Source organism: Polyodon spathula, chromosome 26 (genome assembly GCF_017654505.1).
Source record: "Polyodon spathula isolate WHYD16114869_AA chromosome 26, ASM1765450v1, whole genome shotgun sequence".
NCBI classification, from domain to species: domain Eukaryota; kingdom Metazoa; phylum Chordata; class Actinopteri; order Acipenseriformes; family Polyodontidae; genus Polyodon; species Polyodon spathula.
In genome coordinates, this window is record NC_054559.1 from 14,493,129 (window position 1) to 14,565,217 (window position 72,089).

Consider the following 72,089-nt stretch of genomic DNA (forward strand, 5'->3'; position numbering starts at 1 on the left):
TTAACCAAAACCTCTGTTGTTTGCTTCACTCCTGAGATTAATGGCATTTTCCAAAGTCAACCCACTGCACATTGACAGACTGCCACTGCTGAGAGATAGGAAACTTATATTTTTGGAGTAACAAACTGTAACTTGAACAGTGATTTAATGATTCAATCAAAGAGGGCCATTTCAATGCAAACCGTTAACTTAACCTTGACCTTAAATTACAATTCCTGTAATCTTACCACACAATATATATCCATTGTGACAGAGCACAGGCCCTGCACACCGGGGAGGGTGTGTGGTCTGGTGTCCAGATTAAGAGAGCTGTGTGGTTTTGGCAACGGTAAACAGCATAGCTGTCTGGTTATAGTTCAAACTTTGTAAAAGTTTAGTTTAGCACTCCTGGAAGTGTTTTTTAAAAAAGAAGTGTGTTTTAATGAAAACAAATAACCAAAATAAAAGCGTACCGTTCCAGGTCTGAACCGCACAGCTCTCTTACAGCAGACACCAGACCAAACAGTTTGCCCTGTTTATATACACCTGCCTCCTGTATTATCGACAGCTGTTTCTAATTGAATTAGAGCCAGGTGATTCTGATCCTAGCTCAACAAACATTTAAACACATATTACACAGCAACACCTTCCCAAGCTGGGTGCGTTCCTTCTACTGGAGAACAACAGCATGGAAAAAAATGCAAGATATGTTTGAGAATCTGTAAATGCAATGAAAAAATAAAACATTAAAAATCAAATACACGTTTAACATGATATGTGCCTCTATCATGGGAATGCATGAGATCCACTGAGTAATACGTATTATGTTGCTGAAAGATCATCTACAATTATTTTGTTAGCTACTGTATATGTACTTAAATCAAATTTTAAAAAGTGCTGTTCGTAAATACAACAAATGCTATTCAAAGTGTAGAGGCTCATTTGATACCAGACGAACACAGATATGACCCTTGCCCCTAAGACTTGCAACTCAAGCGGGTGGTCTAAATTTTTCTTTCCACTCCCGGTCTTCCCAGCCCTGCTCTAAATTATTTAATTGAACAAGTTAAACTTACATCCAGACCCTCAAGCAGATTATGTCATGATTTTACCTCTTACCGTGACTGGGCACCCCTTAATCAAAAACAACATGACGTCATTGAAAACCATTCCAATCGGCTCTGGCTGCAACACCCACTGCCTGTTCTTTTCATGATCTACTTCAAAACTGAAGTAAATACTATACGCCTACCTGCCACGAGTGTGACCTGTTCAAGCCCATAAATAACTACAACTCCCAGAATTCCTACAGGTGAAGTGCGCGTGTGACGAAGCCTGTGTTCCGCGCTCCAGTTTCCGGTATCTAACTGGCAATCTGCTGCTGGCGTGTTGCTTTATTGCTACTGTACAGGAAGAGAGCAGAGAGCAGAGACACAAGGGTATGTGGATATTTCTCGCATAATTACATTATAGCAGATGTTTATGTTAAAATTTATCAAGTGAAAGCCTACGTTGTGTGTGTGTGTGATATATATATATATATATATATATATATATATATATATATATATTATATATATATATTATATATATATCTATCTAACTATTACAAATCTAACCTGCCTTGATCGGTGTTTGTTTATTTTTGGCAGGCAGGACGAATATTAGTTCGGTGCCAGCAAAAAAAAAAAAAAAAAAACAAAAAAAAAAAAAAACAACAGAACATTTAAACGTGAAACTGTAAACAGGATTATAGCACTAACATTATCGCAGATAATCGATGGGTCCCATTCCTTTTTATGTCGAGTCAAGATGAATAACACACACTGTGATGGTGATTATAGTAGTAAACGGCGCTGTTGAATTCTATACGACAAAACTAAAATTCTACAGGTGCTTTATAGATTATTCACCTTGCAGATCTGTGTTCATTGAGCCTGGCGGTGCTACTGAACTCAACTGCCTATGACTTTACCTGGCCACAGCAGGATACATAACATGTAAGTGCCGCTTCGATGAATACAATCTAAAAACCTTCCAGCCATCGTTAAATCAGAATTCAGTTCACATCCCCCGCGTTGTCAGTGTACAGTCACCTAACTAAACGTGACTTCAAGCAGAAGGCTCAGTGGACCTCTTTCTAACTCCTGTGGGGATATTGTAAGGATACTTTGGATTATACACTATAGAAAGTGCCATCTAGGGGAACTAAGAATTGTGACTTAACTCTATTGGAATCTGTTTGGCAAAGCTCCAGACTATAGCATGAAGAGACTTCCCAGACTTTCTCCGACTTTCCCTGAAGTGTTGCAATTACAGCTTTTAAATAGGAGCATGCAAACTATCCATTAATCATGTAAATTGTAGTAATGTGGCCTAGATCAGAAAGCATTTAGTAAAATAAAAACTCTGATAATGAAATTAATTTAGAATACCACAAAAATACAGTTTCAGTAATGCATTCATACATTGAACTGATCTTCCATTGATGCTTGTGCAGTCATTTGGTGTTTAGTGTGTACTGTATTGTATAGGCTGCTTTCCATGCACGTGTTCTGAAATCGTTGGCATTCCATGATTTACACCTGGAGATAAATCACGGCTCCAGACTGCATCTAAAATGGTCACATATGCAACTCATTTTTGGTTTTTTTTGGGGGGTTAGGCACAATTGACGCATGTAACACAAAATACTGCCTCTCACCATTTTTAAGGACCGCGATCGTGTAAACACGATCATACTGTAGGGTAGGCGAACAGCATGTGATCGCGTTCATCCCCTGTGAGAAGGACAGTGTGTGATCGCGTTCATCCCCTGTGAGAAGGACCGCGTGTGATCGCGTTCATCCCCTGTGAGAAGGACCGCGTGTGATCGCGTTCATCCCCTGTGAGAAGGACCGCGTGTGATCGCGTTCATCCCCTGTGAGAAGGACCGCGTGTGATCGCGTTCATCCCCTGTGAGAAGGACAGTGTGTGATCGCGTTCATCCCCTGTGAGAAGGACAGTGTGTGATCGCGTTCATCCCCTGTGAGAAGGACAGTGTGTGATCGCGTTCATCCCCTGTGAGAAGGACAGTGTGTGATCGCGTTCATCCCCTGTGAGAAAGACAGCGTGTGATCACGTTCATCCCCTGTGAGAAAGACAGCGTGTGATCACGCTCATCCCCTGTGAGAAGGACAGCGTGTGATCGCATTCATCCCCTGTGAGAAGGACCGCGTGTGATCGCGTTCATCCCCTGTGAGAAAGACAGCGTGTGATCACGCTCATCCCCTGTGAGAAGGACAGCGTGTGATCGCATTCATCCCCTGTGAGAAGGACCGCGTGTGATCGCGTTCATCCCCTGTGAGAAGGACAGTGTGTGATCGCGTTCATCCCCTGTGAGAAGGACAGCGTGTGATCGCGTTCATCCCCTGTGAAAAAGACAGCGTGTGATCGCGTTCATCCCCTGTGAGAAGGACCGCGTGTGATTGCATTCATCCCCTGTGAGAAGGACAGGGTCTGATCGCGTTCATCACATGTGAGAAGGAAAGCATGAGCGTATCATCAGTTTTTGAAATCGTTGTAAGATTATCCCAGTAGTCATCATTTGCAAATTAAATACATTTTTTAAATACAACTTTTTGTCCACTGCATGTTGGTCTTGCAGTGTTTAAGTATGTTTTGAGTAGTTTTATATTTACAGAGGTGTAACGTCCCTACGTATTGCAAAAGACAGTAAAAACATGTCATATTAATTGTAATAATAATCTCTCAAAATATAATTTTTTGGATTGTACAATTTACCTGTATTACATTCGGCAAAAATAAAAACTAAGTGGATTTTATTGTATAGCAGCTGTGTGGGTGCCACACCCTCACCACCTTCTGCCCAGTGTCGTGTGTGGTTTGCAAGAGGCTGGCTTGTACACTTAAAACGTATATCCTGCAGTATTAGGTGGTTGTTTAACTTAGAGTAACATTCTTTCTTAATGTGTTATTCATTTAGTAGAAATATACTGGCAATTTAAATTACAAACGCTCAGTCAGGTATGCTTTTTTTCTTTCGTTATTACAGATAATAACGGAATTAATAACTATTATTTAATTTATAAATATTTTAATTTTAAATTTTTTTTTTTTTTTTATGTGCATATATGAATGCCATGCGTATGATGCCTCGGCACGCCTTTTAAGCTAGTGTAAGAAGGTCGTTCTGATTGAACATGAAAGTAAACGTCAGTGTGAGGAATGTGAAGCAAAACTGAGATGCAGGTACAGAAATATTGAACCCGAAGGGCTGTGTTAATATAGTGCACAGGAAGTAAAATGGTAAAGCATCTGTGCAGCCTCCAGTAAGCCAATGTAGCATGTGCTGAATTCATTGCTGATTAAATAAAAGGTGATTTACAGAAAGGGGTTCACAGTGCAAATTACACTTCTGTTCTGACTGACTGTAGAACAGATGTAGCTGGGCGAGATAATGTGATGGTACAAATGCTACATTTCTGTTTTTGTATTATTTTTCTGTTTTTTTTTCTTTTCTTTTAAGCAGTTGAATGTGGAATTAATCAACTTGCTCTTAAAAGTGGCGCCCATCAATTGGATTTGACGCCCAAAACGTTTACCTGGAGCCCTGAGAGTTGCTTGTGCTTATGGCCAGGTAAATGTATCTCTCGTTCCCCTCTTTCCCAGGTGGTCTGGAGGCATGACCCTATCGAGTCACTGATTGGTGGGTGCTGTGGGCAGGCCTGGAGTGTGAATGATGTAAAATGGCCGATGGAGAAGCTGATGAAGAAGTCATTCACCTGGCCACTTTTCATCGTCATCGGGGAGAAGGTGGGTAAAAGTTGGTGAGAACTTTAGGCATCACTCGCCAAGTAAGCCCTTCAGTGGTGAATCATTGGGTTATGTTCTGAAAAATGGTTGTTTTTCTCATGGCAGATGGGAAAGCTTGGGGTGGCTTTATTGATGCCATATCAGATGACTCTGATATTGAGCTGTCGTACATGAAAGAAGAAGAGGAGGAGGAGGAAGACGATGATGATGGAGTGGTCATTTTAGAGGTAAAAGTTCCACCTGAAGCCGTAAAAAGATCTTCATTTATAGTCTTGCTTTACAACCACTGGTAAGCTTTCCACATACTTGTTTTTCTAAACGATTCTTTGCTAATGCAAACCATTTTTGTACTTGGAGACTATTATGCATTCATGCAGGCAAATTCTATTTTGTGTGATATATAATAGAAAAGCAGTTAGGGTCATGGTAATTCGGCTAAGCCGCTGAAACTGTATCGTCAGCTCTTCTACTTATATCTGTTTTTTAATTTCTTCTCTTGTAGCCACAGCAGCGTCAGCTGGTGCGTCCAAATGTGATCCGTCCAGCGGCTCGCTGGGGAGCAGTTAAACTAGAAGACCCAGGACCCGCTGGACGTCCAGCTGCGTATAATGCAGAAGTGTTGGTTGCTGCAGCACCTGAGCCATTGGTTCCACCTTTAAGAGGTGCTGGGCACGGGGGTGCAGTGCCCAAAGTGGCTAAAGAAGCGAGTCATGCGGGTGCCCATGGTCCGATTTTGCTCCAGCAGCAGCGGCAGCCGCTTAGGTTTCAGCCAGTCCCAGAGGTCCGCCAGCCAGCCAGTAGAAACGGACAGGCTGCAGAGGTGGACAATGAGAGACCCGGGCCAGCATTCCCCATACAGGACCCTCTGAATGCAGTGTATGCCATGGAGTACGACAAGGATCTCATAAAGTCACTGGCAGATGAAACGGTAACATCCCACGTTACTTTCTGTTATAAGAAACAATATATTTGTTCCGTTGTGTAGATGTACAGATACGAAACCACTTCATCTCCTTTTCATTTCTTTTGTTCTGCAGGCCAATCTCTTCCCAGGCATAGATAAGGCATTTGTGGAAAACCTTATACAGAGACGGCATTTGACAGATTTAAATGCGTAAGTATGTCTTTATATTTCAGGGAAAAGCTTCAAAACGTTTTAATAAAAATATATAATATTCAAGACTGCTGTTGTATTTATAATTTTTTTTTTTTTTATAAAAAATTATGGATTGTTCAGATAAAAGGTTTGTGTACATTTTTTTTTTTTTCCTTCCCAGAGTCACTTATTACTTGTTAGAAAATCCTGATTATCCAAAGAACGGGAGACCTCATGCGCTGAATCAGTTAAATAATCTCTGTGAGAGACAGGTAAATATATCTACGGCAGTATTTTCTTACTAAGCCAAAAAATTGTATCTTGAAAGCATTATATCCATTGCTTAAATCTGTTAAAAAAAGCATTGCACTGTTTTAAGCTGAAGTTGATGTACCTGACATTGCGACTTCTTCACGATGCTGACCCTTGGAGCATGGCTTTTATATCCTTTTGCCGTTTTCGTTCTCTAGCAAAGACGGCAGGAATTGTTGCTTCCGAATGTTGTGCCTCTACCGGCACAGTGCGGGACCCCTGTTCCACACAGAACCCGAGGCGTGCCACAGGGAGCTCGCAGAGAGGGCCCTTTAGGTCCTTACGAAAGGAGAATCGTCGTGGCACATCGTCGACTCTCAGAGAACAGTAATGATAACGCTCAGCAATTATTGACGTTGGCTGGTGCGATGCCGAAAGGGGCTGTGGCAGCCGGAGAAGTGGGTCACGTGAGCGCTCCTGTTCCCATATTGCAACAACAGCAGCCAAGGTTTGAACCCATCCTAGAGGTTAACCCAGGCCCAGAGGCCCGACAGATGGGCAATGGATATGGCCAGGCAGTGGAGATCGACGACGAGAGACCTGGGCCTGCTTTCCCAGTACAGGAACCTCTGGAACCAGAAGCAGGTTATGCCGTGGGGTACGACAAAGATCTGATCACCTCATTGGCGAATGAAACGGTAATGTGAAATGTGGGATGGGACCTAAAAGTGAATGCCCACATGCACACTGCAGACAGTAAAATTCCAGTGGGTATAGCCTCTTCAACCTGGGTTAGCATTTGTTTCTTCATCTCCAGCTACTGTCATTATGAATCTGTGTACATGATTTTAAAATGAGCCATATGACTTTACCAGGATATAACTAGAAAATTAAAGCTATTCTGTTAGCTCAATTTCTGTTGGATTCAACAGTGAATACAGTCTGTTTTTCCATTTAGTAAATGATAAGGGCTGCTACTGAGAACAGTAAATAAGTTAGAAAAGAAAAAAAGGCCCAATTTCACTACAGTTTACATTTCACAATTACACTTAATATTTTTGTTTTGGGAAATAATGCAGCAGTAGTAACTGGTTTTACTTCTAAGAGTGTTTTTGTATTTTAATTTCTGTCCATCGCTGTTCTCTGGGAGTTCCCTCTTTAACCCCCTATAATCTCCTTTTTCTGCAGGCCAATCTCTTTCCTGACATAGAGAAAGCGTTTGTGGAAAGCCTTATTAAGACCCACAATTTGGCTGATTTAAATACGTAAGTATTTCTTTACAATGAAAGAGGGTTTCAGAACCACAATATAATATCCAGGACACAAAGTTTTCTGTTTTCGTTTTTTGTATTGCATTGCTTTCTGTGTTTTCTTTTTGATTTTGCAGAATTGGTAACTACTTGTTAGAAAACCCCGACTACCCAAAGATGAAGGAGCCTCCTACCTTAAAAGCAAGTATTCTTCTTGAAGCCAGTGAAGACACGTCTGTAAGTATGGATTATCTGTTACCACTGATCACCATTGTATTCTTTTGAAAACCTTTTGCTTCTGTTTCTTACTTTAATTTGTACTATGCAGATATATCCAGGGTTAGGGGTCAATTCCCATTCCCTTTTAATCGGCTCCAGCACATTGATCAGAATCACAATTAGCAGTATTCTGTTAGAACAAGCTTCTCACAGTGGCAACAAATTACTTCAATTGAAGCCTCTGCTAGTCTATTAAATTGGCTTCAAATGAAACATGTGGACCAGTCACAACAATTATGTCTCTAGAATACCAATTTCAATTTCTTCAAACGAAATTGATTTAAAAAAAAAAAAAAATTGGAAATGAATAGCACGAATTGAGCCCAACCCTGGAGATAGCGAAGACCATGCTATTGCTGAAAAGTTGCTGGCTGCAGTCCAAACCATGTGACCTACAGCAAAGGAGCCAGGAGGCAGCAGATTACCTATAGAAATGTACATTTATTTAACCGGGCGGGGTGCGGGGGTGCTAACCGTAATATCTCTAACTCGTTTTTCTTGCTAGAATAAAGAAGATTATTTTGACTTTGCCAAGTTGCAACCTGCACACCACCGCACTGTCGTGCAAGCTGCTGATCTCCTCATGGCTGATTTTAAAATGTTAAGCAGTCAGGACATCAAATGGGCTCTCCATTCCCTCAAAGGACACTATGCAATCACACGCAAGGTCAGCGCACCCCACTGCATGCCTCGTGCTCCTCTGTTATTAGTATGTTAGCCTGGATTTTAAGTAAAGCAATTGAAAGACCCTGTTTGGAAGCGTAGATTGGTTCCGTTGAACGGTTTTAGCACTTGTTTGGAACGACAACTCAAATGCACCCGAGTAACTTTGGAGCTTATTTTTTGTAGTTATACTGATCATTTTAAAATGATGGATACAGGTTTATAATGACTCTAGCTGGAGATGAAGAAACACATGAATTAGTCCTTTAGCAGACGCTTTTATCCAAAACAACTTAGAGACTAGGGGGTGAATTATGCATCAGCAACTGCTGCAGAGTCACTTGGTTTTACATCTGATAAACCCAGGTTCCAGATTTCCATTGGAATGCTACTGTCTGCAGTGTGCAAGTGGACATTCATTTTTAGATACCAGTATTATTTCCTAGATTTCAAAAGTACACAAGCTACTAGTTCAAAGTAAAGAGTAGCTTGAATCTGAGTGATGCACTGATTAACGCGATCAGAGTGTGTGTGTATTTTGTCTCTTGCACTGCTTTCATTGTATTGCAGGCCTTAACGGATGCCATTAAGAAGTGGCGAGAGACATTTCCTGAAGCTACAAAAAAGCAGAAAAGGCAAAAAGAAACGAGCCAGATATATATAGATTTCAAGTTTGAACATGGTACGGAAAAAGTGGGCAAACATTCTTTTTTATGTCTTCTGTTTTAACTTCATTCTTGGGGCCAAATAATGCTATTGGAAAAGATTTCAGAAAAGGTGTCAACAAATGTGTTGAAGACTTGTACTAGCTGTTAGGATTATGTAATTCTATATTCTGAGCCTTTGAAAAAAAGTGTAAGTAATGCCGTTAATTACCTTGTTGAGATCGGTTGTATACAAGTACCATGCTTTTGATGTATGTATACATCTAGAGATTTGACTCCAGGTGGCACAGACCAATCTTCATAGACTAATGTGCGTAACGACTTTTTGATTTGGAGTTTCCCTTGAGCGCTAATGTTGCAGATGCGTTTTCCCTGTTGTAGGTGATCTTAAGTTAGAGAGGCGCTTGCATTTTCTGGAAAACAAGAGGCGGCACTGGAGAGTGTATGACAAAAAAAGCATCGTTCCGCCATTGCTTAAAGAAATAAACTTCTACGAACAGAAAGCGAAGGAAATGGCTGAGGTAAACCAACAATTTTCTGGATTTTTTGTCACTTTTAATAATGTTTTGCATAAAGCTGCACAAACCCGAATATTCGAATTGAGCTCTCCCAAGGAAATCTTGCAGCAGCTTCTTCACTTGGAATGGGGAAATTAGCCCAGTCAATACCAATGACCCACGCCACATTGGCGGCACCTGATTTCTGTGGAGAGCATGAATGATTGAATAATCGGATTGAAGAATAGTTTGCACTTCAAGTTTTGCTAAGAAGCCCTTGAATTTATCTCCCACAGGAGTTGAAAGTGATTTGAAACCAGGCCTGTTTGTTCCATTTCCAACAGATTAAGAGAAACCAAGTTTGAGTTTTCCTATATAACATTATGGGCTGGTTTCACAGCACCTGATTAGCATTAATCTTGGACAACCTAATGTTATCTTAGGTAAGGTAGTGCAAGACCAGTGCTGATCTGAGTCTGTGAAACCAGCTGTTAGAACTGAACTGTATATCAAGTATAGAAGTCAGCAGATATCCACAGTGGGTCTGTTAAGTTTTACATGTGTTAAATCTTTCCTGTTCTCAGCATGAAGACTTCTTGTTGGCTCTGCAGATGAATGAGGAGCAGTATCAAACGGTAAGCTATTGGAGGGATAAAGGGCTATAGCGCACTACAGATGCATTGAGGAAAGTTTTGCAGTAGATAATCGGAACAGTGTAAGGATACATTTTCAGGGGTTAAAGAATCTTTGAAGAAGTGGCGTGTCTGAACTGAATTTGTTAAAACAGTTTATTTGCTAAAGAATTTCAAGCTGTAGTGTCACCTTGCGATTTGATCAGGAGCGTTCTGCCTGTCTTGCTGGGTTGTACCCGCTGTGTTCGCAGGACGGACAGCTGATTGAGTGCCTCTGCTGTTATGGCGAGTTTGCCTTTGAAGAGCTCACGCAGTGTGCAGACGGGCATCTCTTCTGCAAGGAGTGCCTGGTGAAGTACGCGCAAGAGGCTGTCTTTGGTGCAGGAAGGGTAAGCTGGCAACAAATGCAACTTCTTTTAAATGGTCTTCCATTTGCGTTTATCACTATATTTGAGCCATGTTTTATAAGCTTTTACTTGTATTTGATCATTTTTATACTGATTGAACTAAAACAGTACTTCTTAACTCTCCTGATTTTGATCTAAAGTTAGACAATGGCCAACTTGAACCAGACTTCTATTACAGAGAGTTCAAAATGCTGCAGCCAGAACACTTACTCATACCTACTTGTCACATTTCACCAGTTTTAAGGTCACTACACATATTGGCTTCCCAGCGAAGTATCATATTGATTTTAAAATGTTGTTCCTCACTTATAAGGCAATCCATAGTTCATGTATTGCCTATTTGCGTGAGTTACTTACAAAAATTAGACAAGTGTTCAGAAGGGAAGTGTCTAAATCTGGAGAAGAATCAATCAAGAACTTCCTTCCGTTGTAGTCGGAGCTGAGCTGCATGGATGGGACCTGCCAGTGCTCCTTCCCAACGAGTGAGCTGGAGAAGGTGTTACCAGAGAACGTTTTGTGTAAATACTACGAGCGACTCGCAGAAGAGGCTGTGGCTGCCACCTGCGCAGACGAACTTGTTAGGTCAGATTCCTCTTCCTACCTCCTCGTTTCAACAGCTGGGTGTGAACCGCTTTTAAAAGCCCGCTGTCTGAAATTATTGCACTTTTCTGAGAAGTTTGGGCAGCTCATCTGTACAAACAAGTGTTTTTTTTTAATTTTTATTTGCCATAGTTTGGTAGGAAAGTAAAACGTAAAGTAAGCCAAGCAGATACACTAGCTGAAACATTTGTGTATCTTGTTTGGGTTTTTACGACGTAGGTTCAGGCTTTTCAGCGTCAAGGCAGCTGAGAGAATTTTAATACTGAGTTTAAGATTGAACTCAGCCTAACCCTAACCCTGATCGAAATAATGTAGTGCAGTTCTACACTGTTCTGTCCTGCACCAGGTGAAGAGCGTGGCCCGTCTTTCTGCACCTGTGCCAGTTTTACCTTACAATTCTGCACCGGTTAATATCTGCAGCTTTGCCTATTTTCTCTCACTTTTAAAATGTCATTATAAGAGGGGAAACCTATTACTGAAATGTAACGGACACACTGCACAGGTAAATTATACTCGCACACGGACATATTGAGAAATTTAGTGAGTACAACATTTTTGTTGTCGCTTCCTTTGTCGCAGATGCCCCTTCTGTAGTTTCCCGGCTCTCTTGGATAAAGAAGTGTTTCTTTTCAGCTGTCCGAACGCACGCTGCAGAAAGGTAAGCAAAGTCCCCAGTAACCTTTGGGTGTTTCAAACACTTTTAAATGTACTCTGAATCCTGTTGCTGTTGCAGTAGGCTGTAATTCAGCTTGTTTAAGCATGAGGTCATTATTTGACTTGTTCAGTGTTCCTCTTTAAACTGCACTTGTGCAGTTGAGCAATCAAGAATTGTTTTGGCCACCTCCCTATGATCACATGTACACCCAAGTGCAAATGCATCCTTGCTCCCAAAACGCAGCACTGAACTGAGTAGAGAATTTGACATGCTGGTGGTGTTTGATCACTTCCAGCGATGTTCTGTTGCTTTCCACTTGACCACTAGGTGGTGCTCGGAGACTGCACAGGGATTATGCTGTCCCATGGTTTTTATTATTTTGCAAACATCTTTTTGTTTTTCTTGGGTGGGGAGAGATTAAACTGGGTTTGGATTTGGTTGGGTGGTAATGAAGAAAAAAAAAAAAATCTGCCATGGATTAATATTAAAAAAAAAAAAAGCTTTAATTGATCAATCTGCATGCTTTATTTACACTGCACCTAATTGGTACTACTACTATGCTTGTAACAGTAGGAGGTTATATAAGCAAAGGATTCTTGAGCAGCTATTGATTCGAGTAAAAGACAGACCCATAACTCTTTCAGTCCTGAATTGTATTTGTCGAGCTGAAGAACAAACTCCTTTTTATTGGGTATACATGAGAACAGGACCATAATATTATAATTTTTTAATATATATTTCTACACGACCTCAGACTGGGACCTGGGAGTCTCGTGAGGTTCCAGTATGATTCCGACAGCGCATGTTAACATACGGCGCTAAGATAAGGCGGGATCTTGAGGTGGTCCCTCCAGGAGTGAAAGGGTTAAAATACCCTTCATGCTTCTGCTTCCTCCCAGGGGACTTGAGGTTGACTATTATCTTCCTTTGCAGGTGTACTCATTTTAATGCACATCTATAACTGAATACCAGTGCTTGATGGGTACGTTTTTGAGCTATGTTGTTTAATTTCCTTTGCTTAGGTGGAATTTGAAAAGCAATAAAATGGTCATAGCGACATCGTTTTGTTAGCTGACCAGTACAACATGTCATCACTCTGCTGGTTCGGTTCCTTTTAATAGCGCTAACTCAGAGGGACTGTGTTGCCATAGCAGCAGGAAGAGAACAGTGTCTGAGGTCCTGTGTCCAGTCTGTGGAATGTGAAGATCTTTCAAGTGTTTAGTTTTGCTCCACGTTTCAGTGCTTTTAACTCATTTGGCAACATTTGAGATTTGTTTGGAAGTTGTCCAAATGTGCAGTCTAGTGCCTTTGTTGCTTTAGTTAAAACTGGAAACTAGAAATTGCATCAACACCTATACCTCAAACTTTGATGTTGATGATAAGGATGGTGGTGATGATTAGGGTAATGGTTACTCTTTCGAAATGAAATGGTAAAATTGTCATTTGGCCGGGCAAATTGGTAGAGTAGGAAATGGTTGGGTCTTGTCCCTCCTCGCCTTAGCGAGAGACTGTTTTGCAAATATGTTTTTATTGTAACATCCTGTCTAGAAGACAGTCTTGCATTTCGTTGTCCTTTTATGGCAGGAAAGTAAAACTATGGAAAATCAGTAGCTGAAAACCCTGCGTCCCCTTATCTGCAGTCAGACTTCAAGATGTTACCAGCAGTAGTTTACATTTCTGTGGTTTGGATTTCGTCCGGAGACTGCTAGCCGGGCTAAGGGCTTTTATTTGACTATTTCCTTTCACTATCAGTGTAGTCTCTTAAACAGGCTTTCAGTTTAAGCAGCAGATTTGGTTTAAATTCGTATTACTTGAGATTTCCATGACATTTAAGCTCCAAAATTATAACTCTGTCTAAAATTATTTGTTGAAGCAATAAGGCACTCTGTTTGGCTATCAGAAAAACCTCTTGTGCATTTTGCTGCTTTTAATATCCACTTTCTTACCGCTTAACATTAGCACTGATCCCCTTTTAATGTACTTATCTTTTGGTTCCATTTGTGTGTTTTTACGCATTAATTCATAAATGTTTTGAATGAAGTGCTGGTGAAAACTTGGTTTGTTCTCCTTTCTGAATAATGAATGCCAATGTTATAGCTAAGCATGCACATAAGAGAGCTTGGTGATTCATCCTCTCCCGACTGTCTCAAGGAGCCGTCCTTCTGTAGTAAAAGCTGCTGAAAGATTTTTCTGTTCTAGTGATTTGGCAGATTGTTGATGTTACATCAGCCTTGGCCACATCCCATATGTCCATTCCAATACCTTGGAGAGGTGTCCCACATCCGTCCTGCACAATTGATGGTGTTTTCTAAAATGTGTGTTGGTATTCTCACATTCCATTCTGTAACCAGCCCTTCCAGGTTATTAGTCTCATTAGGGATGGAAATCCTATTGCATTGCAGTTTCACCTGTTCCAGGTTTTATTATGTGCTTGGTTGGCCACAGTGTATACAATAGCAAGTCTTCTTTTCATCCCTGCACACTGGAACAGTTTAGTTATCCTTATCTTATCAGGTTTGTGGGTGTATAGATCTCTCCTGTCCTGTTGCAGCTTTATTACCAGTTCATACAGCTTAGTAATTTGGAGTAGAAAAGACTATTGTTGGAAAGGTTTGTTCCTATATTGTATTGAAGGAATAAAACAAGAACTACTGACGGCAAAAGCAGCGACTCGAAGAGAAAGGGTAGCCTTTGTGTACTGGACGTGAAGTGGTTTCCTGATTTGGTCTGGTGTGACCGATCACCTCATCTTTCCTATTTTCATAGTGTCTGCAAGAGGAAACGATGGCTCCTCGTTATCTGAGGCATTGCAGTTTTTTCTCTCACTTCCTGTATCAAGAGGAAGTGATACATCGGTCGTAGTATTTTCTTTTCTCCTCCATCCTTAAACATTTTTTAACCTCAAAAAAATAGATTTACACCAGGGCAAAAAATGTACCAGTCTGCTGGGGGACCACATATTTCCAACAATGGCATTTATAGCCGTCATTAGCCTTGTGACTGACTTCCTAACTGAATTAACTTTGTGGACTTCTGTCCCCAGTAATTCAGTTTCTTTTTTAATTTACTGTGGAGCCCTGCTGAGTGAGACTGGGCTGTGAATTGCTGCAGGCTCCTTCACAGCAGAGTTTGTCAGTGCCTTGGCTGTGAATCACTGAGGGATACAGTGTGCTTCCCCTGTACTCTATAGCACAGGTCCTGCCTTTCTGATGAGATACATTACTTTAGAGTAGGTCTCTTGACCTGCAAAGTTGACCCTTTTCTGTACTCTAGGCTCTAACTTAGCACTGTTTTTTTTATTATTATTATCTTAACTGTGGTCTTAATTTTAATCTCCACTTCTTCTATTTGTTATTTCTTTATTTAGAAGGCTACATTTTTAAGCACATTTAGAATTGGTGCTTTCAATCGAAAACATGACAACCAAAAAGCCTGTTTGGTTTGGTACAGACAGCTAGCTAGATATTTACAGCCTCCGAATGTCTAGCGTACTTGTCTGCTTTGAATTGAAAGTGTGTATATGTGTGGTCAGCAGAAAACCAGCATTGGAGGACTGTTGGCTGTTGGTGTCTCTTTATTACCACAGACATAAATGTTGTTGCATTGAGTGGTTTTTAAAGAGTGTTTATACATTTACATTTTATTTGATAAGCCCTGTTCTCATCTGCAGTGGAGATAATCCTTATCACTTAATGTGTTAACATGATGTTATTGTTTTCTGTTCTGATGTCGTAGTGGACATTCCAGCTCCTAATGAGTCCGTTCAGTTCGGTCTGTGTAATCAGTGCTGGAAAAAGATATACTCCTGCTACACCTGTATCATTAGGCTAACCTTGTTTCTGGGACTTTTAAAAATGAAAAATAAGAATAAAATATGAGGCTGTTTTGAAGTGATTGTAAGTGCTTCACAGTACCTCTCCAGTGAGTGAAGTGATTGGGACTGATGTTTCTTATTTTTAGGCTTGGCTTCGTGAAGCTCTTTTGCAAGAGTGATTTAAGGTGACAGGTTCTTTGTGTGTGCGCGTTGCAATGGGAATGGTTTTAGTATAAGGATTTTAATATTTATACAGTGTAAAATGCACTGGTTCTTGACAGATCTCTGCATTTCATTTTGGGGATTTCTGCAAGGTCTGATGTCTTATTCTGTTTTGCCCCTGAAACATAAACATAATGCATGCAGTCTTGGGGAATTGGTTAAAATACTTGAATCAGCAAGTCTAACTGCATTACTGTGTGCGTAGTCAAGTCTAAGTTTATAGTGTTCCCATATAAAGTAGATGTTTACTTATTTATTCCATAAATATAATGTCAGGAATGAGGGATTCTGTGGCAGTTTCTTTAACCAGCTTTTTCCAGTTTTCAGATGTCTCTTCAATCCTAGTATTTGAATGCTTTTCATACTGAAAAAGGTTGAAGTTTTTTACCGGGCTTCCTTACTCTGTTCACTTCAGATCCTAAACTTTCCTTCTGTAGGAACCCCTTTGGTGAACAGCAAGTAGAATCTCGGGTAAAAGGCAAGCAAGCAGACATCTAAATGATGAGCTCTGCTCTAATTTAATTTATGTACAGAACATTCCCCAGTTCCATTAAGAGCCTTGGGCCCTTCCCGTAGAGACACATTGTAGCTGGAAGCTATATATCCTGGCTGGCATGTGATCAAAATGTGACTTTCCTTTTTTTTTTATATGATAGCTCCAGAGAAATCACTGTTTGTCAGGCTACACATAGACTCATTAATTATATTCATTTCTATATACATGAACCCCGCATTTTACTGCATTGAATCTAATGACCTAAATTAAATAAAAGCAATAGCATCCCTATTGCACTGCAAGGTATATTTTAAAAGGTAATAAGCAAGATACTTTTAGCAGCTTCTAGATCTCTGTTCATCTTGCTGTTTGCCTTCGTATGTTTGTGCAGTGATTTATCTCTTTTTTTTTTTTTTTTTTTTTTTATGTGCAGTTTGAGTGGAATGGGTCAATACTTTTCCGTTGTCTGTCCAGCTCTGATGCACTTTAATAGCTGTATCCTCACATCTGCATTTAATCCTGTTAAGTCACTTGCACACTTTTGGGCAGGGATTCTATAAAATGGTAGGCTTCCGAAGGCAGTGCAGTTGAGGGAGCTGTCGTACCATGGTGATTTGATAAAGGAATGAGGCCAGGCTGCCTACTGTTCTGTGTACATTTCCAGAGAATTCAAAACCTGACAGTGTCAACCTTTTTTTACTTTTAATGCAGTGCTTTGCATTTGGACTGTTTCCATTTTAAAGCAGTCCTGTTCTGTTTCTTGGTTCTAGTTGGAAAGGTGGAAAGTTTGCTACTGTGTAATAAGAGTGGCCCTGTTTCTTAATGAAAGAGAGGCCTTCTGCAGGTGGCAAGAATGGCATTTACTTTTCAGAGTTTTATGGACAGAGCACTATGTAGTAATGGTTGTAGTGAAGCAAATTGGTTCTGCTCCCTTAACTTTACTTAAAAAAACAGAGAGAAGGAGAGATGGGAATTCTGTGCAGCTTTAAAACTAGATTATGCTTGCCCGGGTTGTGTTTTAATTAGTTACGGCAGAGTTGCCAAAAACTGAATTTGTTTGGGGGGGGGGGGGGGGGGGGGCTCTGCAGACAGGAACTTGGGCATAGCGTGGGGCAAGCAGGAAGCGAAGGGATTTATTCCAACTGGATTTGTATTTGAAATGGCTGGGAGTGGCTGATGAGACACTTTTCATGAACACTGCGTCTGTCTGAAGAGCACACTGATTACTGGGAGAGGAGTCTCACTTCTCCGAATGGCATAATTAGTTCCGTTCCAGTTTCCAGTGTGCTGGCACAATGTGCAGTGGTCCGTTTTTTTAGCGAGAGGGGAAATAAGCGAGGCTGTGGTGACTATCAGTAGTTGTCTGCATTTAATCCATGAATACAAAATGTTAGCTATGCAAGCCTAATCAGTTAGTAAGTATATAAGAAGGACTGCTTGCTATGAAAAGTACCATAGCTTGCCAATCTTCAGTGATCTGGGCATGCGGTTCATACGTTATCCTTAATCTCAATTAGATTTCTGTGCCAGTATCTTTCTGCCTCTGGCTTGTGTTGTGCCGTTGCCTCTGCCCACCCCTCCAGGCACAGCAGAGTCGCGTGTGTGGAGCAAGTGTCCTGGATTCTTTATTCTCTCTGTCACAGTGGGAGACTTCCTGCACCAGTCATTCGTTTCAGCTGAAGCTGGGCATCAGGATCCTTTCAGAGAAAGCTGGAGTATTTTTAGATGTTGCTGAAGGGGGTGGAGGGGAGGGAGAGGGAGGGTTCAGCTTCCCGGCAGCTTGAACTTGACGTGGATAGATATTTTCTAAGCATTTACTTCATTCTTTAACTCCTAATTCATTATTTTTTTTAAAAGGAGAAATAAATCATCTTAATTCCTGCCTAAGAGAAGTTGAAATATACAAATGTACTTGGTTGTTTTGGTTCTAGCTTTGTAAAATTGAGGGTTTTTTAACCTCTTTCAAAAAATGGGAATTATAGTAGGCTAATTTAAAGACTGAAGTAAATGGTTTGAAATTGTAGCACTTAGACCCTTGGTAAGAGTTCTGCAATGGAATCTCACAAGTTATATACTTGGTTGTGCAATTGTTATATTATAAAGTGCTGAATTCTTGAATGTACATGTAGTGTGTGTTTATTGCTTTGTCAGAAATCATCTGGGCGAAAAAAAGGCTTCTATAAAATAGAAAGGCCAAAACAGCAAGAAGGAAAACCCTCCCCAAATTGTGTGTGAGACAGCCCCTGTTTGAAGTCACGGTGTGTTCAGCTCCACATGGTGGCAGTAGAGAGCTGCCTTGGAGACCTGAGCATACTGGCTTGGCCTGAACCCCACTTCAAGCAGCTGCCTTGGATTTCATAGATTCCATTTCTCATTGCTTATCCAGGGGAATAATGAAAAAGATATAAAATACATGCCTGGAAAACTCCTAGTCTGAATTATCAGTGAAATCAAGGAACATTTAAAAACTTGTGCTGTACCTTTCTTTGCACTTGCATGTGTGCTGTGACCTACTTTCATATCCCGTATGTTGTTGCTTGTGCTGTGTTTAGAGAATTCACACTCTGAAAGGTACCACACCTACCTCTGTGAGTGTGTGATGGATAATACTGGAAGTCTCCACTTGACTAAGCTTTGTTACGGAGGCTGCAATACTGCAGAATAGAATTCTACATTACCCCAAGTGAGAGAAACACTCACTCTTGCATACATGCGTGTATTCTGAAAATATGACTTTCAATACAGATCAAAGCCCAGAGCTCACTTGGTGTTCTTTGTGTGATACACAAACAGCAGCTCTGTAAATTGCAATGAATGTGGTGCGACAGGCACCAGCATAGCACATGTCACGCTGCTAGCTTGAAACTGCACTTGAAACTTTCCAGGCCACTGTTGATGCTCTAAGTGGATTTCATCTTGCAGCAGCAATACAGACGGTTCACATCTGGCTGTGAGGGGAATAGTAATGTGGTGATATAATTGTCCTGGATTTCAGTAATGGCTTGGGCCGATGCACAGTGTGAGTTTTTTACCCGTGTATTGTGCATTGTGATAAGTAACAAAAGGTTACTTATTCGAGATGTCTCCTATCATTTTTTTAGTTAAAGTTTTGTTTAGTAACCATTACTCCTCAAAGTGCAAAGTACATAAATATGTTAAAATATAATTGAGGCATTAAATCTACAGTATTTGATTAGACTAGTGTTCTGATTTAAGATTATTACTTTTATAGAATGTATCTATTTTGTATTACTATTCATAACTGGTGCAATGTGAGATCATCATAAACTCGGCACAGCTTAAATTCTCACATGTCCTTTGCAGTCCAGTCTTTTCTTGTTGTCTGGTTGAATCAGTGAAGGACTGGGTTTCAGGTCCTGCTAGGAAGCTGCTGCAGTATGAAATCTGATTCAGCCCAATGAAATGATCCTTTCAGTGCTAGTAATACATATGAGAGAACCACAGAAGCGCCTATTGATTTTTTCCAGTCTTTGGATTACTCTGCTGCTAGAGATACAGAAATGTGCAAGGTGGAATCTATATATTTTTCAAAAGGGAACCGAATACCTATTCCTTACCATTGTGTGTTTAAAATATGCCTCCTTTGGTACTTATGAGTGATAGTAAAAGGAATAACCTTTTAAAGTTGTCTTTAATATAAGCACTCTGAGTAGGCCTAATTGTTTTAGTAATTTTGTTTGCATTCTGCCAAGCTGAGTGATGCAAAGTTTTTTTTTAAATAAATATGCAAGTAAATAGTACTTCTATCTTTTTTTTTTTTTTTTTTTTTTTTTTAATAATATATGAAATTGGTTATAAAATGGATTTGTGTTATTTTTATTGCCTGCACAAGGCTCCTGCAGAACGTCTGTTTGACTGTGTTTGGAATATCAATGTGGTGAGCTCATTGTGTTCCTGTAAAATATTCTGTGCACAGCCCGTAAGCTCCATTTCAGCTGTTGGTCTTCTGTTGCAGTGCTCAGCTCTGTGCATCTGGGGATACACGAGGGATGAATCAGTCTTTGAAAGCTGAGTAAAATACTGTGCTTGTGGTCCTGGAGCGCACCAGGGTTAGGGGAGCTTTTGAATGACTGCAGTAGATGATGCCAGGGACCGTCAGTCTGTCTCTTTCTTTCTTGCCTTCCTTTCTGTTGCGACAGTGCATCAATCGCAGCTTCATCTTTATTGTCCACTCCATTTTTTTGTGCTCACTACAGGAAGCTGTGTAAGGTGGGCAGGTGGCAGGGCAGGAGGCTGTTGGGTACCTTGTGTACTATTCTAGCTGGCTGCGAAACAAAGATTGCAGTCATGTTTCCAGTCTAACGGTAGGGTTCGCTCCTCCTCAAAAGCAGGAATGGGTCTAGCAATCCAAACCTGTGGTTGTGTGGGTGTGTGTGTAGTTTAACAATGGACCTAACTATGCCTACATCTGTTACGATAGGTGTGGTTTCTTCCAGAGCTGGATGTGCCTCCAGTAAACAGACTCAAAGTTCTTCTCCAAGAGTAAATCTAGGATAAGCCCAGCATGGCAATCTGTATTGCAAGACCTTTAAAGCTTTACAGATATTAGTGTACCGGTAATTATGTGAGGTAGATGCGTAAGTCAAAATTCCATCACTAAGAGCTGCTAATGCGTATCAAAACGGTACTGATGCAAAACCGAGCAGTTCTCCTTTACAGTGAATGAAGCTTGGCAGGTATGCAGCATTTTTAGATTGGCACAGCTGCTGTTAATCATTGGCTTGCATTCTTTGATCAGGAGAAAGTTGCTGAGAGTGCAGTAAAAAGGCCTCTGGGATTGCACATCGCTGGTCTTCTCCCTTTACAGATCCGCTGCAAAAAGGTTTATTTTCCATATGGAACTGAGCTGCAGGGTTGTGCTGGAGTTCAGAGACCAGGGCTGGGGGATTTGAAGAGGAAAGGGCTTTCCTGGACTTTACAGAGCAATACCGGCCATCTTCAGGGCTCTTGCGCTTCGTGCTTGTTAAATTTTTTTTTTAAAAATGCTCAAAATATCGGAGTGGTCTTTCATTGCAAACTTTGCTCTGTGTTGGTTCAATGTCTAATGTTGAAATAAAGCGTACTGGTTCTTTTCGGTTTGATGCATTCGCTTGCTGTGCTGGAGGCAATCGCAAAGTATTTTTAAATATGGCCCCTCAGTGTGTCTAACTTTGCATGTATTTAATATCTGAGTTCAAACCACACAGAGCTAGTTCCCTGCATCCATCCTCCGTCACATGACTCTTGAATGGCTAGCCAATCAGTGGAGACCAGCTGCCCGTGGTACATTTTACTGTAAGCAAAGCCGTCTCTAGCTTTGCTTCAAGAAAATAGAACCAATCCGTATTCATCCACTTCTCATATCAGTAATAGAATAATCGTGTATGTGTGTTTCTTTTTTTTTATTTTGTTATAAATGCAGCCTCATTGACTTTGCATTGCTTATTTTTGTGCCAATAATTTATCTTTCTTAATTTGATCGCTAACTTCAATGGCTGATAATTAGGCAATACAACAGTTGATACTCTGAATTGTTATTATTATAATTTAAGTCACAGAAGGAAAGGGTAACAGCTGAAAAGATGCAGGAAACTCCTGTATCCCCAAGTGGTTCCTACAGTAATTATCTTTTTACTGTTTATTTGAATGGTATTTGCATCGTCTGTCAAGTTATAACTAATTAACGAAGAAAGAGAGAGACGGAGAGACTGAGACTAAAATGCTGCGGATGGTAATCCATTCTTTTCATTGGCAAGAGCGATGGCGTGGCCTAGTGGTTGGAGCAGGGGGGCTGGAGCCAGCAGATGTTTTAGTTTAGAGGCCTGATTAATTATTAGCAGCTTCTGTGACTTTCCTTTCACGCTCTCAGTCCACAGAGCAGGCATGCCACAGGAAATGGGTTGTGGTAAGATTTCTGTTTCAGCCAAACATTAAAACGCTTGAGCACTCTGCTGTAAAAAACAGAGAACTAACAGAGTTAAAGAAGCATAACATACTTTGCAACAGCCCCAGGCGCTATCCGATGTGTCTTACAATCTGTGTTTCCGAGTTCAGGTTGTGGTCTGTAGACCGACCTTTTTTAAAAAGGCCGAGTAAAAATGTGTTGCGTTTTGTAAAGTCTGGTCCAAGTCAACATCTGAGTCATTTTCCACTTGACACGCTTGCTTTGAGTTTCAGTATTACATGGAAGTTTCCTTTCTAATATATTCTGAGCGCAGTAACACGTACCTTTTTAAGGTCAGTGTTTAAATTGGTTTGTGGTTGATCGGGTACAGAACAATACATGTCCTGCATGAGCAAACGGCCTGCTGCTTTCAAGAAGTACTGCTGGCCCCAGAAAGCTGTGTTTTCATGTGCAGGGAGCAGAACCATGCGTTCCCAAGTCAAGTTCAGTCATGTGGATTTCATGGTGTTGCATCACAGTGAAGTCACAAGTTATTTATAGAACACTTATATAAGTGGAGAGGTGTGTGCCTTCCGAGCCCAGAATGTCTGTGCAGTCGCAGAGCCTGCATCTCTTGGCTGTGTGCAAACGTTGTGTTTCCTGTTCTGGAACTGCACCGTAGTTGAACTAAAACAGTACACTATAGGAGGTGTCCCACTGCATTCAAAGGTTGCTTGTCTATTTTATCAAAGGGACCTGACCATTGAGGCTGCTTATTCAGTTATTTCAAGTGTATAAGTGGTTCCTCTTTTTTTAAGTATTGTTGACACATCATTAAAATGATATGCAGTGGTGGTGGTACTATTTGTGACAACAGAAAAGCCATAATCTGACCCTACAGAAAATACTACAAGGCTGCCAGTCTACCTTGTTTTTGTAAATTTTGTAATTGTAAACAGTTGGATGCTACACATTTTTTTAAATTATTGTTATTCTGCATTATTGCACAGACACTGTAATTTCCCCGTTAGGAAGGCACACAGTGCGTTTTTATGTTACCTTTGGACTGCTTTCAACTGGGAAGTATTTATACAGTGCCTGTGACCCAAACACATGTTGTCATGACTCCTGTCGCCACTAGGGTTTGCTGTCTCACTGCTTATAGGTGTTCAGTCTGGTAGATGTATTTACAAGCTGAGCTGTGTGGCAAGAGGTTTCATAACTTTACATAGCTTTACATAACGTTTATAGGAGTCATTTGTAATCTCCTATTAGAAAAAACAAACCAAAAAAGAATCAATAGCGTATAATTTGAAAGGAATTTACAGAAACTGGTTGCATTGTACACAGTAACAGTCTTGATGGCGGGTGCAGATAATGGACCGGTTTTACTGGAATATGTAGCAGAAACACCCATTGGTGTTTTATTGACATTCTCAAATGCTGCTTCTGCCTCCTGTGAAGTGTATATCACGATTTAGATTTTTTTAAATCCAGATGGCCTCTTGGAATGCTGTCGTCTTCCACGCCATCGCTCAGATCTGTCCTGAGAATGCATCAATCCATTCATCATCTCCTCTTGTGTGAACCACATGTCTTCAGGTTTTTTGTTTGTTAGTTTTTTTCAGTGTGCTATGTGCTGTAGGCTGGTTTTGCCGCGACTGGGGCTGGCATTGAGAAGACCCTGTGTTGGTGTATAATTATCAGCTGCTCGGAACTAAGCATCCGGACAGAGGCTCGTGCTGTTTTGTGCTTGGCTGTCCCCCTGCTTTCCCTTGTACCTGTGTTAGACAGGGCTGCAGTATGCACATATGTCCACATTGGCCCTGAGGCACTGCAGCTTTAAAAAAGAAAAGAGAAAGTTTGGCTGAAATCATTCATGAATGGTTGGGGTCGAAGCTTGCTTGTGACTTGTCTCGATCTCGGTGTGGAGGAGTGCAGCTGGTTCTCTAGCACACCTCGGCTGCAGGCCTCAGTTTAGTGACAAAGTGAAACAGACGATGAGTTTCGTTAGTGGCAGTATTTCTCTCGGCCTGAGCTGGCAGTTGTACTGTGGAAGCTAGTGTTTAATTCAATTTGCTGACAGTTATTTGACATTTCTTGTGTGTGTAATGGCTCGACCTGAAAAGAGTCCAGCAGCAGCAGATGCAGCCAGAGTGTAGCTTGTTTGTGGCTCTTTAGTGGAGTATTTGTGGGTGTTCAGTGGGCTGGCTACTGCAGTCAAGTGGGCTAACAGCAGGTGTACTGCAGAAGCCAGGCTTCTACCTTTTCACTGCTGCATGTATGAGCTCTCATTTGCCGCTGAGTCAATGGCAACAGTCCCTCCAATCTTCCTGTAAACTACTTCATTTATATTAATTTGACCTAATTACTTCAGATTAATAAACAACTATGGAGCAATTCAAAAGGACAGTGCATTTTTAAAGTGTTTACTAGGATCCATATGGTTCTCTCTATCTCTCTCTCTCAGATTACATGTATGTATGTAACCTGTGTTTATGTACAGCACCCTCCAAACCTGTTTCTCTTTTTTTCAGGAAAGCTGTCGGAAATGCCATATTCTTTGGAAGGACCACATGGACATGACTTGTGACCAAGTGGCCGAGAAAGATGAAATCCGCATAAGGGTGTCTTTGTAAGTATTTGTTTGAACTCTCTTTAATATTGTAAATGTTGTCTATTGAGGAACCCCATATGGTCAACATCTCAGTTACAGTAAAGGCTTCAATTATTGTTTTCATCAATCTGCTATTCAAACTCAGCTTAACAAACACAAGCTGTGCTTCCTGTTAGTCCGTTGATTCTGGAGATAATGAAACCACCTTCTTTGCTGTTAAATGCAACGCGTGCTGCTTATTGCAATAACATTCATGTGGCTGGGGGTGGTTTGTTGTTTTTAGCTTTTTAAAAACTATTTCTCAGTATGTGTTGTACCGATACTGTAACTCAGACTGAGACTTAAGTCTGTAGCTACAGTGGTTATTGTGTGTGTGTGTGTGTGTGTGTGTGTGTGGGCAGGTATTACTATCAATGTGGGGACAAAATATGAGAAAATGTCCCCATAAAGAAAGTAACTCCTGAATAAACAACATTGTGGATATTTGTAAAACACCTTCTTAAGAATTAAATATGCTTGTCGACTTTCACCCTGTGTGGAGTTTTTTCTGACGAGTTAGAAATAGTAAATAAAATTATAGTGTGAGTCAGTGAGAAGCCCCCACAAATATAGGAGTGTAAACGTGTGTGCGTGCGCGCATTTATACTTTGACATATTGGTAATGTGTTAACTAACTCCAGCCTCCTCCAGCCAGGGTCTAAAATAATGTAACCACAAGCCGTGGCTGTGAATTGTGCCTGAACTGTATCAAACCTCTCTCGCTATAATCAGTATTTGCTGACTGAGTAGCTAGGAAGCTGGTATAGGTGCTGTACTTTCCTGCAGCTATAGTAGAGTTCTGGGTAGATGGATGCAGCTGGGTTTCAGACACTGTTTCCTGTATTCTGGGGCTATCCACTGCATCCTTTAATAACCAAGCAGGAAGTCCACTTGATGGGAAGAAACCTTGCCACAGCTCTGAAAGCCAACATCACCTGTACAGGTCACTGGCTGCTTCTCTTTTCTCTAACCTCTATTTTAATGTTTTTTAAACTCTTTCTATGATATAAATATATAAATACCATTTTTTTAAGGTATATTTGATTAGTTAATTTGTCTGCTGTGTTTTTTTTTTTTTTTTTTTTCTAAACCTGTATATGAAGGGATATGCCAGTAGCATTAGCATTAAAATGTTCCTGCAAATGAAAGCGTTTGTGAGAATAACCCTATTACATGTTTAAACAGCGAGGAGAAAATGACGGCGGCCCGCGTGCGGAAGTGTCACCAGTGTGGGACAGGCCTGGTCAAGTCCGAAGGCTGCAACCGAATGTCTTGTCGCTGTGGAGCCCACATGTGCTACCTCTGTCGAGCCCCCATTAACGGATACAACCACTTCTGCCAGCACGCCCGCACGCCCGGCTCCGCCTGCCGACAGTGCCAGAAGTGTTCGCTTTGGACAGACCCCACAGTAAGTCACATTTCTGGCCCCCCACCCCTGCTCTTATTATGAGAAGATGCCGAGCTGTTTAACATGAGTCTGCTGTGCTTTTTGTAAGTTTCATTTGTAAACCTATGAGCAGCCACTACTCTTAGAATTTCACCCCGCACTCGGAATGTTAATGACGTGTTTAAACCATTACAGGTTCTGCATGAAGAAATGAACTACATTAATATCATCTTTTTGGATTTCTTTATGTTATTTGATAACGTATATGTTTAAGTGTTTGGTGGCTACCTTGAATCAAGTTGAAAGTGTTATTTCTCATGCACTGTTTTGTTTAGTCAATTGCACGATGTCAGTTAAGAGTCATTGATTTGCTTTAACCCTTTCAGTCCTGAATTATAACTGTCGAGCTGAAGAATGCTAAATTAAGTTATATAATTAAAAACAGAACTCCTTCATTGATTATACATGAGAATGGGACAAACATATTCTTATTGGCTCTCTCTGAGTTTTCTAACTAATGTATTCTCTTGTTTTACTAAACTTTTCTTCTTGATAGACTGCCGATAAATGTGAATTTTTTATGCAAAACTTTTTTTTATTTCATTATTCAGCAAGACGATGAGCGAATAATTAAAGATCTTCAGACGGAAGCAGAAAACGAACTAAGAAAGAAAGATGCAGGTACGTCTTCCGAAACAAGGCGTTCAACTAGAAAATCTGACTAGTGGAGCGTGGTTGTCAAATTTGTTTAAAATATAAATATTTTGTCATGTTTTTATTTTTGTATTTTTTTTTTCCTTAGATCATGCCGTCAAAAGAGTTGGCCCGCCTCCAGACACGACCCCTGCCAAAATCCCCCGGAGGCAGGATCCAGTCCCTGGGCTTAACGTCCAGAGACTCGTCCAGCAGCACCCACCGCCTCCACACCTCCTACACCCACAGATCATGTTGCCGCATGTCCCCCATCCGCACCTAAACGTGCCCCTTCACATCCAGCCTGCGCCTTACGTCCCCCCCCTGCCAAACCTGCAGGTAAACTATGAGCTCCCCAATATGAATCTGGACATTCATTTACCGATGCACTACGGACCCCATCCCCCTTTTTTCAGGCCAATGTAAAGGTTCGATAAGTGCCATCATTCCGATCAGAAGCAGAGAGAAGTAGAAATCGACATTCCCTTTGCCCCCTCCCCCAGAGTACAGGGATTTGGTGCTGGGTTCCTTTGCCTCCTTCTAAGCTGTTCTGTCAAAGGCATTCATGGAGAGAGGGGATTCAGATCTCGTCCACTTGTATTGATAAGACTGTGTTGAGATCATCCAAGCCTGTAAATATTACACTAATGTTGCGAAGAAGGTGGGCCAGACTGCAGTAATGTAACCCTGAAGAGAGTTTGGTCTACCTCTGCTGCCCGAGTGGCTGTATTTACTTTATAGCTTGAAAAATCCTATTTTGCAGCGTTCAGTAACGTTATCCGTTTGGAGTTGTATCCCGGCATATAAAAATAACAAGAAGAAATGTGGGGTTTGGGTTGAAAAAGTCCAGTTTTATACAGAAGGGTATGAAGGAGCCCAAGAAACGTCAATTTAAAAAAACAAACAAAAAAAAAAAAAAAAAAAGTAAAATTAACAAATGCAAACTATTTAAGTGAATCACAGTTGTGTCATAGCGCATAAGGATTTGTCCAAAAAAAAACCCTATTTAAATGCATTTGTTGTTTTGATGGAGTTTACATTGGCTTTGTTTTCTCTCCTTTTTTAATTCTTTTTATATTATTATTATTGTTATTATTATTATTAATTAGTCATTTAGCAGATGCTTATAGCGACTTACAGACTAGGAGGTGAACTATGCATCATCAACTGCTGCAGAGTCACGATAGGACCTCGTTTGTTCTACGTCTCGGCCGAAGGACAGAGCACAAGGAGGTTAAGTGACTTGCTCAGGGTCACACACAGTGAGTCGGAGGCTGAGCCGGGATTTGAACCAGGAATCTCCTGGTGTCAAGCCCTTATCTTTAACCACAATGTATGGTAGCTATCGGCTATCTTCTTCTAGCAACGGTGCAGATCATGAGGAAATAATCAGAAGAATGGAGTAGAATACCCCAATGAAAACTCACCATTTGAGTTTGGGATGCAGCAGTCTGTGTCGTTCTCCATATCACAAGCCAGCTGCTGCAGTTTTAATGTGAATGGATGCTGCAGTGAGGGAACTCGCTCGAAATGCATGGTTGTCACATGAACAATCACTTGCAAATCACCCACACTTGAAACCTGCCTGTTCTGTGGATCATGAGGAACATTCCTAATTAAACTTGATTTGAGGGTCAATATTCTACAGGTCCAGGGATAACTAAAAAGCGACCCTTGACAAATTTTAGAGTAGTATAGTTTTAAAGAAAAAGATTTGACCTGTCTGTGTGAAAAGAAGACCCATGACAATATGGTTCTTTCATTGTATTAGAATACTCTAGCATTCCATTTTTTTCAACCCATTTTTCAGAAAGACAGTTACGTTGCAATGTAAGTTTTGTTTAATTTAAACAGTGTTAAGAAAGGGGGGGGTATTATTATTTGTACTTTAAAGGACAGACAACACGTGGCAGGGAATTCTTTAGGATTTGCCTTAAAACTAGAATACAGAATACTGTTTGCACACTAAAAACAAAGCTATACAGCAGACTTTGATAGCATCTTTGCGGATAGAGACGAAAATTGTGTCATGTATTGGCTGATTATTGTTTAGATAAAATGTGTTGTGTATAATAAAATAAAAAGTGTCACTTTGTTAATTGTGCTTCACTGACTGTGTGTGTGATTGTCCCCGCACAGTGGATACATGGGGAGGAGGCATGTCAGCACTTCCGAACCTTCTCTCACACCTGCCACCCTGGCTAATGTTTAAGCGTCAGAAGAGCAGGCAGAGATTACAAGTGGGTAGTCTCCAAATACCAAGTATTTATGCATTACAAGTAGTGAATGATTGGTAATCCTTCATGCTCTTTGCATTGCTTCAGTTTATATGTATTTTGAGACTACTGGGGTGAGTCCGGAGCACTGGGGACTTCTTAGAAGATAACAGGGACTGGCTTTGTATGAGTGTTGCTTTAGTCTGTGATCTTGAAAATTTTAATAGTCTGTTTGAGACAGATAAAAATGATCACTCTTGGACTACTCTTCAGTCGAGCTTAATACTTTTGCATTGTGTGTTTATTCCCTGCAGATGATATTGCAAAAGCTTTTCTTCGATATCCTTACACTGTACATGTTTTACATTGGCTCTCTGCACCATTTACTGTTAGCAGTGTGCAGCACTTTAAACTGTTGGAATAATGCATGATTTAGGAAAAATAAATACATCCTGTATAAAACAATGCTATTCCAGTTAATCATTACTGCCCCGCCAGAGAAACCGCACACACAGAGCACTGTCCTGTTGCTGCCCAACACAGCTGTGCTACTGGGAGGAATAGGAAATGAGGTTTGAAAACTGGGCAAAGGGGAGCTGTCAGCTGCACGACATCACTGCAAGAAATGCTGCTCAGAATTTTGATTCTGTAACAATCATAAACCTACTTACCTGTTGTTCTCTGCTTACGATGTAACCATTAAACTATTCTGGATAAGTAAATAGAAATATCTTTGTTAGATGGTGTAAATACTTAACAGTAGATGGTTTTACATGTACTAACAATTACCTTTTTATTAGAAAAGCTTCTTAATCTAGTGTATTACAAATGAAAATTGAATTTTAACAGGCCAAGAAAGCTTTAAAAATGTGCCTGGGTTTGTAAGAGGCTTGGTATCCTAGAGCATTCTTCCTGTGTAGCAAGTGCTTCTGAGATTGTATTATCACTGTTCATTTTGGTTGCATGGGGGCAGTGAATTGGTAAGTTCAAGCAGGATTGATTGCATCGTCGTCATCACCAACCTGCATTTTTAGAGCCCTGCGTGATGCTCTGTTCATTGGCACACTGCAGCACAGCCTGAGTCTCCCAGAAGGGGGTGCTGGAGAATAAAAAGAAAAACTCCTTGTTGGGCGTGATGCATTTTTAAGATCTGGCTTGTTAAGCATACATCTTTCTGGCAATAGTTAAATAAACCGTGGTACAGTTTAATCCTTGGATGTTGTCAATATCAGTATTATGAATCATAAACTCTGCAATAGTTAAACTGGAAGAAAAGGCTGTCATTCTCAACAAATTTATGTGTTGGGGGGGTATTCTAGGTACAATATTGTCATGGTATTTTGATAAAACATTTCAGGAAAAACTGATAATTCCATTGTGGGATATCCCAGGAGAAGTAGACAGCGGTGACCTTTCAAACCATGTCTTTACTAATTAAATTAAACCAATTAACCAGGTGCTGAATACTGATTGGTTTAACCTACAGTGAAATGGTTCCAACCTCCACCCACACCATCTCTTAAAGATTCTTGTTGGTTCCTGCCACCTATTGTACGGTTGTGATCCATTTACCAAAAATGTAAGCTAGCCAGCCATGGTAAAGTGCTTTATCCCAGATTGGTTGCTAACAAGTCTATCAAATTTTCTTTGGATTCTTTAGTTTTATGTATCGCTCATGCTGCCCTTTGAGAATTCAAATTGAACGCTCTGCTTGTGACTGGCATTCTATCAAATATCTACTCTGAAAGGCCTTTCTTCAAACGGGGGAACACAGACTCCCCTTCTCAGCTTCTGAACAAAGGGCTCGCTACAGCGTCCTGCTGACAGGAATGATGCATGCTGGCCTCCAGAGAGCCGCACTACTAGAGATAATTGGAGAGAAAGGGCTGTAAATCGCTCTAGGTAGAATCCCAAAATGTAGATAAAAACAAAATAAAAAGAAGAGGGAACACTAGCAGGGTATACTGGCTCTAGCCATTGTTTTTTTTTTTTAATTGTTGCCAGTTAGAAAACATCTGCATATCACTGTACCTCAGGGCAAAACAATAAAGGACACCCACCTTTATTAATTAGGGCAGCATTTGTCACCAAGAAACCTTTATCTGCAAGCTGTGGGACCATTGGGAATTATATAAACCCAGGCAGCTCAATAAAAACCTGAAACATTTCAAGTCTAATGTTTCACAATCAATGTAAAAAGCAATTAAACCCTGTTGAAATGAGAATTTTCTGTGCCCCTCGTAACCAGATCGCAGCTGGCTCTGCTGCAGTAAAGCATGAGATCAGTGGAAGGGTCTACAAGTGATGTGTCTGGTTTCCATGGCAATAAGCTGAACCTGCCTTTGGAACGGAAATGGAATTGAATAACATCGCTGATCGTAAAATATTCAGGTGCGTCTTAGAAATGAGTTTACCCCGCAGCTTGCTGGACATATATAAAAGGGGGACGTACTGTAAAATTTGAAAAAAAGGTTTTGGTCTTGTATACTGTTCAATGGTGGGGCTGAGACCTCTGCAAACTCTAAAGAAATACATTCATTTGCATGTTTAACTGCAATTAAGCATTTAAAATGAGATGCTCTTGTTTCAATGGATTATCGGTTTTAGCTGTGTGCAACCGGCAGATGTGATTTACAGTGAAAGTTCAGTCATTCACAGCATGTAAACCAGCATAACCAGTTTAATACCAAACCTAACAGCTATAACAAGGAAAAACCAGTGCTTGTCAGTGCTGGGATTATTATTTTGCATTCATTTAACAGTAAAATGACCGCTTTGCTGCTGTTCTTAACACTAGACGCCATGCCGCGAAAGGGTTTAGTGCAGGGCTGGTTGGGAGCCCTGAATGGCGGGCAGCTGGGATGGGTTGTCCTGCTTTCCATTGAAGGCCCCTGTCTGTCTATTCATTCACAGATAAGGTCAAGGCAAGCTCTTGAACCTTTATTCCTTTCTGGTGGACATACTTGGAGACCTGCATTGTTCCGAGGACATAATAAGGGAATCTGAGAAAGTTGCTGTTTGAATTCAATTAGATGCTGAGTCCTGCAGCATGGCCGAATGACTTTTGTATTAAACTATTTCTTCCAGATTATTAAAGCACACTGTGTAACAGACAAGCAGTCGTGAGAGCCTGTCTGTATGCATGAAATCAAACTGACCGGCAATAATAGGCGTGATTAGTTTGTTTCAATTAAGGAGCTAAACCAGATCTAAGTCAACAAGCTTGAGACCCACTGTAGAGCAGCACTGGATGAAAGAATATATTTTAATTGAGCAGCTTTTCATTTGCTGTTTAAAAGGGATCAACATCAAAATGCACGCTATTAAAGTACATTTGCACAGGCGTTTGTCATGCGTTCGCCAGGCTTATCCTGTGCATTTACAAAACAAAAATGCAAACAGTCGTGGCAGGCCCCATTTAGTTATTTATTGCCCGTGCTTGCCAACTAAAACTTGGATATTGTGGCACCCACAGAGGGTTAATGCATGGTAAGTTTGGCTTAAAAATACTTTAGAATGACAAACTTTGTGTAGGTGACAGATGAGCTTGCAGAGTCTGCAATCTCACTATGCTGATCACATACACACAGACTGTACACAGAGCCACTTGTTAGGAAGGGCGCATGTCATTCTCTTTCTCCTGGCTGTCTCTCATATCTCTGCATCTTGCTTTTAGCAGCTTTACACTTTCCTTCTTGTTTTTAGGAATTCCAATAAACCTTTTGTAAGAGTAATGTCTGAACGGCTTCGGTTTTCTAATTACATTCTAAAGAATGTTGTGGTGATACAGATTAAGTGAAACTCTGTAGTGAGAATGGCTAATGCACTGAAATTCATGGAGATTTGAAGCCATTGTTATAAAAGGTAATGGGCATAGCAACACATTACTGAATGATCTATTTGTCTACATTTATACAAACGTATATAACATGCAATGTACTGAATATAAAAGCTCAAAAGATAATATTTCTTTTATATAGCGCAATTCATGCAGCATATCTCAAAGAGCTTTACAATCTAAAAACATACTAACACATAATCACAAAAATTCACACAGACTATAGATATTAAAACGTCGTGCACAGAGCACACAGAATGTACAAATTCATCAAATTCAATATGTGTTTTTAAGTGGCTTTTAAAAATATCAACACTTTTTAAATCTTTAGTTGTCTGTGAAAGGGAATTCCATAACTTGGGTGCATGGCAACAAAATGCCCTCTCTCCCATAGACCAGAGCCTACTTTTTGGGACTCTTAAGGTAGTCATTGTCTCAGTTTACATTATTTACTGTAAAATGAATTCCGAGAGCCTTTATACAAGTTTCTTCCGTATTATATATTATATTTCAAAGGTTCAGTGTACAAAAGATACCTGGCTGTAGTCTTCTCAGACAAAGCAAGCACTTGTTTTAAAAGACAGTCTAAACGATCACATATCGTCCGTGTTGATATGAAGTACTAAAACGAGGCAGCTGTGAAAACAAATGGGTCAACATGTCAGCTCAATCATTCTGAAACCCTGACCCTAACAGCTTGGTCACAGTCTCTCCTAGGCAGTTCTAGATAGGCCAAGGCCAGCTTCTGCAACCTGAGCTTGGACTGTGTGAATTCACAAACCTGGACTGGGAGGGGTCTGTCTGTCTCTCAGGGTTTTGAGCTTAGATGTTTGGCATCAACTTCAACAATGTAAGGTTCAAGACAATGACCCCAATTATGCAATGGATTCCAATTCCTTACAGAGTAGGTGGACAGGTTGTTTACAGGGGGCATCTACCCCTGCTGGAAAGTATTTACATTGGCTGGCCCTTTTTTCTGTGGCCGTGGTGATGGGGCAAGTTGGACATTGTAGGGCAGCTTAGGTGAATTCAGCAGACTGTGTTTTTCTAATATAGTCAGTAGACACAAGCTTTCAACCAATGCGGGAAACACGTTTTCTAGATAGCAGCCTCGGTGGTTGGTCTGGTCAGAGAAAATAACATGTTACTTGAAAATAAATAAACAGAGCAATGGAAAAAACCAACCCCTGACCTTGAACGTACACTGTCATCAAGGGGGCCTTGGAACATATATTTAGCTTCCTGTTCTCGTCCTACCTGTCCCTGCCATTCATGGCTGTCCATCAAGGTGTGTATAATGTACACCTTGGACATTGTCCACTTGTGTTCCCAATTAAGAGTGTCCTATTGGATGTCAAAAGAGGATTTTTCTATGTAAAGGTAATGTTAAACTATAGATATAGGGATTTAACAGCTGTAGTTGAACTCTACTGTGCTGAGGCATTGTGCCACATGGAAGAATATCTGAAAGCAAATTTATTTCAGACGTTTCGAGCCTTCCTGACAAGGCATTTAGAGGCTTAGTCGGACATTTCCTAGCAAAATATATATTTCATTTTTTAGCATGTCAAGCTGACTAAGCAGTTTAGGTCATCCCAAGACATCTGTTAGCCCTGCATTGTTTTACATTCTGAACTTAAACTTTGAAGCCTGAATTAGAAGATCTGGATTTCCCAAAAACAAAACCTTGCGGTGCAATAAATAAACTGAGAGTGGTTGTAAATCTGTAGTTGCAGTTCTAGCTGGTTTACCGTACATTGTTTTAAAACAGTTTTGAAAATGGTTATGATGGTGCAAGTTCATCGACTCCTTCCAGATGTCACAAGCCTCTTCTGGCTTCTCTTTTCCTATCTGGGAAATTCCTCATTCCTTAAGAGCATGTGACGTTCCTTGATTTCCTGGTTGCATTCTGGATGTAGCTGCTCCTGTTACTCCTAACAACTAACTGCAGATGGTTTTATACATCAGAGCCTTTCCATTGCATTACCTTATGATCTTCCATCTTTATTTTCTAGTAGTTCCTGTTGCAGTGGCCTGACTCCGTGTAGGCTGTGAGATAATCTCTTTAGATAACTGGTTTGAAAATTCCCACACACCTTCCTCCATTCCCAGCCATGCAGATCCTTACACTTGAAAAGCAGCACAGCATTAATCTTCAACCTTCGCTTTGTCAAGCAAGACATGGCAGAACTAGTGTTACCCCCTCCTCTGCAGATACTATAAAAACGTTACGGTAACGCTTGCCCTGCCAAAAATGACAAATAGCGTGAAAATCCTTTGTCACCTGATTCCTGCCCAGTCAGCCAAAAACAGACATCACCATGGTCTTCCTTTAACCTCACCCTGGGGTTCAAAGGTCAGCTCCTGACAGCTGCACAGAGTTTTGTGTTACTGAAATAATTAGGAAGTTAAAGCTCATTATGTTTTTCTTGTTTTCATTATTTTTTGGAAGCCGCACAAAATTTTGTCTCACCCGTTTATTATATATATATATATAATATATATATATATGATATATAATATATATATATATATATACTCTCCCTGACCGTCTGTGAGAATGGTTGTAGATTTATTTGTGAGGATATCTGGTATGAACTGCCTCCCAATTAAAACATGATCATTAGGTTCTGTAATGATCCATCTTTTCTAAGCTGCTCTGTTATAGCTTCAGCCAATGTCATAGCTCCTCCACTCACCAGTCTGCAGCATCTCAGTGGCTTTCCACTTGGAGCACATCGGGGATTCGAACCATGGCCTGTCAGTTTGTACTACACTGAAGCTGAAGGATGTAGAGTTTTTTGTGTCTTCACCATCTCAATTAGTGTTTTCCTTGCTCACATTCTTTGATACTCAAAGGAGAAAAAAAAAACATTGTACACGTTTCATCTGGGACACAGTAAGGTGCCAGTATTAGTATTTTCAATCAGGATGAGGGGACTCGCTATTTTCTTTGTGAGATCCATTCAGAGCAGTGAGTGATGTCATGTTCCCAGCAAGTTCACACAACCAACAAAAGGCCTCTGTCTGAAACTCAGTTTACCAAGTGAAAGAGTTTGTGATTGAAGGGAGCGTGAGGCTTGTGCAACAGGTAACGCTGCAGAGGACTTGAAGTATGTTTCCAGTACACTGAATGAGGAGGCCTGCAGACTTTAGTGCCCTAGCAGTGCATCGAAATAAGTGCTAATGAGGCGGTCCCAGGGCGAGCGAAACCATAGGGCTTTCATCTACTCCATGGTTTATTATATAAGCAAGAAAGTTCATCGTACTGTACCATACAGCTGAACAAAATGCTTTGTTTCTCATTTTCTTATCTGACCTTAGCAGTTTGTTTTTAAATGCTTTCTATACAGTTTACTGCATTATTAATTGTACTTTTTTAGTTTTAATTTTTTTTAAAAATAGAACAAACAAACCAAAAAAAAAAAACCCCACAATCTGCTACTATGGAGTGCCATACAGACAACAATGACATTTTTATGCTTAAGATAAACCCCGCTAGCAACTGGTTACTTATCTTCCCCCTCAAGGGTATTTCCTTCCATTAATCATTCGTGTAGCATTGCCGTCCTCGTGATTTCTCAGCAGCAAACCCAATAATGTGAAGACTGCCAGCCTGAAGCATTATCATTCGATCTTCAGAATCATGTGTTTCACATCAGCTAGGCACTCACTCTCAGTATAGAAACGACACCAGGAATATGAAATTAATTAAAAACGGTTTTATGAAATGTGTGGGCTATAGTGCAGTGGGTTAAATATTTATATATCTCGTGATCTGGGTTCAGATCTGAACATAAGTGTGGTTACTTAGAACCTGATCAGTGAGATATTGATGAGGAACACATCTCTACTTGTGGAATGTTTCAATGTTTCAAAGAGAACTCTTTAATTTTTTTAATGAACAATGATTACTGCGTTGCAGCTGTATAGGATAACCTTGTCATCTTGTATCGTAAAGTCGCTTTTACGGTAATTGGATAGAGACCCGCCCACTAATTACGGGCTTGTAAAAAAGCTTTGTTGTGCATTGCTTCAAAAGGTTTCAGTGTTTATTTATTTTTAAATCTGGCTTTCTTTAGTCTTTCAAACATATGATTCTGGAAGCAGCAGCACTCCAGCAGCTAGAGTATGATATCAGAAACAATAACCAGTTCTCTGTTTTAGAAGTGGCACAAAGAGGAAAGGAAGTATAGAAGGGGTAAAGGAAGTGGGATCCTTGAGCTTGAGGCTTGCAGTGTGAAGAGCAGCAGCACCAGAAAATGTAAGCTACCTGATCTCAATATGAATCAGTCTAGGAGGTGTGAGAAAGGGGTGGGTGGTATTTTCTACTCGCCAATACCTTGGCGTTCCCAAAACTTGCAAGTACAGATTGTGTACTAAGTATATACAGCATGATGGGATGAAACGCCTGTTCAGGAAAAGACATGAATAAATTAAGATGTCCGTTTAACCCTTTCAGTCCCTTTTCAGGTCCTGCCTTATCTTAACGCATGTTGGTGCTTAGAACCTCGCGGAACCCCTAGGTCTCAGTCTGGGGTAGTGTATAATAAAAATGAGTCCTGGTTTACACTGAATAAAGGAGTTCCTTTATTAATTATCTAACTTCATTTCTTATCCCTCAGGACTGGAAGAGTTCAAGACTACCATTTTAGATTTTTTGTGGAACAGCCACAATTTTGTGGGCTCAACAGAGAGAGAGAAAAAAGAAACCAGTTCTACACATTTATTTCCAAGCCCCTATGGAATACATCAATATCTTTTTATTGAAAAATATAATTTCACACATTAATTGTTCATATGTTTTTTTTTTCTTCTTCTTCAAATTACTGCTTGGCTTAATGAAAATGTTCTGATTTTTCTATGTAAAGGCAATGTTAAACTATAGATACAGGGATTTAACTAAACATTACAACGGTTGCAATCTTTTAACAGCACCACAGACTGGCTGTAGATGCCCAGCACTGTCTGTAGGTACTTATTTTTAATGTAAGGGCATACATTCACTATTCCGCTACTGTCAAGAGTTTAATTACAGACCGTTGATTAATTCCCACATCTAAAACGTTCACTATGCTTGACAATGCCGTACAATATCTCATTATAGTCACATACAGCAACAGTGTACACACCAGTGCACTAACCATATTTAAGACAAATATTTTACAATTGAAGTTAATCCCAAAAAATACATTTGTGGAATTTAAGCTCTGAAATATGGTTCCATAAAAAAGAAAAACTGATCACATCCGAATGAAAATATCCAGACAAACCAGTCTCAAACAACACTGAGAGCTTGTGTTCCTGGCTATTTATTTATCCAAGAGATAGGTGGCAATTGGCATAGCAATTTGTGGTTTAAATTTGAAACATAAAATCCAAAAATGTTGTATACTGTGATTGCTGACGCACAACCAAATTAGTTTGCTTTTATTAAATACCAGACACACATGCACATTTTACACCACACTTCTAAAAGCCTGGAGATTCTTTGCTCCCCCACTCTTCCGATTCTTGTTTCTATGGCAACAGCCATTGCAGATGACTGTGGTGCTGAGTAATTTAGCCTATTGGAGATCGCAAGCATCACACATGAATGTTCATGAGACCAGAATCCCATGCAGTATTGTTAAGTAACGTGGAGAGAATATGCTGGAACAAGCAACTGTGTGCGTCATCTTATTCTTTTAACTGTCGCTCAAAGGTTTTCCCCTGCTTTGCTAACGCTAAAGCAAAAGTATTTTGGAGATACTGTAATTAGAACTCTTTATATACAGAAATGAATCATGTCTTCTTTGTAGTATGTCAGATTCGGATGCACCTGATGACAGTCATGTGTTGGGTAGTGTTGAACGTTCTGTAACACAGCACACCCTTTACAATGCAATATAGAATGTTATGTACTGTTTGTAACTGCTGATGGAAGAGCCTGCTTTTTAAACGAGGTCTCTTGCTTTTTGCATGCAAGGTACCTATTCCAGGTTCTTTATTGCAAGACCAAAATAAAAAAGCTAAGCTAATAAACAAATCCCTCTGCGGCGAGAGTGACCCCCGAGACACTGAACAATTAACCTCCTGCGACATCTCCAGTGCTTGTTTTAGGTAAATAAAGCCAAGAGGATTATGGGAGGGGGGGGGGACCTCGTTACCTTACGCCCCCCCTTCTCAATGCCAGGCCCTGGGGAGCAGACACAGCTGCATTTCTGAGAGGCTGCATCATCACGGTAACGGGACAGTAGTGGAAAAAGCAAGGCTTTAAAATCCACAGCAATAAATCAGTGAAGAAACCCCCTTCGATACCACAGACCAGGTGCAGCTACATAGCCTGCCTCTTTGTTGAAAATGCGTGCACCTCTCCACTTAGATGACTGCTAATACCGCCTCAAACAGAGGACCGTGGAACGCATTGAAGCTACATTGTTGAACAGGGGAAATAACATTCTCAAGGCTAGTCATGCTCATTTTAATCTCATATTTATGTTAATGGTCAATGCCACGCTTATTGTTACAACAAATAATAATCTCATTTCCTGCTTTGGACATTGTTGTAAAGTATGACTGGTAAATAAAGACATGGAAACAACTTGCACCGAACCTTCTCCAAACCTGCTTTAAACCCGCTTCAAATGGGGAAACGTGTCAGGCAGCCTTTGATTTCACTCCAAGCTTCAGTCAATACATTGTAAGGGGTGTTAAGCTGAAACAGAACCTCAGAAGGCTCTATCAAAACAGATTGGCAGCTTGTTGCTGTGACATGGATTTCATAAAAAAAATATAAAATATCATAACCATGGTACCGGCTTGACTATATCCACTGGATATAAAATGCAGGGTTGCAGTTCCAGATTAGGATTTTATTATGACAGGGGTCCTTGCATTTTCAAATCTGAATACGAATGGATTGTAGCAGCCAGGGTGGTATTTCTGTTACTCTGGCTACATTGATACTAATGGCAGAACTCTGTCGCTCGCTCACTGTACGAAAGCCTACAGGCTTCCCCCAAGAGGAATCTTCTTCCTAGCTAAGGAGGTGCTGAAGCCTGCCTAAAATAAGCAACAGCAAACCAAAAAAATAAAAAATAAAAATACAAAGAACTCGTTGATACGAAGAGAGGGTTCTTGTGTAATGGAAGAATAAAAAGCTGCATTCCTGCACAGCGCTGAGCGTGGATTGGGTTCCAAAGTAAACCCTCCGAGGGGTAGTGGTATGCCCCAGCAGCACAGACTCCAGCCAGACAGAGCCCTGACCCACAGGGGGGCTCCCTGCTAATGCAATCACAACAGAGAGTGCTTTTGTTTCAAGCTATTTATTTATCCAAGAGTTAGGTAACAATTTGGGGTTTAAATTTGAACTATATGACCCTGACTAACTGCAGAAATGGCTTCTAAAAAGACTAACTCAGACAGCAGTTGATGAAACAGAGTACTTGTTACATTATTTTTTACTTATTATAATTTACAATAAAAAAAACACAACAAAAAAAACAAAAAACCTAAACATGCAAGGCATATAGCTTTTTTATTTTGATAAACAAAAAAATGTGGCACTAGCTTATTAGCTTATGAAAGTTTCTTAAATGAAAGGATATTGGTGTGCTTTGCTGTAATATGGATTTAAAGCTGAAGGACAGTATACCAACAGAGCAGGCAGGGTTCACTTTTGTTTTATGAATAGTCTGATATACAAAGGACGATATCTCAACCTTTCATCACCGATCACAAAATATGTTCATAAGAATCACACCATACACAAAACACACAACACTTTTTTTCATATGCAAACTTAATTATTTTTATTTGACATCATATTTTAAGTTATACAAATGGCACATACAACAAAAAGAAAAACCCATAAACCACAGTTTCTTTCAAGTGAAAAAAAATAAAAATAAAACAAAAACCAGGATTCATCTTTTCAAGATACGCGAGTGGAATGTTTCAAGAACCGACCAACACTCTGAACAAGATGTAACCCTTCACAAAATGTTTTGAGACATTTTAAATCCCTCCTTCCCGCCTCATTAATAGTGGCCCTAGTGGAGCAGGGGCAAGCAGGTAAGAGGATCGTGTGCAAACCCCACAGTGTTACGGCTTTCCCAGAGAACCTAGCTGAAAAGGCACTCCATAGAGGGCTAAGAGAGACTCTTTGGTGAGACACTTACTGTGGAGTTCTTTCTCAAATCAGACCTAACTGGAACACCAACCATGTTTCATTGCATTGTATTACACCATGAATGATGGCAGAACTCCACAAGACCTGGTCCCCATGAGGACCTGCTTTTCAAAGCAGTAGAAAGCTGGAACAGCAGAGCTGAGCAGAGGACCGCTCTGTGTACAATGGTAAGGATTTAGCACCAACAAGCATTGCGCCAGTTTAAAAAAAAAAAAAAAAAAAAAAAAAACAGGCGAGTTGTTCGGCAGGTTATTCTTTCTTTCAACCTCAATCCAGGAATGAGTCCAAGCTTGAACCCTGGGGGGGGTGGGGGGGGTGCCCTGTATCCATTCGAAAAGTGTAGACAGTGGTTTAGTCAATCAGATTACCGTTCTTTATTTTGCATATTGCATGCAGAACAAGGTCCACTTACATTGTAAATTTCTAAAGCAGATCTAGCATTATAACATGCTTCAAGTGCCACATCCTGCCTCTTACATTAGACAGTGAAGAATATCTTAATGTTTACATAGAGCTACTGTGTATATCTTCTACCCAAGTGTTTAGCAAACAGTACACTTGATTTGATAGGACTGGATTTGTTCCCCAAACCGGTGTAACATACATTTTGTTGGCATAACAAACATCAAAATAGAAGGTCTGAACTTGAATCTGATAACCAGGGAAATCAAACAGGGTTGATGTTGCTTCCAGTTTTTGAACCAGTATAGGTACATTAACAAAACCAGGACCAAAAGGTAAAAACCCTGTGCCTTTGAAAGAAATAGTCTGGTCATTTCTTCCAGTACCACTATTTATTTTGAAAAGTGTTGAACCTGCAACAACTGAAGTCAACTTTAAACAAGAGGACTTTTAAGCTTACACCTACAGAATTGAAAACAAGAAATAAAAAAAATAATAAAAAAAAACACACAACAGAATAATAATAATAATAATAATAATAATAATAATAATAATAATAATAATAATAATAATTTGGCTCTTTCCGATATGCTTTTGCTGGGCATTGCATGAGAAGAAACGGAATGGTAGTATTTGTCAAGTACAGTATTTTTTTTTTTCGTCCTGGTTTGTAATTTCTCATTTCACCTCATGGCTTTGAAGCAATTCCAGTTTGTCGGTTGTTTTTAGGACTTGTAGAAAAACTCCTGAATCCCAACATCTTATGGCACACAAATATAGGTCAAAACAAATGCAAATATTCCACCTAGACAAAACTCACATCATTCAAATAAGCAACACCTATACATACACATAGGTATGAGCAACACCACCTGTTTATTTAACCCTTCTATCATCCACTCTCTCCCCACTCCCCACCCCCTCCCCTCACACTGAATAGTGTGACCAATTCAATTTGGCAAGACATACACAAAATCGGCCTTTGTTGCAAGAACATAAAACACTTTCCAGTATGTACTGCACGCTGCAGAGGCGTGGTTAGAAAAAACAGTAAAACAGAAGCCCTTTTTAAATTTTGAAATACTGGATGGGAAATGCAAAAATGGGGAAACCAACACCTTTCTCTGTAGAAAACCTTTGTTTATACCACGCCAGCTTGTCAATGTATTAAATTTCATTTCCTCCTTTCCAGTTATTTGGACTTGGCTGATTTAGACAAAGGCTAGTCTGTGGAGGCGGTTCTGCCTCTTTGTTTTTGACTGATCTGTAGGTGTTTGATGAGACTTGGCGTGTGCGTATCATAGCACTCAATTCAAGCATCCCAAGTAGAGGGAATGACAATGGCCACGGTGATGTTGCTGCCAATATGAATAGGTGCAATAATTCCCTAGTCCTGGCTGCATTTAGATATTACAATGGCAACTTAAAACAAGTCTGAGGGGGTGTATCTTCCCCATGAACATGCATTGTGAAAGTACTCGAGACACATGCAGGATAGGAATTGAACTTCGGCCCGAACTCTCAACCTAACCTCGCACTCTCAAACCCAAACCAAAAAGATCCCTACAAACCAAGTGAACACACATCACTTCAGGAACAACGCCAAGAACAGTAAGAACAAAAATGACACTAAGATGGCAAATACACAACTACGCGACCCAGGCTAGCTACAGGTCTTTATTGAGGTTTTCTAAAAGGGTCGTTCCTCTCAAGCCCTGGGAGACATTGTACAGTATTGAGGCCAGTGGGAGGGGGCACAGTAAAAGTTCCGAAAGCTAAGCAAGGTTCACAAGTCATGGCAGGTCTGCAACCATTAAATGATTAAACCGTGCGTGCGCGAGCAAAAGTAAAAAAAACAAAAATATTAATAATAATAAAACAAAAAAAGCCACAGTGGTTTCTGAAGGGTATCTAATACTCCCAGAGGGTTGAGCCATCGATGGAGTCAGCAGAGGCTTTCAGCACGCCAGCATGGTCTCCCTTCAGATACTTGCCGTTCGGGGCCTTGATTGCCACCTTGTTGTAGTCGCAGAACTCCAACAGGAACTCCACCGGACTGTCGCTGCTGCTGATCACAGAGGATTCATTACCAACCATCCAGTACTTTCCAGTAGAGTCTGTGTGGGAGGAGAAGAAACAGGTCAGGTGGAATGGTAAGAGGATATAGAGTTCTAGGAAAGATCACCCAGCTTTCACACTCAAGATGACGCGTTGGTCTTGGGTATGTAACATTTGTAAGATTGTTTTTGTTAATACAGATCAAGTATTAATATTAGCTGCCATACCTGAAACTACTCTACTGTAGACATAAGGATTGTGACTTCAAGCAGTCTGTGCTTAAATTACAAGTTTCCTTTTATTATCTATCTGTCTGTATATATGCACACACAAGTTTTGGTTCGAATGGGCCAACTATCTCTAGCTCTATTGCCCGTATGCTCGGTCACGCACCTCTGAGACTGTACGCCCCGTTGTGGAATTCCAGCTGAAAGACATCGTAGGAGGAGCGGTTCGAGTCCAGGGTGCCGGTCACCTTCCTGCAGCCAATGAAGCCGTGCTCCCCTCGCAACACAACAATAGGCCTGTTAATGAGCTTCATAAGAAACTCCTCCGTCTCTCCTTTAAAACAAAGGGAGCGAAACAGAGGCATTTTGAGAACAAGAAAACTGGTTTGCACCACCCGCCTTGACAAGTTCACCCTAATGAAAACATGCAACCCTGAAGAAACAGAACCGCTTGAAAGTTTGTGTGTGTTTTGTACACTTTTATTGATCTAAAATTACTTTGTCGCTTCCACATTTCCAGCTAATTGCAGTGAAAGACAGACATTAATCAGAGCCTCACCGGCCTGGTCGATGGTGGCTGCAAGCTGCCCGTTCTTTTTAGCTGCCACGTATTTCCCATTGGCGGCTTTCAGAGTGATCTTCTTCTCACGCCACTCCACGTCGAAGTAGCAGTTATCACTCCTAAAACAGACAGACAGAAGCAAAACTGAAACCAACAGAGTCTACAGACACTAAAAGTGGACAGGGACGTCTGGCGAAAACATTCGAGTCATTAAGGTTAACGAACCAAGAGCTTATTAAAGATGACGGTGCATTTGTGCATGAAATGACCATAGCGCCACTCAGCTCTCCAGCCAATGAAATCCGTCTGTTCGGACCATGTAGTTGCATGTATTGCCTCATCCTTAGCCAGGCACATGTGGTCCACTGTGATGCACAACGTCAGGTGTCCGTGTACTCACTTTGTGGAGGCAGTGCACTGCACCCCTCCATTGGCTGTGAGGGTCCAGTACTTCCCAGTGCAGGTCCTGAAAGCACACTTCTTGGTGTCTTTGTTAATTTCCAGCTGAAAGGTCTCCTGATCTCCCTCCTCATCCTGGTTAGCAGAGAGGTCCACTCCTTAACAAAAGAAAGAAATAACACAACAGCCGGTCAATTTCATCCCTAACAACGAGACATACTTTCACAGTGCAAGTAAAGAAAGAATAAGCACTGTTATTATATTTGAAATATATATTGAGACTTATTGAACAGAGGCTTTCAAAACAGTTTGGGATGATATTTTCCACATCGGCAACTTTCCAGTATTTAGATTTGCTCAAGGTAATAATTGCTACCTTCATCCACGTCGCATGTATGGAATGCAATCACAAATCAAAGGTAATATAATCTATACAATATTTGAATGCATAGTGATTTGTAGTTATGCAGCCGTTAATGCTTGTTTAAAGGATTAGAAATTACTTTACAGTAAATGCCCCCTGGATAGGTGCACACAATGCTTAAACAAGAGTAAGTGAAGGACAATATTGGGTTTCAGGAGGAGCTACAGCTGTAACCTTATACTTATTTGCAAAGCTCAAGCAGAAACACAGACTTCTATCTACCCATCAATACAGTTAATCTTGTTTTGAGCCATTAAAATGTAGTGCTTTACAAAATATTGTATTTATTGTTCCATAAAAGGTATATATAAAAAATAAATTAGCCTTCCCTTTGTGGTTGCATTCAGTTTTCATAATTTGCAATTAAACCATGAAAAAGAGGCACCATTAACCATACCCAAAAACAACTCCAATTAGCAATTTGATCATCACAGCTAATTTGTCTACACTGGATAAGCCATTCCTCTCATTTTTTGCATTTATTACATTCTATATTTATCTATTTATTTTTTGGAAGCGATTTGAACTGCTTATATTTAACTTGTGCAAAAAAAACAAGGGAGATTTCAGTTCACACGGCAAAGCTACACCAGTAATTCTTTACACAACATGTTGGTTCAGTGAAGTGCAGACTCAGTTGAAATCTGCTTAATGTAGACACAATGAGGTCACAAAACTGCCACAAGCAGGGTTTTGCACATCCATAGTTGAGGACACATTATTTTTTTCATGTGAAGCGAGAAGTTTGACAGTCTGTCTATCTTCAGGTCCCATTCCTACTCCAATCCTCAGGGATAAGGAGAGAGCAGCTAAACACTTTCCTTATCTTTAACCAGGTCTGTTCAACGACCTTGAAGTGGTATTGGAAAGATCAGGTTTCTCCTGAAAACGTGCTGGTGGGAATCAAAAGTAATGATGAGAAACACATGGGTACACATTTTTGTGGGGCGGGAAATGAGCTTGAATTGATTTCAGCCAAGAAACTGCCTGTTTGGTTAAAACTCAGGCAGGAGGATTTTCTCACTCAGCAATTTTCTTGGAATCAAACGGATTTGGATCACCGCCACTCTCTCGACATGAGGCTGTTTACAGCAAAGCATCCAGACCTCTCCATGAGAACGACATGTTTGTTGAGGACATCAAGACAGATGGAAAGCCCAAAATGTTAGCGGCCATGGGTCAATCTTAACACGCAGAGGTCTGAGCGACAAAGAAGTCTAGGGCTTGCAAGAAGCGTGTTATTAACAACTTAAACATATTATGACTCCTCTTTTTATGACTTAATACCCAAGCAACTAGACATCTTTTACCAGTATCTGGGATTAGGGTACGGAATCACTCTAGTAGAGCCAGAACCAGAATCCAATATAACAGAGACCTTCAAGAGAAAACCATCCTCACCGTCTTCACCATCCTATATCAGCAACAAAAGCACACCCTGAGGGTCAGTTTCATTGCTACTGCTGGCAGGAATGGCGAACTACAAGAAAAGTCCATACTTATATATGTGCACGTGTCTGCTAACCTCACTATTTCAAGTGATACGCAAGAACAAAGTCCCTTTAAAAGCTCAAGTTTAAACCGAACTTAAATCAAACTACAAAACTCATTACACCGGGGAGTGGTCAGACAATGGTTTATAGCCAGCTACATTATATTGTGGCTTAACTTCTGGTGACTGTCTAATGTCATAGAGAGAGAAAATGAAGCTCATCGAACACATCCATTCTTGATCCCGGACAGGCCAGTAAAATCTATTACGAATCAGGCTGCAAGGCTATGAGGGGTACAGTTCCCCTTTGTTTGAAGGAGTACTCTGTGGTTTATTTATCAGTGCGAGCCACCCTACAAAAATTTGCACCAGGGTTGGTGTCAATTCCCGTTTTTCAATTAAAATTCCATTTCCTTTTTAAAACTCAACCCCCACTTCAAATTCCCACCATTTATATATTTATTTTTTTAAATCCCAATTCACCATTGATCAAAACTGCAATTGGCAGCATTCTGTTAAAGGGAGGTTCTCACAGTGGCAACAAATTATTTAAAACTGAAGTCACAGTGAGTCAACTGAATTGGCTTTGAATTCTTTCGGAAAGAATTGGGAATTGATTTTAAAAAGGAATTGAAGAACAAGAACTGACCCCCGCCCTGATTAGCACAGTGTTCAAACACGTCGCAGCTTCTCAGAACAGACCCCCGCCCGCCCACCCTCACAGTAGCTTGTAATGAAAGTGTGTGCGTCTGCAATTTGAATCCGAGATAATCAGTTTGACACAGAACGACTACATCCTGCGACCTGAGCATCAGATACCGAGGGGAGACCAGCGCTGACGTTACAGTTCAGGAAATACAAGCAGGATATAGACATAATATTGCGAACTAAGGGGTCGTTTCATAGAACAAATTAAATCAATCGCTACTCGTTCTTTTTTTGTAGAGGCCCAGGTGGTTATCCTGTTCATTCCATTAAAAGTACGTATTAAGCCTGTACAACCTTTTTTTCCCCCTGGTCATCTTACACCATCTCCAGTTTCATTCAGTTATACAGATAGAATTTACTATGTAAAGCATCTAATCATGCATGCTAAATGTCACAATCCCTTCCCATCACGATGATAAACTGTTTTGTGATTCACACAGTACATGGTTTGACGGAATACCAGGATGTAGTTTCAAGTTGCTTACCAGAGGCATTTGTTCAGCAAGCCTAATGCTTTGGAAAAACTCTATGCAAATAATGACAGATTAAATAGATCAGTACGTGCACTAGAACATATACAGACTGGCTAGTACAAATGAAGCTTTAAATAATGCCTTCCTAAAATAACGTGGTTATAATTACAATAATTATAACAATAATGTATAATAAAATATAGGACTCATACAAGAAGACACTGATTTAACTACATAATTAAAGAATATACTTCATATGGGACAGCACGATACACCACCCCACACCCCTTTCACTTTTGACACAAAAGAGGGGAAGGGGGCTTTATCATGCCCAAAAATGCGCTCAAGTTCCAGACTGATACAGAGGGAAGTATCCAAGCACCAAGCTCAGTATACTTAAGCATCATGCAAGCCCTCTTCCCAAAACTTAATACTAAAGTAGATGCACATCAACTAGATCCAAGCCATTTAAGCCACATAATAACCAAACAATACTTTGCAGGTTTCATAAAAGTATTAAGTCTGTGCATTTGGGCATAATTGCCGACTGTGTCCCTATAACGCTGCAAGACCAGCTGATTTGTCTAATAAATCAGGGAGAGGGTTTAGTAGTGCCGATTTTGTCTACAAAATAATGCTCCTCTTCTCCTTTTAAAAGTCTAGGACTTGATACTAAGGTCTTTAGATGCTCAAAGGTTACTCAGCCTCTGGACTAAAAACATTATGAAAGAACCGATATGAAATAAAAATACTTCCTTTGGTGATTCCACTTACTTCTTTGGCAAGTCATTTATAAGGGAGTGGTTCTGTATTGTGCAGTTATTCTTCTTTGGCAGAAACATTTACATACACCATTGTCTGTAAACGCTACAGAATGCAAACAAAGGGCTAACGGTAAAAGAGAACTAAAAGGACACACAAAAATGAATGCAGGCACCATCATGAACATTTACTGTCTGATACAGATGACATCTAGACTTAAAAAAATTCTCTTATTTAAACGGGGTGCTGCGTTTTAAACAAAGGACAATAAATCAAAAGTGCCAGTGGGTTGGTTTCGGGCAGGCTTTCTTTTTATGAGAAATCTGGGTCACTGACGCTAGAAATATAAACAACCAAATAGGAAAATATAAACATGCAACCCGTTTAGATTTTGCATTTATTTAAATAAATAAATAAATAAATACACAAAAGACTGGTTGGCCTACCATTTTATTTTGTAACATGAAAGAATTATCTTCAGTCAGCAAAAGACATAATTTACAATTAGAAATGTTTGTGGTTTTCAGTCAGTCGGTTTTTATTTTGTATTCATTATTATTGATCACTAATAGTATAGTTAGTATTGGAAAACTGTGTAAAACGTGTGGTTTGAAATGCATAACAGAAAATATTCCAGTTGGGATAAATCATCAAGCCTTCGTTCAGTGTCCCGATTAACTCTACCGGCCACTCCTCTCAGTCTTTGTCTGACGATGGTGTTTGCAATTAATACCTGTGATTAATAACGACTGTCTGTACACACCTGTACCTCCCAGCAAAGCAACCACAAATGTACTACCGAAGAACCGTTAATATACTGCGTCTAACCCGTTCCTTAAATACATTCAACATCACGGGAATTATATAATGGTAATATACTACCACGACTAATAATAATAATAATAATAATAATAATAATAATAATAATAATAATAATAAACATAAAAAGTAATTAATGATGGGAAATCTATGATATTTATAAACAAAGTTGCCATCAGCACTGTAGAATTTGCAGACCTGCACAAGAGAGTAGTGTGTGATTTGTTAATGAAGCGAGTTCGAGTAACCCTTACCTTGCCGGGTGGAGACGTTCCTTTCGTTTCCAGCTGTAAGGACTACTTGTGGGTAACTCTGCTCCAGGACAAAGAGCTCGTCTTTGCCAACTTTGTTGCTCTTGCCAGACTTCATGGTTCCACTGGGACCCGAAGGCGCCAAGTATCTCCCTTCGGAGTCTCTAAATGCCACCTTCCCCGACCTGAACTCCAGGGTGTACCCGGTGCTCTTGTCCGGCTTCTCGGCCAGCGTGCCATCGTTCTTCAGGAAGCGGTTGTCCGAGGTCTGGATGCTGTACTTTTGATCCTGAAAGACCAAGGTGATCAAGGAGTCCACGCCCCACGGGACGTCCCGGTCAATGGCGATCTCCTCCCGGTCGTTCTTGGAACTCAGGTGAGCGTATCTTTTTCTGGTGAGGCTGAAGATGTTGACTTGAGGGTGCATGGCAATGTGGACGCTCCATTTTTCCGCCACTGAGATGGTCTGGGCAAAGCAGCTGATCCTGTCCTCGGTGCCGCCGAAGTAGCGCTTGTGGGGCTCGGACTGCAGAGACCAGCGCCCATCGTCGTGGGCGACAATGATGAACTTGCAGTCGGGACTGGGGGTCTCGCTGTCGCCGGTGATGTTGCCGTCCTTGTCGGTGGCCAGGTACCTGCCCAGGTGGCTTTTCAGGTAGACCCCGCTGGATTCATCCCCGTCTTGCTCCAGGGTCCAGATCTGCTTCTTTTTCATGCTGGTGGCGGAGGCATTGATTTTAAACCCAAATGTTTCTGCAGTTAGGTATTTGTTGCTGCAGTTGATGAGACCGAATTGGATCTGCACCAAATCGCTGGTTCCGTTGGCCGTCATGGTTGTTGCAAGTTTGTTGTAAGTGCTGTGTAGGGAAGAGAGTGTGTGTTTTTTTGGGGAGGGGGGGTGTTATCTTTGTTTGGATAACGTGTGCTCTCAGCTCTGCAGCCTCAGACAGCCTGACTCAAGCCGCAGCTGCAGCCCTTATACTGATGAATGATGTCAGTTCGCAGCCACGCCTCCAAATGAAATAGGAGATAAGCATGTAGCAAACAGGACCCGTCTACAGAAAGATGCAATTTACTGTCACTGTGTCGGGGCCCAGGTTCTGTGACAACCCCAAATTAATTACACGATCATTGGTTAGATGAGAGGCAGATAAGCAACAATTAAATTTAAAATGAGCAATGCAGTTATAAATATGGACAGAGTAGTGTACAATTAAGTGAATGTATCTATGCTCTAAAGTCTTTCCAGACTGTTTTGGTTTGGATTAAGTTTCACAAGTAAATAAATACATTTTAAAAAATCTAATTTCTAAGAATGCACAGCATACTAGAAATGCAGTTAAAAGGGTTTCCAGCGCAGGAATTGTCATGTGAAAGAAGTTATCACCCACACAAGGAAACAGGAATAGATAGGTGACAAAACTGAGCGTGTACTTGTACATGATCTATTGATCGCATGCAAAGCCATCTCAGAAGTACTACAGCACAGTAATCAATGACAATATTTGCATGGCATTGGCAAACATCTTTTAACAACATAAAACATGCCAAGTCAAGTGTTCAATATTTTATTCTCAGAACGCTAGGATGTATGAAACAGTGTACGTCTGCATGTAAGAAGCTTCTCTGCTCACTACTTGAATTGCATTTCGCGTGCATCTTTACTTCCAATACTGCAACCTTTTTAATCACAAGCTAACACGTTTAATCAGCAGTCCCTCCAGGATTCCGTACCCAGCAGTACCCCAAACCTTCCATGATGAAAACAGCAGGAAAGTGTTTAGCACTGGTAGCTACAATGATGTGAATATGAAGGTAACATCTTTAAATATAAATGTAAAGGATATTATCACTGTTAAGTTTTTTTCCCCCAAACTTTCAGACCTCTCTAGGGCCTTCTGAGTGCGTGGGTCCCTGTGCTGGAGTCCCGCTGCACCAACTATTCCTCTGCCACCGAGCTTGAGGTCAATGTTTTTATTCTGTGTCTGTATATATATATATATATATATATATATATATTCCAATTCCTTTTCTAAGTAATGATTTCTGTTGGGGTCATCACAAACACTAAAGGATGCAATACACATCTCTAATTGAATTGCATGTAATGTGAGCTTTAATCTTCTGTTCCCATATCTGGCATCTGAATTCAAACAATGGGATCGATTACAGGTTTATAGACTTGACCTTCAACTAAAACAGTCCAAAGTTATTTGCAAGCTGCAATTGCCACTCATAAGTCATTCACAACAAAAAAAAAAGAACAGTTTCTATGATTCCTCCTTAAAGAAACTGACATGAACATAGACCAGTTAGCCTTGTCACTCTAAATCAAAGTGACAACTGATTCCAGTATCGTGTGTGCGTGTGTTTGTGGTACTGTGTGTCTCCCTCAACCAGCTTTGGCAGAGAGAACACTTTTTTGTTTCTACACCAGTAAAGAGAGTACATTCCTCCCAGCGAACCCGGGGAGTTCTTCCCTTTAACTTTGTACAGTGTATTCAGAGGCTAGTCCTGCATGGGGATATCTCGCATTCCAGATGGTTAGCTCCATTGTTGCTGCTGAAAGCACTCCATTTGTTAATAGAAGAAAGAAGGCCCTTCGCACCAATCCCCTATATTTACCATTGTCTCCTTGTTAAAAACAACAGCACTTTTATTAAAAAAAACCAAATGTACTTGAAATGAAAGTGGACAACCCTAACCAGATGACCTTACACTTGACCAATAACTAAGAGCAGTGCCACATATTAATTCTGCTGGGTTCGAGGGCTTGTCTTTCTATCATAGCTTATTTTAAAAACGATATTGTTTTTCTTGTAGTTAAAAAATAAATAAATAAATGTCTGTATTATATTGAGGCACTCTGACAATACAGAAGTGCAAGTCTTTTTTTAGTTTTTTTTTTTTTTTTTTAAGTCCACAGTTGCCATGGAAACTTCTCAGCAATCTGCTCAGAAAAAAGCAGCAAGCAGTCTGCTGAAGCAGTGCGAGTGGTTTAATTAAAAATAAAAGACTAGACCAAGAAGAAGAGCTGAGTAAGATCTGTTAAAAGATGTGTTGAGGGGAACGTGGGAACACATCACTGCTAGAATTCATCAGAATGGGTATTGTAACTAAAGGCTGCTATTAAATAAGGGTTAACAGCAACAATGTATGTTCTAATGAATTCTAATGTATGTAGCAGCATGCAGTTACCTGCTTTGTATGCTCAGTAGCGTTTCCTTATCAATATATGATTTGGGTAGCTGGCCATCAAAGCCCTGACACTTTCTATGCACTAGAATGATTAGATTTTGAAAGAGAGGCATGATCAGGATATTTTGGAGTAAGGTGGTGTAATGGTCTATCGCACATGCCCTCGTTTTGCCATTACTTGGCATGAAAAATCTGTTTATTGAGCAATGGCATAGAACAGTAAGCCCTGTGTTTGGGTGCAGGGTTGCTAGTGCAGAAAGGTAGTGTACAAAGCAGGTGCTGTCCGTTCATGTGACATGGTGTTCACTCACACCAGCAGCATAATAATCGACCACTGCTTTACTGCATCAGACTGCAAATTGATCCTTGACAGGGTTCTAACACAGGAGGCTGGAAAATCACAAGCACTGAGTTTGACCTCAAGTGATATCAGTTAATTTTGATAAACTTATAAAGCTGAGTGAGTTAGCTGCCCCTGCTCGTGTTAGCTCCATTTCATGCTGCCCGGTATCTTATCATATTTTTCAGTAATTTTCAAGATTTGCTGCAGAACGCCTTTGTGGGGTGTGCCAATACACAAAGACTGGGGCTCGGTCTTGCCATGCCAGTTTTAACCATTACCAGTTTGGCTTTTAACTTGGTTTAGTGCCGATAAGCTCGGCATGTGGTCGATTCTATGTCAGCCTGATTTCTCAATGGAATGAGACACTGATGAGACACGCAGCCCTGATAGAATGAGCACAGAATTGAAATCAGTTTGGTCAATCAGGTGATCAGTCTAGCGATTTTGAAAGGAATGTTTTGGTATAACAGCATCATTGAGTGATGTCAACGGTCAATGTTCTGGGTCATTAGGGTTTGGTTTGCATATTACCATACAGGAAGGTGATAAAGCACCCCTGTGATTAAACCATACACTCCTTTTCCTTTACACGCAGGTCTATGTTCCTACCCCACCCTGGCTTTTTCACCTCGGCAGACTCCCATACAACTGAGGGGGTTTTTTTTGTTGTTTTTTTTTTTCAACAGAGTTGTTGAAGCCAATAGACGTACTAAAACCAAACAACAATTGTAATATTCTAGATCTAGAATATTCCAAATGTTTACAGCACATATACATCAGCAATATCACAAGTTCTTGACAGTAAGCACTTTGCTAGAAATAGAGCAGGGTTGGGCTTTTTACATGTTGTCTCTAGAAATAATATACTGTTTACCTTAACCCATTAAGTGCCATTGTCCTCATTTGAGGATAGGCTACTCTGTAATTTTGGAGTATTTTTAACTGTCATCTATCTGCCATTGTTTTAATTTTCTCTTTAACTACATTCTTATGATAACTTACTCAAATTTTGTAAATCGCAAAAGTCTAAATGTAACTGTTAATTTTGCAATACAGATGCTTTTATGACGCCTCAAAATAAGAAACTGAAGCCTAAAAAAAATGTTTTTCTACCCACGGTGATGATAAAGCTCCATTTTCTATATGTTGAGCTTCATAGCCGGCATGAAATTACATAAATACAGCTTGTGTTCTAAAGGCAAATTAATTGTGTACTTAATGGGTTAAGAATAGTTATTTGTCTTGTTTTGTGTTGCAGCCAAATATTCAAACCCCACCAGCACTGGAATATGTGCCTGTACGTTGGTGATTTTGCAAGATTGGAATTCAATCTGTGCTTAAACATACAGTGTACAAATGTGTACATGTTCCAGTGAATCATATCCTGCAATAGGGTTAGTGAGGTCAGGCTGCCACTGGCAAAGATCTTCTGGAATCACATACCCTGCTTCCAGTTGAAAATCTGTACATTTTTTAATTTACACTCACATTTTCAGAGAGGAACTATATGGAAAATAATTGTAACTGAAAGAAACTAGTTTGTTCATTATCCGTTTTTACACTTGATTTTAAAATGCTGTATATTTTATGATTGATGTTGAAAGTTACAGCTAAGCTAAACCACATACAACACTACAGGATTCACTCAGTGAAACAGATCTGTTACGCAACAAACAAACAAACAAACAAACAAACAAACACAAATAATTACCTCTGAATTTATGCTATGGATGCAAAAATATATATTCATACGGATGACTTTGAAAATGACATTGCATACTCAATACCACCCCAGTGAAATATGCAGGAAAACAAAATGTTATATGGTTAAAAATATTTTATTGGAAACTCGAGGTGTATAAGAAAGCAAAAAGACAGACAATAGTTTTTTCTCATTTTCCTTCTCATTTAGACAGCTACATTTGATAAGAGGTACTAACATACATAGTTTGCTTACAGTCTTTTCTGTGCTTGTTGGAAACTGAAAGATGGTGGGGGAGGATTGTATTTTTGTAATTTGGTTTAATTCGTAGAATTCTTTCTGTCCTTACTTGTTTCCTGTACAGCGCTCAAATGTAAAACCAGAAAACTAAATTAAACAATGCATGTTTAAATACATTAGTGCAGAGGTGCTATTTATTCAAATGCATGTTTCTCATCTTTGCAGAAGCTGTATAAAGCAAGGGTGCTCTGTAGTTAGCCTGAATCCTCAAGACATCTTTAATGTTAGACCTTGCAGGGGGCACCATCAAAGAACAAAACCCCATCTCCACTCAGTGCCCTGAACAAAGCCCCCCCTCTTTGCTGTCCAATTGACCCGCTGTAACCCTGTTTTCTTAATTACTCTCCCAGATGCTGAGACACGAGGTGTTGGTCCCAGTGTCCCGGGGCAGTAGTGAAGATTGCTGGGTCAGAGCTGGAATATAACGTGACAGACTTGTCCCGGGGGGCTCAAGACAGCTGCTGATGGTGGGCAGACAGCGCCCAGGAAAGAAAGGCTACTAATGGATCTTAGCTGAAAAACATGTGGTGGATTCAACAAAGCAGCTCTAGTTATTGACACCCTGGGATCCTTCAAGAAGCTGCTTGATGAGATTTTGGGATCAATAAGCTACTAACAACCAAACGAGCAAGATGGGCCGAATGGCCTCCTCTCGTTTGTAAACTTTCTTATGTTCTTATTATCTGTGGTACCAAAGAGTCAGTGTATTCAATACATCCCGTATGAGGCAACCAAAAGTGCAGCACGTAAACTTAAAAAGTTGTAACTAAAGGCCATTGTTTGGTCCTAAGCTCAAGGAAGCAAAATCAAACCACTAGACCAGAATAGAAAATAGCTATGTATTCATTTATTTATCTGTTTGTAATTAACAAAGCTTGTTTTTTTTTTTTGTGGTGTTGTTGTAATGATGCTGTAACCTTCATGTCCTGGCTAACTATTTTGCTAGGACAGGTCTGATTGTCTGAATGTCCATATTCCTATGGCAGGAAACCATTTCGGAGGGCCCCACCTTCAGCTTCTAATCACAGCGGAGCCCCCGGATGGGGGAGTGCCTATTATGCCAGGGAGGTCAGCAGCTGCAGGTTTGTTTTGCTGGGCCCGAGTCTGTCAACGTGCTCCTGTGATCACACTGTCAGACATTGTCATACAGACAGGAAAAAGAGCAGAGTGCCCAGAGCTAAAACCAACAGAGAGTAGAAATGATCCCAGCTTTCTCCCAGAAACAAAAAAGTTCTAAAAACTGTTCAAATATGGTAGCAGGATGGAAATTGCCAATGTGCAAGGGAAAATGCAGAACACAGTTTCACAACTACAGTATAAAACATTATCAGAGGTGTCCAATCCCAGTCCTGGAGGACCATTCCACTCCAGGTTTAACAGGTAGAATGAGATCATTAATTGCTTCGGTGTCTGGATGTTGGTTAAATTGGTTCAAAGAACAAAGACCAGGAGTTGGAGAGTCAACTGTCTGGTCTTTCAGGCATGGCTTTTGTCAGCTGGCTTGGTTACAGCACTTATAGGTGATCAGAAACAGCAAAAAATAGGTTGAGCTGGCGATAACTGTGGATAGCAATAATACATGTGAGATAAAAACAGACACAAAGAAGTTAAAAAATAGACAGTCATCAGTGTTGTAGCTGATAAGCTTACACATGTCTGGGAGAATTTCTAGGGCTAGGCAGCACCTCCCATGGTAATGTTGTAAACAAAAGAAAATACTAGAAAAACTTTACTTTCTGGTACTGTTGTTCATGGAATTATTTGTCTTTATGAAGTATGCCTGTTAGGACCCATTTACAGCAGTCTTTAATTAACATCAATTTTTCAAAGGAGAAAAATGAGACTTACAACTGTGCTTAAGAGTTATATTGCGTAGTTGTTTGGTTCTAGTTGTGTAAAATTAAAATGTGCTTTAAAAGAATTGAAGACTGGAGTATGTGCTTCGTAAATATAAAGATATATTAAGTTAAAAGCTTAGGTTGCAAGAAATCTAGCTGATCACAGCGAAGAGCACTGTTTACATCTATGATTCAGCCTCCTGGTAGAAATATAATTTGAGAGCTAAAGACTCCTGATTAAGAGCAATGCACTGTAAGTAGGCAGATATAGGTCATGCTGAGAGGAAGTGAGTCAGTGAGGCATGAGGACACTGCAACTCAGAAGGGATGGTTTATTGTGCACAGATGACCGAGTAATCCAGAGCTTTTGAGATTAATGTTCCCTTCCTAAATACCACTGAATTTCTGCAAAGCAAAGTGCTAGGGGTAGTGTAGTCTCCATTGAAATACAGTACATCATTTCAAAACGGGTCAAGTTATACAGCTGATAATTAGACTGTTCGTCTCGGAGGGGATATATGCAGTGACATGAACTCTGTGCACAGTTCCTGGCTCTAGACTGTAAGGCCTGTTAATGCTGAGCTGGTAACTCAGAGGTACATAATAGAGAAAGAGATAACTGAAATCCCACACACTTGGGACAGAGCAGGAGTAAAAATGTAAAGTAAAAATCTCACAATTTGTTTTCATATATAAAAGGAGATGAATAGAGTTGGGAGTCTCTAGGCTCTGAAATTGTAGCAGCCTCTGATATTTGGATGGGGTTGGGGGAGGGGTGAATGCCAGCCCTGTACTTTTAACATCTCTATAGCTCACTGGTGGTCACTTGAGCCATTTACATTATATAGGCTTATCTTTAATTGGCTCCATCTGTGGGAGTCTTGAGAATTACTGTTGCTTCCAAATAACCTGACATTATAATTATTGTCATTATAGACCTTAACAAGCAGAGGAACAAAGCACACATCTTAAAATGATACATGATAACAAAAAAATAGAAACAAACAGAGTTATAAGAACTATATACTTGTGGTTGCATTAGGTAGTTCACAGTCTCATATCAAGTTGGTACAGAGGTTGTGTTGTTTCATATTTGCCATAGCCACAATTAACCGCTATTTAAACTTGCCCTGTATCTATATTTTAAAGCACTTCCTGTGCTGCACGCAGTGAGCAGAGTAGAAGCTGAGTTGGAGTGTATGGCAGGATGAAGCAAGAGAGGGAGTTGGATAGAAGCCAGTTTAGAAACCCAGCAGCGACTCTATTTGAAAAAGCAAGTCCCACAGAAATAGCTACATCCGTCATTTTCAATATCATGACATTATCTGTTTGTCAGGGAATCTCTCTTCCGGTGCAGCTTTATAATATATATATATATATATAATATATATATATATATAATAGATATATATATATATATATATATTATCCTAGGAATGCCACACAATGCCACGTGATTTTGAACATATAGAGCATGAAGTGTCTGAAAAACCCCCAGTCATTCCTGAAGTTTTTTGAATAATTGATGGATAAACTCATTCAAGCTTTTGAAGAGCAGAAGTCAGAGATAGTCCTTTGGGATTTTCAAAAAAATGCTCAACTCCAGTGGAAGAGGAGGAGGGGAGGAGGAGGGGAGGATGAGGGCGGTCAGGCTTTACAACATCAAACTAACTGCTGCAGACTGCAAATGCAAAACTTGGCTGAGGGAAGGCCTGCCATTTTTAATTGCATAAAGTTTTCAGCTAGGTCAAGCTGCAAAGATTCTGGTCATAAAAAAAGGAATTCTAAAGGAATCTCGTATTTCAGAAATCAGTGGTTCAAGAGCACTGTGGGCAGCACTAAACTTTATGGCAATCGTGCTTCTAGCGTTAACCCATTCTTACCTTCACTGATTTTATTGCAGCTATAAAAGCATGCTTTTTTCTATATTTTATTTTTATAGTTAAACAGTTATTTTAAACAAGATGCAATCTAGACGCTTGGGTTTTCACCATAACGACACAACAAAGTTCTGTGTGTTGCAATTGTCACGGTAGCTGTAGGTATCAGATTGGAATCCTTTGATTTATTACGACAAATAACCAGATTCTTTTGTTTTATATTTGTGTATAGCAATAATGATACTTGGACGAAAATTAATATTGTTTCACATTTGATAACATGCCCTTAAACTTCCTTGACATTTACAACCAAAACGCTAGTTGAATTGGGTCCATCATTTAAAGGCTGCATGCTTTTCAATCTCATCCGTCCCGTGTAGGGTTCCACTCTTTTGTGTCAGGACACCTTCAAGCTGATGCTTTGTAGTGGATATCCAAATCCTAAACTGTACAGCAATGCAAATTCCCAGCTGGGACAAGACTGAGGGGTGTTGACTATTACAGAGAGAGTGAGATGTGGGACGACAATTCCTGATTTTAAATATGCATCGGGGGGGGGGGGGGGGGGGGGGGGGGTTTGGTATTGTCGAGCTTGGGTGGGCTTTTCTTGCTAAAGAGATTAACCCTTCAAAGGCCTGTCAGCATTCTGTCTTTGTTGTAAGTTTTGGGTGCAAGTTTTCCCACTGCTTTCCTTGGATCTCATTTCAATGTATGTGATACAAGGAGGCACCAGACTAAAGCAGTAAATGAATGAGAGGCCCATCAATCTTCATGTGCATTACTGTAATGGGCAGTGTTGTATGATGCACTACCATTACAGATTCCTCCCTCGGTTGGTGAGATGCCCGGCTCTTTTGCATAGCGGTTAAGACTCTCGTCTGAAGTGCAGGGTTGCCGGTTCACGCCCAGCCTCCACTCTGTTACATTGGTGCTGTGCTTTGGATAATAGATTGCTTGCAGCTGAGGTTGAAGGAGAAGGGGGCTAACAGACAGAGTTGGTGAGATGTGATTAAAAGCTCTATAACCCTCCCTGCAGAGCAGCCTGACTCTTTTGCATAGTGGTACAGGCACATGCTTGCGGTGTGTGGCCCAGCCTTCCTCCTGTTACACCTACACTAGGACAATATTGGCTCCATCTTGTGCCACATGCACACAAAGCCTGGGATTTGGAGCAGAAACCCAGATTAGGTTGCATTGCGGATTGAACAATGAAACGGTTTAACTGGAGTTGATTGTTGGCAGGTCTGGGATGGAGGAAGAGGGGGGTCTAGCTTAAAAAGTTATTTTCTAGTTGTCTGCTTTTTTTTATTTTTTAGATTAGCTTAATTTAAATCAGGCCTGCTCACCAGAAGACGCATTAAAAATGGTTTGGATGTGGTAAGCAGCATCTGTGGCCCCATAGTTTAAAACCACGCTTCATCATATCTGCACATTCTTCATGCTGTTTCAGTAAAAGGAAAAATAAGAATCCTCTGCAGGGTGAATCCAGTCCCAGGTTTCCCAGGCAACACACTTAAAGACTCCTAAGATGGGAGTCTGCCTGATGAAACTGAAATAAGTATAAGCAGTTCTGATGGTTAAGTTTAATTAGCAGCACATTGAGAGACCCACTGCAGTTAATTAATAAATACAGTACTGTAATTGCATTTCTACAGAGCTGCTCAGGGCCACGTTCAATGTAGTCAAGTGTGTATAACTTGCAGTGTTCATTTTAAAGAATAGCATGAAGTACATACAGTGAAAACTACATTCATTAGCCATTTTAGGTCTAATGATGCCAGTTTACTTATTTATTAATGTTCACTAACCGCAATTGTTTAAATTGTTTTTTTTTTTTTCTGCATTTACCAACTGGGGTACTGCTCTCAAAGGTACTTTCACTACCCTGCCACAAAACTCTCTGTCTTTGAAAGTTTGCCTTCTGAATATGACACATGCTTCTGCCACCGAGAAAAGTCCCTTTCTGTTTTAAAAATAGCTGTGATTTTTAAATTTCTTTTATTTACAAGAACCAAAAAAAAAAAAAAAAAAAAAAGCTGGAATGTTTCAACAATTCAAGTGCATGGAGAAACCCCTGTTTGACAAGAATATACTAATAATTTTGAGGCTGTTCTGTCCTTGCTATTTTAACCTCTAGCATTTAATATGTAATGTTATCCATGTTTTCTTTGGTTATTTCTTGCTGGGCTGGCAGATCTGCATTGTAATCAGATGGCAGTCTTTCCTTGTGCCAGCCCAGCCCGAGATTATGCAAGTCACTTTCGCTGCTAAAGGGATTATCAGGCACGTGCAGTGCTAAAGTTGTGCTGAGGACATGTATCATTTTGAAGAATCTGTTGCCTTTTGCTAAGAACAGCATTCCTGTTACTTTTGGTTTCCAGAGAGAATGCCACACCATTGTATTGCAGAGGGAAACACTGCAGAAAGCAAAATGCACCTGAGATAGCTTAAAGGGCGCTGGACGCACTGTATAGAACTCATGGCACTTGGCATACTAGCACACAACAACTGGCTGTTATTATTACATATTCAGATATCCGGATGTGAATTCACCAGCTAAACATTAAACCTCCCTTGTGAACAAAATGGAGAATAATTTTAAAAACTGTATGAAAATGACAAGATAGTGGTTTAGATGACATGTTTGTCTGTAGGATGTTTCTTATAATCTTGACCTTATACTGTAATTGATGATCTAGCAGTTGCAAAAGAAGATTTTGAAGGTGTTCAAACATTAATCAGCCTTCTAATGCAAATACTGGGGGTATTATCAGAGAAAAGGCTGTGTTTCCCCTGCAATACACAGAGTCTAGCAGCTGCAGCACAGCAGCGGATTGAACAAACAACACATAGAAAACCACAGAGAAAACAATAGGCCCCCTGCAATAGAGATGTTTCCTGTGCTCCCCACACTAGCGGCCCAGCTTGGAGAGGTACTGGATAGGCTTGTTACTGTACCCAGGCTCCAGCCAGCTCAGCTCTACTCAGTCCCAGAACTATTGCATAGATTGTAATCTCCAAAATAGCATGGCAATGGCTTGCCTACAAATTGCTTATGCATGAAAATGTATGTTTGTTTTGGCCTCCTGCTGCTACTAACAGTGGCCATAGCCCGCCAATACATTCTGTAATCTGCTCCTCAGCTGGGCAATTGTTTTTGTTTCAAGATTTCTGTAACGTTTACTGACATTTGACTTCCCATAATCAACTGCATCTGCAAAAACAACAATGGCTAAGTGCACTTAAATCCATTAAACAGGCAGTGATAAGTTACATGCATAGTGCCAGTAGTGTTGAGATATGGGGTAAAAAAAAAAAAGAAAAGTTCTGTGTGAGCACCTTTGGGGCAAAATATTAAAGATACATGCTACCTATGGGAGGGAATAACAATCTCTCCTAGAAGTGAAGTGAAGGTTTAAAAGACATCAAAAGCAAAAGCATGTTCATTGTATAGCTTCTGTACTCATTGTGCAATTCTGCAAGTGTTTTACTGAAGGCAATGGTGCCAGCAGCAGCTGAGATGTTGCTTCCTGTTCTTAGAATCCTGACCAGCCAGCCACACGGCTTTCTCTGTAAAGTTGCTCAACATGTCCTGGAAGTGTTGCAGTGCTGAGCATTACAAGGTTAATGACGCTTTTAATGGGCAGCAAACATTGCCAGTGGATACCAGCCTCATAACTAAGACAGCTAAGGAGGAAAAGATGTTGGGTCTGCCCAGTACTGCACAACAAGCATCACTTAAATGCTCTAAGAGCTTTTATTAATTATATAACAAAATAATAATACTTCTACTACCACTGCTACTGCTACTAATAATACGAAGAAGAAGAAGAAGAAGAAGAAGAAGAAGAAGAAGAAGATGATAGTTTATCCATTTAATGATACATAAATACATATATAGATACATACATACAGTACATACATATTTTCTGTATGCAGTATAAAAAATTGATTATTGATTAGCACTAAAAAAAACAATGTCCTTTATTCAGAACTATTTGTTCTTTCATTTTGGTTTTGGGCTTTAGTAACTGCAGCACACAAGTAAGTGTGAACTCCATTGTTCTTTACTGTGGAGCCCCGCTAGGTTGGTGGTCAGATTCCTGTTTAGGGCTGAATGCTGAATGCAGGATGTCACGCTTCCTGCTTGCTTTTGAAAAGCGACCCTAAAAGCAAACCAACACTAAGCCTCTTACCCTGCCTGCAGTTCATATCCCAGGGGAAGCTGATGGAGCAAGCCACTCCAATTAAATTAGCGAGTTTCAATGCTAGGGTGCCTCCGTCACTTTGCACTAATCTTTGAAGCGGTTTCTGCAGAGTCCCTATGAAAACAATAGACCCCCATTCTAGCCCTGGTGATTTCCTTTTTGACTATGTTTGTAGTAGTTCCTGATTTCCTCAGGAAGGATAGAGCACTCCAGCCAAACAAAGGCTGCATGCAGGGCTCAGAAGCACTTCAGAACAGTAATAAACGCCTTAAACATTTCATTTTGGTTTTGCAGCGGCACCTCTGTGCACTTTAAGCTGGAGAAAATTGGAAACCAAGTAGGACGGACCATAACTGAATTTCCTATCATATCCCTGAGCAGTTTTAGCAAATTCCGATGCCATAACACCCATGCCTGACCTGGATATTTTAACAAAATCACCCTATTTGATCCAAACCTACTCATAACTCTGTACTTCTTGTTGCGTTCTGTATTAATTCTTTGTTCTGGGTGCTGCACAAACACCTAGCCTGCTTTTAACAGCGGATGATCAAGATAAGAAAACTAGAATACAGTACTGTGCAGCATTGGTTCACAGAATGCAAAGACCAGTGTTTTTCAAAGAAAGAAATGAACAATTCTAGCCATACAGGCCAACTGATTTCCATGAATGCAGCGTCTTGTAATTAACATGGACATGTTGAGTTACTGTTCATTATTGTCCTTTAATCTACTTGCATTAATTAGACTACTAGATACTTGCCAATCTACCATTAGACTTGATTTGAGCACATTATGCACAAAGATTATTATGATGTATGCTCTTACCTGACCTATTAAAAGCTGGTTTAGGCTGATTCTTATATTATATATTATATCTAATATTCTCCCATATTACTCTGAGGCATTGTACCTTTATGCTTATTTTACTGCTGACCTTAATTTTTTAGTTGGTTTATTTTCTGTGTAGTTTTGCAACTGCATTTTCATAACTATTTCAATTGGTGTTTCAATATTTGCATTTCCATGCTAAATCTACAGATAATGTATTTGCATTTTATATAAATAAATCAAGGAAGAGGCCACAGCACAGATATCCTTTTACATGAAAACTGAAGTTTAGGAAAATGTTTAGCAACAATAATTGGTATTATTCCAACTCTATCCATTGGCACATTGCATTTCAGCTAGTCTGTTGACTGAATTCCAAAGTAGTTTCTTTATTCTGTTTTAGCTAGTGAATGTTAGTGAGTGTCTGAACACTGAATCAGAGGTTTTAAATAGAATATATTCAGTTCTACATGAACCCATTCTGTATGTTTCAGAGGTGATCACACTGTACAACTCTAAATAGTTCCTCACGGTAGAAGGCTATGTATATTTTAATGTATATTTGAAGAGGGCTCAGAACAAGGAACTTATGATAAGGAACTTGCTGATGACGAAATACACTGAAACTGCTAACTCGGGGGACTTTCTTTTAATAGCCTTCTTTCAGTGCAATAGTTTTTAAACACAGATAGTGCAAGGTTATCAATTTTCACTTCCTTCAAATACTGAGGCTGGGTGATTGGGAAAGACAGGCGTAAGACAGCAGAGCTGGTGTGTAATTACAGGTTTGGTACATGAAATGCATGGTGCTGTTAATGTGTAATTAGTCAGCAGTTACTGTGTCGGTCATTAGCAATTATCCAGTTATTGCAATGTAACTACATGGCAATTCATGCCCTATAATTTAAAGTGCCTTGTTATATTTTTTTACTCATGTTATGATATTGCAGCCAGTATTATAAATCTAGGTGTAGAACCTTTCTTGGGTATTTACAATACGCTTCATTCTCATTAACGACATTTTTAATAACCTGTTTTGCAAAACAAATGCACTGGAGGATATTCTTGGTTGAGGCTGGTGCGTCCTTACTGTAATAGTTGACAAGCGGTGGATCGTGCATCTAGCCCCTTTTACTGCAACAAATTTGTAGCAGTTTTGTTGTCTTATAAATAAATGCTACTTGTATCTGCTACTGAGAAGTGACAGCATGACGGAAATATTCACCAGAGACAGGAAGCTGGTGTTGATGGTGCTTCTATATAGTTATCCTGGAAACAGCCCAACACAACAACAGCACAAAGAAGGGGTTTCTCACGTCAGTTTAAAAAGGAAGAGCTATTTATATCATTAAAACAAACAAAAATGGCCCTCCGTTTAAGGTGCTATTTTTTACCTTACCGGATTCTAGTGGGAACAGTGCTTCCTGGCAGGCAAATATTGCCAGCAGACAGTAGAATCTATAGCTGCATAACCCACCCTGAGTAAATGAGCTTCTTTTTAGAAAAGAATGCTGTTCGTAATTAAAAAAAAAAAAAAAAAAAAAAACGCTTTGTAACCCTCTTCTAGTGCTGCCCTTGTTGAAAGAGCAGGCACCTGCAGTGTATTAAAAAAAAAAAAAAAAAAAAAGAGAAAAACAAAGGGGACAAAAAAAAGAAAAAAAAAAAAAAAGGAAAGGGAAAAAAAAAAGGGAAGGGGAAAAAAAAAAAAAAAAAACGAAGTCTAAAGGAACAAGACTGCAGTGTATTGAAGTCTAAAGGAACACCACTGTGCAGCCTGAAGGCCTGTGTAAATGTCAGAAAGACTGGAGACCCACCCCCCCGTGGCTTTGCCAAGTGATGTAAAAGTAGGTTTGACTGATCAGAAGCTACATGCATTTTATGCTGTCTGTTAAATCTGCCGTGCCCCACAATGAAAATTCAGAAATACAAAAATACGATTTCCACAATACTATTTAGCACATTTTCCACTGTTTGCTTTCTCTACACATGACAATGCAGACCTTGCTGACAGCACAATTTGTCCACATTCCCTGAAGGCAATTTCAGCAGGAGCCATGCAATCTGCCCGCACTCCTGGAAGCAACCTGCTTGCTACTCTGTTAACTAACTGAACTTGCTCCCACTACTGCCTGCAGCAGCAGGAGGTTATGAATGTTACCTGCAATCCTGCTGTGGATATACTGGAAACATCAAGCCTGTGGGACATTTAATCATTTCACATTCAGGCAGATGTTAATACTGCCTCTCTAAAAGGTAAACCTGCTCCATCAACAGTATTGTTACTCTCCATGTGTTATATTCAGTGATGTTAATAAGATATCCCAGACTAGGGGTAAACACCTCCAGGGGTAATATAGAGTTAATGCACGGCTGTATTTAGATATGGAAATGTTTAGGTAATTAAAACTGGTAGGGCAATTTATCCTTTGGTATTTCCACAGAGCTCCATATTACCCCCTGCTGGGAAGAAACCAGAATTGCAGGCATCCCAAAAAAAACATTTTTACAGACAGTTCCTATGTGACCTGAATATGAAAGGGCAAATAGACAGATGCTGTGGAAGCATGCATGACTGTCTGACTCTCGCAGGGCTCTGACCTGACACAGAGTTTAAACACACCCCATTTACAGTAGGATGTACGGTCTTTTTTTTTCTGGGTAGGTAATGAATGTAAGTCCATTAGCTGTTCTAAGACAGGGGTGAAACTAGGCAAGACCACATCGACATGGAAGATTTGCATAGCCATCAATACTGCTGATGTCTTCCATTGGGATTTGCCGCCAGGCATTGCTCTTTGGGTTATAAATCTTCTGTACACCCATGAACTGCAACGCTTCATTGCACTAAGGGTCCCAGGGGTCAAGCTGGTGCAGATTAGAAGGCATTTACATTCTCATTCTAGAAGCATTACATATAGAATTACTGGAATGTAAACATTTTATGCACCACGCCTTGCTTTTAAACTGATCTTCAACCGTGGCCTTCTACACAGACAGACGCACATGGGCTTATACATTAAACTAAAGCAGTAATTTATTTTCAACCCAGAACACAGCGTATACCCAAGTGTAAGCCCATGCACATACTTGTATTCTGTAGTGTTTCATTTATTTTTATATACAAAACCATTCCATTTCATTTAAAAACCCTTAAAGGGGACGGGGGCTGCTGGTCACCCAGTGGCATGGACTTCTAAACTCAACCACTAGAGCCTTCAGTTCAGTCTAGAGCACAATCCCAAGTGTATGGACTTTACACTAAATAAAACTGGAACAAACCACTCAGAGTGGAATCACAAGGCAGGTCCAGTGCAATGCTGGTATTTTTTTTATTTGTTGACATGATGTAGGAAAGCCCCAAAGAGGACAATTACCTTATTTGAATAATTACTTCTGCAGGGGAAAGGTATTATTATTATTATTATTATTATTATTATTATTATTATTATTATTATTATTATTATTATTTTTAGACATTTGCTCACCAGGAAAATCCCTGATTAAGGGGAACGCTAGGGGCAGCAATTCAGTTACAGCAAATAACGACAAAGCTTCCCCAGTTGGCAAAATGCCTCCCACATCCAAACACATTGATGTTTACAGAATGTGTAGGCTTACATTTATATATTACAAGCTTGATATGTATTACATTGTTTAATAAGGCACTTTTAAATGTATATTGTCTTCTATACAGTAATTTATGGCGAGAGGCGTCATCAGTCTCAAAGCAATATCATGCAGATTGCAGACTATAGAACTGAATACTTTGCATTTGCAATGTATGGCTGCAGTGTAGTTACAAAACGGTCACAAAAGGGTTAAATAATACGGTCCACTCCAATTTAATAGATTTAATCATTTTTTCACTTTTTTATTTTATTTTTTACTGCAGTTCAATTATGTAACTAATGGGTGGTCTATTTTTTTTTTTTCAATCACAGTACTCAATACTTTGAAATGCCCATTTCTGACATCTGCATGACAGGACCCGTCATTTGCATACTGATTAGATAATGGCCACTATGACCCAAAAGGCAGGTCCAGGCGTTTTGTGATCAATCAGGTGTTTTAGATGCTAATGATAGATATTCCTGGAACAATGCATTAGAAGCTCCCCGATGTGAGCCATTTTAACAGGCTTTTCATACATCAGCCTCATTCGGTGCACGCATCTGGAAACAGCTGTCTGTGGAAAATTGTACCATTCTTCCATTTTCACACGGATAGACGCACAAAAGGAACCATGGGAAATCAGTTCTGGTGTTTGTCACTAGCTGGAATGGGAGGCATGCTGATAAATCTATAGGTTTCCCAGCTGGCCTTGCCCAGAGTATTAAACAGACACTCCATATTGTACCTCGTGTGACGTCAACAGCATGGCTTTGGTGGGATTAATATACTGTCATCAAAGCTCTCAAGACTATTCAGCTTTAAAGTGCATAAAGTCACTTGCCTTCAAGCTGTTGGATGTACTGCTTTTTAAGCTTATAAGGAAATCGATTATGATTGAATGAAATAATAAATCAATGATCTCAGTGTTTCTGTCTCTGCTGGAGACGTGATGCCTGGGACAGACACCATTTGACGAAGCCAAGGACTCATTAACAGCTGGCCCAGGTGGTCCCCATTCACCGCAAGATGAGAATTCTCAATGGAATCCACAGCATGCTGCATTTGGAACATACAGGTTACAGTCACTTAGCCCAGCTTATCAACCCATCTGCTCCTGCTTCCCTTACACAAATGCATAAAGCAGGTAACTACTGACATTGCTTTTTAAATGCTTCTTAAATGTTGTGAAAGAAATACTTAAAATAAAATGTTGGGGGGTTTTTTGTTGGTTTTTCTAAATGCTTTCTTAACTGCAACAATAGCAAAAATGTATTTGCCTTCTGGAAAGAAAATAAACAAACACACATAACATGTGTAAATGTTTATAGATTTTTAAAAAATTCAAATACAGCAGCAATGGATTGCTTGCTTGGACTTGATGCAGCACACATGATTGCAGTCTCAACACTGCCATCTGTCTCTGGAGAGAAGCATCATTTCAAAAGTGAGAGAGAGGCTGCTCACTGGCTGCAGCAAATGAAGAGGCAATGTGGAAATTCACTTTTTGTAAACAGAAAGAAAGAGAATTGTGAACTTCTCTTGTCAGTTTAGAAGCTCAAGAGAATGCAAGAATTCTGTCTGCAGGACTTTTCAAAACCTTGCAATATGTTTTTTTAAAAATACCACCCAATGTTCTACTGACTCCTTTTTAAACTGCCTCTCAGAGGACTAAGCCTTTGTCAGACTCAGAGGGGGGTCGCTCTATGGATTGTTCACAAAGCACAGGGGGAATATTTAAAAAAAAATATACATATTGTATATATATATATATTATATATATATATATATATATATATATATATATATATATATATATATATATATATATATATATCAATCAAATAAGTAGTTAATTCAATAATACAGCCTATTTTTTAGAGTCAATTAAGTATATTGTTTAAATACAGCCTATTTTTAGAGTCGTTTGAACTGCAATGAATGGTCAGTCAGTTTTTAAACAGTTTTTTTTTGCCTGTAAAGTGATATGAGCTTGCATGTATTCTTTTTTTTTTTGTTTTTTTGTTTTGCTTAGCATGTACTCTAAAACAACAAGGTCATGCATGTTCTATGTTGTGAGTTCAGCTCCATACTAGCCTAGAATTGTGTGTATGTCTTTCCCTGGCAAAATTTACTAACACATGATCCTGCTACAGTATGAGAATCCCAGTCACCAGTTTCAGTTATTTAACAGACCAAGACCGATAAGAAGGTATTCATTTATTTATCAGCTTGCTCATGCAGTGTATAAATGGGTGTGTCTGCAGTGCAGGCTTGCTGTCAGCGACGTCTTCAGGACTGCATGGGCTCAGGCTTCCTCAGACTGCTCAACAGTCCTTCTAACACTCGTGTTCTGACACAAGGGCATTCTTTGGATTGCAAATACATGAAACAGGCTAACCTTGCCTTATTTAGTCAATAGCTCAGATTTGTTTCAAGAAGGGGAGGTGCTAAAGTACCTGTTGCTAATACCACACTGTAATCAGTGGTGTGGTTAAAGTCCTCCTGCTGAACTTCCTTCTGTATTGTTGTGCTTAACCTAATGAAGGAATGACATTTGTTTAGATGTATTCTGATATAGCACCTGGGGTTCCACCTGGGTTGTTACCTCTAACCTGGGATGGGTCAAGCTGTTTTGATCTCACTCTAGTCTCATGGATCAGCAATATTTGTCTCTGTACAAACATGCAAACTGTATATATTTTAATAAAGTGTGCATTACCATCATGTCTACATTTTTACATTTTTACATCCATGAGGTCTTTCCTTTTTTTCAGTCAGTTAGAATATTTTGTATAGTCTACCTATGACCCACATTTACTGCTATGGCCAAAAGTTTTGCATCAGCTAGAATTTTAGGATATGTACAGTAGGAAAATGTACAGTCTGAATGAACAATCAGGCTCTATTAAAACTACATGACAGAGAGGGACAGCAAATCAGTCATAGAACTTACCAGGAAGCATGATTCAGGCAGCAATCAGATATTACAGACAGCTTGTGATTAAACTTTTCTTGTAGCGTTTTTTAAGTCAATCCTTGCAAAAGCCAAGGAAAGCATTGCCAAGGTAACGAATAGAGGAATATGATACAAATTCTAAACAATACCAATTGCATAATATAAGCATGGGCAAAGCATGACAAACGACAACAAGAGTTTACACATTATTTTTATTACAGCTTATAATAGCTTATATATATATATATATATATATATATATATATATATATATATATATATATATTTTTTTTTTTTTTTTTTTTTTTTTTTTTTTTTTTTTTCAAAAGTTGTTCCACGTGCTGAAGGCTTGTTTGTACCACTAGGGGTTGGATATTTTGGGCTGCAACATTAAGCATGAGGACTACATCTGTCAAATGAATGTTTTAAAATCAACCAAGCCAGTCTTGTCTTAGCCGAAAGTAAAACGCTGTCATTGTTCTGAGTCATTTGAAAATAGTTAAACTGCCTGCAGCGCTAACTACTGTGGCAACACAAGCCAGAGGAATCACGTCCCTGTAGCAGTCCTGCATCACGTTGTGATTCAAGTGTCTCTGTGCCCCAGGAAAACACAGTTGCATCAACAGGATACGCTCAAAGGCCCTTGACTGACCTTGTGATGCAGCCACGCCGACGGACTGCGGGATGAAGAAAATAAATGAGCGTTGGAAAGACGAGGCTGGCAGCTAAGCAGAAGGGAAGTTTGACACAAGACCCACAGGAAACAAGGAGAGGGGCCTGTGTTGTGTTACAAGTGGTCGGGGAACGCTACCTGGAAAAATGATAAGAACAGCAACAACATCAAAAAAAAAAAAAACCTTATCTTTAAAACAGTTTCCCTTCCTGTGTGGAAATTCATATCCTTTTAGGTTCCTGGGGCCACAAATGTGGACATAAAACAATGTGTTAAATATATCAAATGAATGGGGAATAGTAGTGTAAATAATTAGTTTGTTTAACCTATAACCTTTCTTTATTTATTTATGTTTTAAAGTATAGGCATATAGAATACTTAATACTGTGGCGAACCTCCATTCCCGCAGGTAAGGCGGTCAGACGCAAACCCGGTACCTCCCGCATTGAAGCATAGTGCAGATTGCGTTGTTCAAAATAGCATATATATATAATATATAATATATATATATATATATATATTATATATAGTCCCTCTCCAATGCGTTGTATATAGATAATATATATATATATCGAGCCTTCTCCAATATATATATATATAGATACAGAGAGAGAGAGAGAGAGAGAGAGAGAGAGAGAGAGAGAGAGAGAGAGTGCCATGTGCCAATATACAATTTATTCTGATACATCTTTAATGAAGTAAATCTAAATATACTATTCTCCAACAAGTATTGTGATTGTTAGCGTTTAAAAAGAATCTGTTCTCCACAAAATGCTGCTATATATGGCTATTAAGCTAAGCA

The 72,089-nt window shown here is 40.0% G+C and overlaps 2 protein-coding genes and 1 long non-coding RNA gene across 4 annotated transcripts in view; 1 reads left to right on the forward strand and 2 right to left on the reverse strand.

Moving 5' to 3' along the window:
• Positions 1 to 1,347: 1,347 nt before the first annotated feature.
• Positions 1,348 to 28,163, forward strand: LOC121300841 (E3 ubiquitin-protein ligase RNF216-like). Its single transcript, XM_041229765.1, has 20 exons — positions 1,348 to 1,418; positions 4,651 to 4,794; positions 4,900 to 5,021; positions 5,297 to 5,722; positions 5,832 to 5,908; positions 6,072 to 6,162; positions 6,361 to 6,840; positions 7,331 to 7,407; positions 7,530 to 7,629; positions 8,177 to 8,338; positions 8,905 to 9,016; positions 9,381 to 9,520; positions 10,081 to 10,131; positions 10,380 to 10,517; positions 10,969 to 11,117; positions 11,715 to 11,793; positions 24,744 to 24,841; positions 26,048 to 26,270; positions 26,861 to 26,930; positions 27,052 to 28,163. The coding sequence occupies exons 2-20, from the start codon at positions 4,728 to 4,730 to the stop codon at positions 27,366 to 27,368; spliced, it is 2,979 nt and encodes a 992-aa protein (XP_041085699.1). The 5' UTR covers positions 1,348 to 1,418; positions 4,651 to 4,727; the 3' UTR covers positions 27,369 to 28,163.
• A 12,598-nt stretch (positions 28,164 to 40,761) lies between these two features.
• Positions 40,762 to 50,707, reverse strand: fscn1b (fascin actin-bundling protein 1b). Its single transcript, XM_041229516.1, has 5 exons — positions 49,750 to 50,707; positions 44,819 to 44,975; positions 44,416 to 44,537; positions 44,023 to 44,190; positions 40,762 to 43,688 (listed from the first exon to the last, which is right to left on the reverse strand). Exons 1-5 carry the CDS (start codon positions 50,576 to 50,578, stop codon positions 43,483 to 43,485), a joined length of 1,482 nt encoding a protein of 493 aa, XP_041085450.1. The 5' UTR covers positions 50,579 to 50,707; the 3' UTR covers positions 40,762 to 43,482.
• A 20,245-nt stretch (positions 50,708 to 70,952) lies between these two features.
• LOC121300963 overlaps positions 70,953 to 72,089 on the reverse strand; it is a 15,187-nt gene continuing 14,050 nt past the window's right edge. For both annotated transcript variants that reach the window (XR_005947579.1, XR_005947578.1), the window contains one exon: positions 70,953 to 71,425. This is a non-coding gene — a long non-coding RNA (uncharacterized LOC121300963). The remainder of the gene's footprint in view (positions 71,426 to 72,089) is intronic.

Excerpts from the sequence above, each read along its gene's own strand:
- LOC121300841 (XM_041229765.1), top strand. The coding sequence starts at position 4,728 with ATGGCCGATGGAGAAGCTGATGAAGAAGTCATTCACCTGGCCACTTTT. Across the intron at positions 9,017-9,380 it reads AGATTTCAAGTTTGAACATG|GTGATCTTAAGTTAGAGAGG; the intron begins GTACGGAAAAAG and ends TCCCTGTTGTAG. Across the intron at positions 26,271-26,860 it reads CGCTTTGGACAGACCCCACA|CAAGACGATGAGCGAATAAT; the intron begins GTAAGTCACATT and ends TTCATTATTCAG.
- fscn1b (XM_041229516.1), bottom strand. The coding sequence starts at position 50,578 with ATGACGGCCAACGGAACCAGCGATTTGGTGCAGATCCAATTCGGTCTC. Across the intron at positions 44,976-49,749 it reads GAACGTCTCCACCCGGCAAG|GAGTGGACCTCTCTGCTAAC; the intron begins GTAAGGGTTACT and ends TCTTTTGTTAAG. Across the intron at positions 44,191-44,415 it reads AGCCACCATCGACCAGGCCG|GAGAGACGGAGGAGTTTCTT; the intron begins GTGAGGCTCTGA and ends TTTGTTTTAAAG.